The following is a 55,553-nucleotide window of genomic DNA, read 5'->3' as shown; positions in this document are numbered from 1 at the left end:
TTGCTACCAAACAGAATCTCTCTCCCAGTCCTGGCTGGGATAGAGACATCCTTTGGAGACCTTGGGTGATGTGGAGTAAAGGGTCTGGTGAGAGGGGAGGGTTGGGGGTTGCTACCAAACAGAATGATCTCAGTTTTGTCTTCATTTAATTGTAGAAAATTCTCTCTCATCCAGGTGTTTACTTCCTCCAGACACTGACACAGTACGTCTGCCAGGCTGCAGTCGTCCGGTGACAGAGACACATAAAGTTGTGTATCGTCTGCATAACTGTGATAATTGATGTTAAAGTTCTGCAATATCTGACCCAAAGGGAGCATATAGAAGTTAAACAGAAGAGGTCCAAGAATTGACCCCTGGGGGACTCCACAAGTCATGGCCACTCGTTCAGATTCATAGTTGCCAATTGTAACAAAATAACTCCGGCCTTCTAAGTAGGACCTGAACCAGTTAAGGACCGCTCCAGAAAGTCCAACCAAGTTTTCCAGCCTGTGCAACAGGATCCTGTGATCTACAGTATCAAACGCAGCGCTGAGGTCCAACAGAACCAGGACTGAAACATTACCAGAATCAGTATTCAACCTGATGTCGTTTAACACTTTGACCAGAGCTGTTTCAGTGCTATGATGAAGTTGCAGAAAACATAAAAAATTTAAAATACTCAATGCAGAATGTACTGTATGAAAAATTATAATGAAAATATGAATAAAAACAACAGTCATAGTAGGTTATGGTGGAGCTAATTTTGAATAATTGGAACCTATGATGTACATTTTAAAACATTGTTCTTATTATTCATTTTAGGAAGAAAGAAAAAGTGTGTCCAAAGTGATATCTTTGCAGGAGTGTTTTGTTTTGTTAAAACTATTCAGCTTTTTAATTATTACAAATAAATTAGGAAGAGTGAAAGAGATAAAAGGAAAAGCAACAGAAGCTTAGATCCTATATCATCATATATCTTCAATTTGTCATTTTTCCAGCCATTATTTGAAATCTGCTTGTAGTAAATCTGTAACAAATAGTTCACTATCTCTTCATAGATTTTGATTGTAATTAGTAAGTTACTAGGAACTAAATCTGTCGCGTAGTGAGCAAAAAGTGGAGTACTTTCCTGTGAACTGTTGTGGAGTTAAAGTATTAAGTACACGAGTCAGAAGAAAATGCACAGCTGTCAAAGTGTTCTTCAAAAGTACAGCATTTACGTAAGTGTACTTCATTACGTGCCATCCCTAAAATATAAAAACAAGAGAGAAATTGAAAAAAATACGACTTTATTATCTACAGCAATTCAAATGTTTTTCTTAGATACATTCTTTATGATTTTACTTTCAAAAAATTTGTTGAACAACAATTGTCCGCACTGCTGTCCTACAGAATTACTCTCAATACAATGTAAAAGAATGAGATGGCAGATAAATAATGGAAAGCTTCAAAATTCCTGTCTGAACTCAGACATCAGCCTGTGCATGTTTTTCAAAATCATCTTTGTACTGCAAACATCAACTACAGTCTACAGCTGCATATGTATTGCAATAAAAAAAAAACCACAAGAACTTTGTTGGCATATATCAATGTGAAATCTGATAAATGCAAAGCAAAGATAAAAAAAAAAAAAAAAAACTGTATCTGGAGCCCATTCTCAGTACTCAGCTTTTGTAGGACTGGATTTTAATTTTTAACAAAAACATGATCTCAGTCAACCAAAAATCATTTAAGAATGTAAAATTCAGGGAAATTCAAACCACAGTGTCAGACTGGGGCCCAGCAGTTGAAGTTGAGCTATAAATGTATCAGTCTTAAATGATCGATCAGCTTTGAGTGGGCTGCTCATAGACCAATGCAGCATCGAGTGGTGCAGTGCTGGAGTCGTAGCAGCCTTTCTGCTGTTTAGTTGCCACGAGACACAAGTCCTGTTCGCACCACCTGATGAGGGAAAATGGAAATATATATGTTGAATGAACGTCAATTTTGTGTTTTATTTTTTTGGGGAGACATGTATTTTTCACTTTTTTGTTTTATTCTGTTTTGAACCTGAGAGCTGCATAGGTGTCGTGTGGAGAGGCTCCTGTCCAACAAGCATGATCAATGAGAAGGGCACCTGTTAACATACAGACACTCCAGTGAGGTGCAGGCAGGTCAATGTAATGAAATGTAATTTGGCCTATTTAAAAGAATAATATCGGCACAAGGTAATGCCTTTGGAGTGATCAGTAATCTGTTGCATCTATTCTTAAATTTGTGCTTTTGTTGCACCCACCTGCATAGGTGCGAGCCAGGCTGTATGCCAGGTCTCTGGCTGCTAGTTCCAGGTAGCTGGGCGGTCTGGTTGCTGCTGACTGAACAAACTTCTCCAGTTCAGACAAAGCACCGCCGACAGCTTTCACAGCTGGAGCGAGTGAGGATGTGGTTGAGGCTTCTGCAAGCAACGACTACAACGAGATTCAAAAAAGTGCACTTCACATTCCTGTTCAGCTAAATCTCAAATTACAGTCAGTGAACTTGTTTGACAAGGTCTGCTCTCCACTCCGTACCTTGACGTGGGTGAAGTAAGCATGAAGAACCATGCCTGAGCTACGAGCCACACAGCGCAGCACATCCAGGGACAGAACATTCGTGGTTCCCTCCCAAATACTCAAGACCTGGAAAAGAAATAAAATTCGAGCTTCAACAGCATCGCACGCTGACAAGTCTCAGGTAATAACCTCACCTGGGAGTCACGGAGCAGGCCAGGCAACCCAGTATCCTCGATGTAGCCCTGTCCGCCAAAGCTTTCTAAACCCTCTGACACGACAGCTACCGCCTGAGACAACCGCAGCACGAAAACACAAAAACAATCAAAACATCGCAATACAAATCTGCTCTCACATGTGCACAAGCCGCACACCTGCTTCCCAGTGTACAGTTTGACCACAGGGGTCAGCAGACGTAGGAGGTTTGCATCAAGCTGGCTGGCCAGGCCACTCTCTTCTCTGCCCAACAGACGGCACACGTCCATCACCAGAAGAAAGGCTCCGCGAGTCTCCACCTGTCCAGGTCAGGAACAAGCGTGAATTCGAAATTTGGGGAAATAAGAGTATGAGCGGTTTGTACACCCCCACTGCTAGCTTACGTCCATCCTTGCAAGAGTCTGCATGTGTAGTGGGTGGTCTTTAAGAGGCTTTCCGAAGGCAGTGCGGCGAGTGGCATAGTCACGAGCCAACTGGAGCACCCTGTGAAAGCACGCAAATACCCACATTATTTAACGTTATTTATCGCATGCTTTTAGAGAACCGTGCAGTGGGTAGATTGAGTGATGTCCTGCCTTCTCATTGCAGCTGCTGCAGAGACGCTGTTGTGGATCCTGGTTATGGTTAACATGTTCGCTATAGAGGCGACACCTCTCCCTTCCTCCGAGAGCTGTTGTTGGAAAGAAAGCAAATTTGGATGTCAGGAATTTTGAAACATTTGAAACTGATGATAATTAGATGGAAGATTGGTTCTTTGTTTGTCGTATACTAAAAAACTATTTTAAAAAAAGTCATTGGGTGAGTCTATCAATAAGCAGTGAAAACTCATTTGGAAAGTTTCCAAATAAGGACACAGTTTTACTTAATTTCTCCTTTTTCTAGTATCTGTGCATTGTAGAGTGTATCGTAATCTGGACTTGACAAACACAGCAACTGTTCATACAGACGAGATGAAAGAAAAGCTATAAATGCAAGGCGAAATAAAGTCATTTATGTTGCGAACCCTCGGGTGTACTAATCTATTACTGACACAGCTCCTAACTTCTTTCAGCTCAGTGTTTCACCCTACTGGTCTTTCTGGCTGAGTTAGTCCTGCTCTCAAAGAGTTTAAAAAGGCACAGAGTAGGATTTAGAGATATCTCGAGGCAAAGTTGCAGAGTGCAACCAAGTGAAAAAACCCTTCTTAACTTAACATTCCAAGCATACAGGAGTAGGTATTGTGGCCGCAAAAATTGTTTGGTGTAACATGACAGACTCCCTGAAGAGCTCCTCCAAGGTAAAGAAAACACAAGAGCTTCTCTTTTTAGATGATTCTGCACTAATGAATATAAAATGATGAAAATACGTCAAACCTTTGTCAACAAGTCCCCAGATCTCTGTGCTGTCCAGATTCAGAATCAAACATGATCAATTGGAGTTTATATTTCTATTCAAGGAGGAGGAATTATGCTACTTATTTAATAAGTATAATTATTGTTTGTTTTCCAAACTCAGTTCAAATTTGTTATGGCGCTCACAAGCCCTGACAGGCCTCCAGAAGCTGACCAATCAGAAGACAATGGGCTCCTACGAGTTAATTATAGTCTGTTTCGATCTCAGCTGCATGTCTTTGAACACATCTGAACTGAACTGTCAACAGAAGTTGCTTTCTGTGACTCTAAAATGACCAAAAAAACCAAAACAAAGTGGTACCAGTCTTAGGTTTTTGCCCCTGCTTTTCAGTCGCTTTTTGTTGCGGAGGCCTGTCAAACAAGCTTAATGTGAATTTTTAGCAGAATACCAGCAGAACTACACAGCATGTTGGTGTAAACAAAGTGAGCTGAACCTTTTTTATAACACAGCTGTTGACCTTCAAAACGCCACAAAAGGAAACTGCAGTTACTGCAATAAACAATGGCCGTATGCATGTAACGGACCCTATATGCAGGCAGGCCATCCAGCAGTAACTCAGCAGTCGGCATCTGTCGAGTTCCCAGCTTGTCTTTCAGTCGCTGAACCTCTATGCCCCTCAGTTGGCCATCCACATCTCGACTCACCTCCGCATAAAAAAGAGACAAACCCTTGCTACCCTGTGACAAGGAGACAAGCACACAGTCGGCAAAATCATTCTGCGAGCCACTCATTACGTGCAGTGACAGAGGACAGAAGAGTGAAACGTAAAGAAGTCAGCTGTACCGGTGTGGAGGCTCCTGTTCTGTCCTGCACTCTGGCCAGTGTGAGAGTCATGTCTGCGTCCGTGGCAGACGTGAACCACTTGAAGCCGTGGAGTTTGTACGAGCCATCAGTTTGGGGAACTGCCACCGTCTCAGTACCGCTAGCTTAGCACAATGAGAAAAAAACAGAAAGCAGTGGCTGTGCCAGTATTTAAACAAAGTATTTCTTGTTAAACATAACTCGTGCGACAAAAACAAAACGGAACATCAAAGACTGATAAATACAGTGACATTTTCCTCAGTTTTACTTTGTAAAATTTATTATTTTTTCAAATTCAAAAACTAAAGGCGTTGCGTAAAGTTTGGTTTTAAGTCCAGTTCTCTTCACAATTCCCAGTAGCATCGTAGCACTTTTAATGACAACCTTAGACTTAGACGAAACTAAGTATATGTTGTTCTTCAGAGACAGAGTTGATGAGCGCGCTCATTTCAATTTAACTGCAAGCCAAAAATGCAACACTGAGAGTGCTGAAGAACATAAATATCTTGGAATTTGGATAGCTGAAAAACTCACATCCAGATATCATGGAGATGAACTGATTGAGATATAAAACCTTCACGCTCTTGGATTTGGTTCATCATTCCACACACAGGTTTATTAGTGGGGGAGGCTTGTAATACTCATCACCGAATCCTTTATGAAAAAGGGGGCTGAAGTTCTCTGGGTATAAAGCCCTTATGGAAAACTACCTTCATATTTAATGACATTTCTAGACATTTTTTAGCTCAAATGACTGGCTTTTATCAAAAGAGCCTCAGGTCTCTACTCAGCTTGGAAAAAGTGATTTTAGCTTTTATGATCCAATCTGGTGGGACTCCTTAGAAAGCACAATGAAAATCAATTCCTTTGTGGCCCTTGGTCATTTTTAATTAATAGTGGCAAGTATTATTGTGACTGTAACTGTTCCATAAGAATATTTTCTATTTTCAATCACAAATTCCATTGCTTGCATCTTATGTATGTATTGATTGTTTTGCATAGTTTTTCAGGATTTTTACACAAATGCTTCAGCTATCTTCAAATGTTACCTTTACGTTGTGATTTGTGTTGTGATTTGCGTCACCTGGTGTCATTGTGAATGAGGGCCATCCCTTAACGATGCTCAAGTATGAACTGCAACTCTGTCAGTTACACACAGTGCCTGCTGTTGTAGTGCAGCCTTTTTCTGTAGGATTGCAGATGACACATGTTCAAATGGGCCAGTTGGAAGTGTCACTACTCACCCACGTCAGATCCTCCTTGTCTCTCCGTCATCCACTGTCCAGATGTCCAGAAACGTTCGGGCTGTCGGGTGGTCAAGCGACTGAAAGCCTCTTCTACCGCCCACGATAAACCCATGGACTTCACATACAGAGACAGACAATTGTCACTCAGCTTAACTGATAAGCAAACAATATGAATACATCCACTGCAATAATCCTACTAGTGTAAAGACACAGTGTGCTGATGTGGAAACCTAAGTTTGACTTTCTAACGTATGCATTAAATTCAAGTTTGGATAACAGGCGGGAATGTTTTCTACATTATGTTATTATGTTGCACAGCACTCTCTCCGTGATGCACAAGTGCTTTTGTAAAAACTTTTTGCTGACTTTAGATCTAAGTGATCAGGTTTCAGAAAGAAAGAAAAAAGCCCCAAAAAAATCTTTAAAAAAAAAACACCTTAAAAGACTTAAACAAACTTGAATTTCATTTAAGGTTTTAAAATGCAATAAATGTTTGGTTTGACATTACTGAACATGCCATGGCCAGGTTTCCATTTACTAACAAAGTAAATCCGAGGCAAACGTCCACGAGACACATTTCCATTGAGCTGTTTGAACTAGGCTGCATAGTGGTGCCAGAATGTTTGCGGTACTGGCAAGGATGCTGGTGGTTTTTAAGTCTTTGGTAATATCCTGGATGTGATATCAATCTAAGAAAGTCCCAAAATCTAAAATAAGCGGATAAACATTTGTGTATTTGCAGAAATGTCTTCAATTTTTTTCACCTTTTCCATTCACCTTTACTTTTCTTTGAAAGTGAATGACAAACAGCAGAGGAAAAGCTGGCTTATGCTCGGCATGTCAGCTTGACTTGTGTGAACCCACCTGGATGACTTTTGCAGCTCCATCAGTCATGGCCAGAGGGCAGGTGTACAGACCGGACGACGGGGAGAAAACATACAACTTGCTCATCTGGTACACACGGCTGGGACACACAAAAACAAAATGAGTCCAAACAGAAACGGACAAAAAAGGGGTTATAAAACTGCAGCATGCGTTACAGACTAACCTCCACTCTCCAAATGATCTCTCATAGCCGATGGCAACCAGTCCCTCCTGCGCAGACAGGTCTTTCATGCGTTTCCAGGCCGCAGAAGTCACAATATGGTCCACTCTCCGACCCCAGGGATCAAAATGCACCAGCCGTGGAGGGTTGGCCTCGCACTCTCTACCCCACCCGTCCACTTCTTTTGCCACACGCTCTCCGAATGCTCTTAAGTCTGAGAAAACTGCCTGAGAACAAAACAAAATTAAACATAAATAATAATCTAAATTATCAATAAAGTCTCACTGTACTTGCTCCAGACGAAGCATCCTGCTCAGCTGTCTCAAATTCAAGTGCTTTCGGTTTAAAACAATGTATTGAATTTTCTTTGTGACTGGCTAGTGTTTTAATTTGGGAAAATTGCTTGCTTAATGTTGTGGAAGAAAAAAAACTAAAATATGTAAATATGTACCACACATAAGAAAATTTGGTTACATTTAATAAATATGACAAAACTTGCGGGCAAAGCTTAGGTCCAGTAGATTCTTTACTGTATATATTCTCCTTCTGTTGATCAATACTGGACCTACTGCTTGTTGGCACAAGATTAGAAGACTACATTTCAGTTCAAGTAGCCCCTCTCATTTTCAGCTACAAATTAGCGTTGCATTGGGTCGTTTCTATTTAGTATACCTTCTGGGGCAGGTGTCTCCTCAGATAAGCTCTGAGCAAGGCATCCTCCAGAAATGGGTTCTTAAGCACTGGTCGTTCCTGAAAGAACGATCCGATCCTGGCTCTGGTGAATGGCGGATAACCCGCTGCTGCCTCCCAGAGTTGGTCTTCATCGGATCTTCTTGTGCCGGCCTCAGCTACACTGGCTGATCTGATGTGGACAAGTGGCCGGGCAGCACCACCCCACAGTCTGTGGTAGCCTCCAGCTATATGTCTGTTCAGAAGGGCTGAGCACACTGACATGGCTCCAGATCTGCTTTCTGAACAAAGAGAGTGATTACATTATAGTTACAACAAGCACCCATCAGTCACTTACAGGATGAGCTCATCTTCAGGACTGTTGGTTTCTATTTACTTAATAGTAAAGTTAAGGAGGTCACATTTTACTGACCCCCCCCCCCCCCCCGCCCAATGATAATAACTTTTAGTAAACATAACTTTGTTTCCATATGCTTTTTTCTAGGGGTTGTAAGATAAATATTTCTCTTTTTTTCTAAACATGATATATTTGACATGTTGCAGACATCATCTGTCTCACCTTATACATACATGCTTTTTCTGCAAAGATCTGCTTTAGATGTATTCTCATTCCTGATTCAGTATCAATTCCCATTGTCCATAACTTTAAAGGAAAAATGAACTGCGACGTTTTACTAGTTCAATGACAATGACAGTGTTCTGTTTTAATATGTAAACAGCTTAGGACCAGACCGACGATCGCAGAAGTGGGTGAAAGTTCACTCAGCTCCGTTGTTCATTTTGTGCACGTTCGCGTTTTATTTAGCGATATTTATTTTAAAAAGTGATAAAACAGTTCCGTGTCTAATGCAGACAAAGTGAAGTTAATCTGACTGTCAGCCTAGCTCTGCTTCCCGGTGTGCTATTTTCTCTAAAAAAAAAAAAAAAAACAGCAGTCAACAACCTCAGTTGAACACGAAGCAGTTTTAAACGAAGCTGCTACGAGTTGCCCTACAGGTGAAAACTTTTAGCAACTTTAAATGGATATCTTCTTCAACACTTAACTATATCCACGCCCAAACTAAAACTTTAACAATATAAAAGCTGAGGAAGCCGCCTTACCTAATGCCACTCCAGCAGTGTTTTTATGGCTACAAAATGTCGCCTTCAAAACTGAAGTCGAGTAGGTTCAAACGGTTCAAGTGTTTTAATGTTACAAGCGTCTTTGCAATTTATACACTCACAAGTCCTGTACGATGACATCCCTGATTTAAAAGGTTATTCAAGTCGAAGGACACTAAATATTATCAAAGAAACTACATATTCACCACAAATGAATCATTTACAGATGGAGGTAGGCGCTAATTTAATCATTTTGGGACCCATGCGGCTCTTCATTCAAGATTAAGGCTAAGTACACTTGAACGTTGGTATTTATTTATTTTTTTTACTTTTCTTGACAGGTTATTTCATTAGTTTCCTGCCCCTCGGTGTATGGGTGAGGCAGTGATGTCTTGAATGGCTCAGTAAAATCCACATTCTCATTTGTCCCACCAATTAAAGATCCGGCTGGGTCTGGTCCAAAACCAGCCACCATGACACCGGGTTCTGTGTCGTTGTTTTATGTGGAGATGTACTCCATATTGCTCTTTTTTTTTTTTTTTTTTTGGTCTCCATTACTTAATATAGTGGGTTTTTAACTTTGTATTTATGTGCAAACAAACAAACAAAAAAAAAGACAAGTAAATCGACAAGTAAACAAAGAAAAAATTGGCCCCTATTTACAGGGGCCAATATTTGCCCATAGCGGTGCAGTTTGACGCCACAAGCCAAAACCCAGTTTTCTAGTTCACTTATAATCCTTACAGTTGGAGCCAGTGAAAATCTTTACCACCAAAAACTGGATTTGCACGATGACAATAAGTCTGCCAGATAGTTCATAATTGAAATTAATCTTTTTAAAATTTCATTCCTGTCTAACAGAAAACTTGTAGCAAGTATCCCACAGAAAACTCGGTCTGGGTTGTCAGAAGACACATAAATGACAACTTCAGCTAAAAAATTTTAATGCTCTGACAAAAAACAAAACTGCATTTAACTTGATCCATTAAACACCAGTGGAAAATGGCTTCCTTCTTAACTTGTACTTGACATGAAATTTCCCAGAAATAGTATTTTTAAAAAAAAAAAAAAAATTTTTTACATTATGAGACACTGATGTGTCAAAGTAAAGTGTTGCTGAACCTGTTTTATTGTCTAAGATTTGTCAAAAATACAGTATCTTTTGTTCCAATCAGAACAAGACTGAATGCATGCACCGTTTAATAAAACATTTTCGTGACATGTTAAAATCTTTGCAAAAAGAAGGAGACAGGCACTGAATAATTATGAACATACAATTCTGCATTGAACTAAGATTTTTTTTCTTCTAAAAAATAAACACAGGACAGTCATACCTTAAACATAGAGTGGATTTGAGGGAATATACTGATAAAACCCAGTAAGTAGTACATGTATGTGGATGTAGAATCTCACACAGCTGCTTAAGATCAACTTGCTTCACTGACCAGGATGGAGTGAGATGAAGGGCAACACTGATGTTTTTTTTGTTTTTTTTAGTGTACAAAAATAAAAGTTAAAGTTTAAGTAAAGAGCACAAACCAGTTAAGCCAAAGTATAGTGTTGCCACTTTCAGCGGTGCAATACTCACCCGATGGAGGACCAAAATGGGCAACAAATGTTAACCTGTCACGTAAGTTAACCATATAAAACAAACAAACAAAAAAATTGTACACATTAAACCTACACAAATCGTTCCAAAGTTCAACTGGGATTTGTGTTTTAAACACAGATAAACACTCAGTCTATAAGCAGGTATATAAAATGGACTAAAAGGAAAACCACAGGCCAAGAAGCTAACCAACAACAAAATAAATCTAACTTATGATTTAACAAGTGAAGGGATCAAGAAAAGAAAACATCCCCAAATATTTCACAGCTAAATGCACAAAAGCAAGGGTCCTTGGGGAGTTCTAAGCATAAAATGGCTGGACAGCATCAAGTCATTTATGTCCATCTTCCATTCTGTTATATTTCTCTTCTGTGTCTTCTTTAATCACCCTTGGTAAGGAGGTCCTCTATGTAGGCGTCAAGTTCATCATCTGTGTTTATATCAATGTCCTAAAAGCATAAAAAGACAATAGTGACATTATTTTACACACAAACACATAATTATTCACTTTCTGGAAATGATTAATTTGTAAAATAATGTGCAGGACAGATCAACAAGTCTTACTTCCTGTACTTTTTGCAGAAGTGCGACAATGTTGGTCCGTAGCTTCTGTAGTTTCTCGTCTGCCTCCTTCAGTTTGACTTCACTGCTGTTGCTCTTCTCTTCCACAGCTTTGGCCCTGGCATCAGCTCTGCTCTGGTATGAATTACACAACGACTGGAGACCCGACTCATACTGCTGGAAATACTCTTTCTAAACAGAGGATGAAAAACATACATTTAAAACAAATAATAGAAAACAAAGAGTGGTGTTATACCAAATAAAGATGATCGTGTGATCATCATCTTGAATGTGTACAGCTGACAGACTTTTCTTTTTAGATTTAGTTCTCCTTACCAGACTTATCTGACTGATTGATTTAAATTCTGATCTAAATTTTGTTCCTCTCATTTACATTGATCTTCAGGTAAAGGAGCAGTCTGTGAAATCCTGAATTACTCATCTCACCAATGGAAATGCCACCAGCTCCTCAGCTGTCATACTGTTAACATCATCCTTAGGAATTCGAAAAGCGGGAGGGAAGAAGTAGCGTAGCATTGTCCTGGAAACACGAACGGCACAGTAAACACAGCAGCATTAGAAGACGCCAGTGAAGAATGACTGAAACTTTTGCTCTAACAATATGAATTCTTCAAAACGAGCTCACCTCAGCATGGTGACCAGGCTGTCGGTCACCTCGCGACTGGTTCCAGGTTGAGTGGTGTCTGGCTCCATGGGTGCTGGACCCTTCTCAGTCTCCTGTTGGGTGTCGGGCGTCTGAGAGATTGGAGATGGTGGCCGCATCAGCCGAACGTCATCACTACCCTTAAACACCCTTTACAGAGAAACGTTTAGGACATTATTCATCTGTCAAAAAAAAAACATGGTTAGAATATAGCAATCTTAACATCGTATCTCACCATCGGTCTTTAGGCGTAGATCTTGGTACGTAGTCAAATTTAACTTTCCAGCGAATATTCTGTTTATTCGCCTCCACGGCGATGACTTTGCCAGTGTACCACTCCTTATTGACACGGACCTCCACCAGCAGACCCTTATCTGTCGGAAGGAAAGGAGAAGAAGAAAAAGCATTAGTCGAAAATCCTCTTTGTCTGTCTGACATTTTCATTTAGAGCAATACATCATCTCACCTTTCTGAGCGTTTTTAGTGTCAGACTCTGGTTCCTTCTGTGGAGCTTTCTCAGGTGCCTGAAAATACAAGAACTTTTACCCCTAAAGCAGTGGAACAAGTGTTTCACGGAGAGGATGGAGTGATGAAATCATAATTAATTCTTGGAAAAGGCCCCAAAGTGATCCCAGTCATTAGGAAAGAATGGCATGCTCACTTAAAAAGAGGTGTTAAATGTTGAGGAAATGCTTATATATCAAAGAGAGAATTATTAACGTTAACATAAAAAAAAAAAAAAAAAACACCTGAAGGAGCTGAAGAATGAGTTGTACTGATTGTTAGAAGTTGAGAGAGCAGATGCATCCCACTTTTATCTGAGACTAGTAGATAGCAGGACCAATAAAGCTACCTTTTCTTTAGCCCCTTGCTGTTGCGTGGAAATGGATTTAAGAACAGAGGTCGGTGTGGATGGTTGCTGCCGTGCAGGAGTAGAAACTCCTTTCTTCTCAGGCTGAGATTGTGTTTTAACCTGAAAGCAGACGGGTTCCGATTGGTGGTTCAGCTGGAGGTTGGATTCTCCAATAACGAAGGCTAATTAAGCAGTGTTCACTCCAGTTTTTTACAAATGCAATTAAGATTTGTCCGAGAAACACAATAGCATACAATCAGAAAATGCAAAGTCCACAGGATGGATGTGTTATCATGTCATTACCATGAGTTCACCATCTTTATGCAATTGTGTCGCTGTATCAACGATTGGATAATCAAACTCCCCCCACATCACACAAGGCTGATCATATTTAACTGTTTAGCTACCGCTTAGCTTAATCTTTACATATAAACTTCTGGATTCACTGCCTGATGAGCCCACCTCACAGCAATTTGTGTAATAACAATATTACATCAGAAAAATCCCATTGTTACACTTATACTGTCAAACTACTGTCATACGGAATTTTGAATAAATAATTTTGTTAATCATCACCAGCATTTGGAAACCGATTATTATGAACAGTCGACAGTTGGGAATACAGCTCGCCTTTCATTTGTAGCGCTGGTTTATCTTGTCATCAGTGTTTCGGGGCCTTCAGTGAATACAGTTACATTGTAGGACTCGTGGCATGACTGTAATAAACTTGTAGTATATAACTTTACCAGCGGTGGTAAAACTGTGGCATTTATGGCCAGAACCAAAACAGCAGTGATACCTAACATGTATTAGGACGGATGGCTGACTGAGATGTGGGCGAGGTTGGATGGCTCAACTCCACCTTCTAGCAGGTGTCAGCGTTAGGCTGTTCTCTTTGTGTGTCGACCGGTTCAACAGATAAGACTCCTGAACAAAAAACATTACAAATCTGCACCGGTTCTTCCTACCAGACACCAAGAAGGAGCTACTCTCATGAGCATTGTTTGTTTACCTCGTCCAACTTGCCACGTTTAGGAGGGGGGGCCTTCTCTACCACTTTACCACGGTTGCTAGCAGCAGCGGCCATCTTGGATTTCTTTGTCTGGGGTTCTTCTTCACTCTCTTCCTCACTGTCTTCCTCCTGCTCTCCTTCTTCCTCCTCCTCCTCGTCCTCTTCCTCACTTTCCTCCTGCTCAATTATTCTCTTGCGCTGTCCAGCAGCTGCTGGTTTGACAGAGGATGCTTTGGTAGAGGCCTACGTAAAAGACAGTTATGAACATTTGATACAAATTTCAATAAAACATCTTCCCCAAGAAACGCTTTGGAGTTTGTCAAACCTTTAACTTACTCGTGAGCTGCGGCTGGGTGGAGGTGTTTTGGCTGTGGCTTTGGGAGAAGGCTTTGCTGCAGCTCTGGACCTGGATGGTTCAACTTTAGGTGGTGGGGGTGGGGGTGCAGGTGCTCGTGTGGGGCGCTGAGAAGCTGTACGCGCTGGAGGAGCACTTGGGGCATTTTTCAGGTGAGCTGGGAGCGGTGGGGAGCGCGGGCGAGTTATGGACCTTTCAGATGACCTAGTCGTCTGAATAAGCAACACGGAGAAGGAAAGAGCAAGACTTTGGGTGAAAAGCGAAAAAGATTATCACTAACAGCAGTGCAAGCGGTTATCGTGTTATCATGTTATCATGTGCTTGCTGAATAAGGCCTCGTCAGTACACGTCAGGGACACACACCAACTTTCTGTGTCATTAATGAAAGCATATTGTGACTTTAAATGACTTTTTAAACTTTTTTTTTCTTAATACAGTATAAGATTTTTACTTCCAAGAATAAAAACATTACTTTAGAATATTTCTAATAAGCGCAGTAACGTTTCTGTGGTTCCAATAAAATGATCCAAGATTAGACGCAGATTTAACAACAGTATGAGGAAAATATACCTGAAAGGAGCTCTCTGTTGGTTTCATGCTGACTTCTAGTGGGAGCTTTTTTACATCTGCTGCAGATTTGATTGTGCTGGTTTTCTGATTAAAAGAAATGAAATATTTATGTCCAGATTTACACAAAAGACAAAAAATACAGAAAATAAATGGCAACAAATGGAGGAAATACCTGCAAGGCATCTAGTTTCTCCTGTTGCTGTTTGATTTTCTCTGATAACTCCTTCTGTTTGTCCTCGGCTGTTTGTTTGTCTTTCTTTAAGACACCACATGGTAAATTCTGTTTCTGTTCGAGAGCATCACACCTAAAAACACAAGTTTGTAGAGACACTACATTACACAAAACTGGTGACAAAATGGGCATACAGAACATGTGCAACATGAACAATTCAACAAATATTATAGAACAAACAAAAAGTCTACACAATAAAAGCTCATTGTTTTTGTACCTGTCCTGTTTGCTGTCGGGGTTCATGAGACACACCCAACTGTCTGGGTAACGTTTATCCACTGCATCCATTTTGAAAGGCAGCGTTCTCCACTTCAAACATTTATCTAAAAATAAAATGCATGATCAGAGTTTGTCACAATATGTTACTTTGTTGAGATACGGTGGACTGCGTGTGCTAGCACCAATGCAACTTACCACACTGAATAGTGAGTGGTATCTCCATTGCGCGACGTCTCTTGTATCGCAACTCTGATGACGGAGGTGCAGACCAGCTGGCAGACAGATATCCAAACTCATCCCAGAACTTCACTATGCCTTTTTGGGCTGCATAACAACCACAGTAAACCAACATTTTATACAGCAACAAGGTTTGTTAAAAACAAACAGAAAGAAGTTACAGCATGGTTGAACTTTCTTGTTTTATTCAAATTATATTCTTACTCCTTCTGACAGCAGCTGACTTCTGATTCAACGCTTCCTCTATCCCTTTCTCTGCCTCTCTGGAGGCTTGACTTGTTGATGTCAACGCTTCCTCTATCCCTTTCTCTGCCTCTCTGGAGGCTTGACTTGTTGATGTCACTTGTATCAACAGGTAGGGACGTGTATTAATTAAGATTTTAAGAGCATTACTACTTTGACTGACACATTTTACTAACACAAAACCTTTCGTGCCAGAGCACTGGAAGGCTTTCGTATGTTTCCAGGAAGATGGTTTTAGCTCAAGCGACAGCAAAAGAAACTTGATTATACAAACCAATCTACCAATCATTAGACCTGCAGAAAATCCCCAGGAGTGTGGAGGTGTGAAAGCAATGAACAGGTCAAGCTTCACAGCTCATGTGACCACTTCCATCCTTGGTAATCTTACCAATGTTAGTGTCCTTCCAGTATTGAGCTAAATGTTCCCCCATGGATTTCAGTAAGTGTCGATACTCTTTAGCATCTGCAAAGTCTTGTTTGTTGTGTGTAGGCTCCAGAACCAAATATGGGACATCTACAACTCCAACCACACCACCACATGCCCTTGAACACACAAAAGCAAATTACTGTTGAATGTTTACACTGAAGAATTCTGCCACTTGGCGTCTTTTTGCCTTTTACTTACATGCCTCCTTCCAACTGAGGCCCTGTCTTCTCATACATCTTGATGAGACGTGAACAGTTGTACACAAACATCCCATCCAGGTCCCTCTGTTCAATATTCACCCCAAATATAAAATTTAAATCCTTTGGCTCCTTTAATGCCCTGTGGAACAAGAAAGAATTGGAGACAGAAAAGAAATGGACAGCTATTCAAAATGTTTTGTTTGGCTGATCTTTTTGCAGCTCAGAACAGCAAAGTTAACAGATCATTCTAGTAAAGGCAAGAAAATATACTATTTTGAAAAGGTACATTTATTTAAGTCAGCCGCCAGTAGGAGTAGACTTTTCTTTTGTAAAATAAGAGGTGCTGAGTAATAAACCCAAAGTTACTGATTGAGTTCTGTCACTAAACAACAAGCCTACATTCATTTTAAAGCAGCGCTTATTTCACTTGTAATACAAAGGAAACAACTATCGAACGCTACAAATGAACGAGGTTTAAACAACATCGGTACAAAAAGTATTACATAATCTTGAGTCTCATTTGAAAAAATGATCAAATAAAAAAAAACATACTTCTGTTTGGCTTCAAGATTCCTTTTTCTTAAATCAGCCTCTCTGCGCAGCATCATGGCCGAATCCTGAACTTTCCTCAGAACTGCCTGAAGGGACAAACGAAAGAGGGAGAAATCAGTCAGATATTCATCACAACACCTAAAGTGACTTATTCCTGTGTTATTACCCTTAAAGGGATAGTTTGCCTCTTTTGACATGAAGCTGTATGACATCCCATATTAGCAATATCATTTATGAACATTGACTTACCCCCCGCTGCGTCCTGTGAGCCAAGTTCCAGCCTCGTTTTGGCGCTAACGAAGGTAGTCCGGCTAGTTGGCTGGGGCTAAACAAATAAAGCGTCTTGCTTCTCAAAACAATAAGCATTCAAAAGAGTAATACATTTGCATCACAAAATCGTTTTGCAGGAATAAGTCAGACCTCGCATCGCCTGGCGCTATTTTTGCCTCCCTTGATATCAATGCGTCCAGCCACCTAGTGATAGCCGCACCTGTTACGGTGTTTACTGCTCGGTCTGCTCTTCGGTCTGCACAGTTTACATTGGACACATTGATATCAAGGGAGGCAAAAATAGCGCCAGGCGATGCGAGGTCTGACTTTTTCATGCAAAACGATTTTGTGATGCAAATGTATTACTCTTTTGAACGCATATTGTTTTGAGAAGCAAGACGCTTTATTTGTTTAGCCCCAGCCAACTAGCCGGACTACCTTCGTCAGCGCCAAAACGAGGCTGGAACTCGGCTCACAGGACGCAGCGGGGGGTAAGTCAATGTTCATAAATGATATTGCTAATATGGGATATCATACAGCTTCATGTCAAAAGAGGCAAACTATCCCTTTAAAAAACACCTCAGATCAAGAGAGCTAAGTGTAAAGCCTGTGACAGTAGAGCAAGTATAAGCTAATATTAGTTAAAGGGTCTAATTACTATCCTTAGATCCAAAAGTAAATACTAGGAAGTAGTTTTCCAGCTTTAAGTATCACAAATAACGAATGAAGATGAGATGAGCACCGGCTCTTTGCTGTAATAAATCAGGGCCAAATACTTTTGTTTCTTTTCTGGCACAGCAGTTTATACATTATTATGTAGATTCCCATGAATGAAAATGAAGTTTTTAACCTTTTTAACGTGTATATATGGTAGTTTTGTATAATAAGTGACATTTCACGATAGAAATACACAGTTAACACCATTATTGAGCATTTCTGGAACTGTGTACCAGTAGCAGTTTCAGAAACAGCCGGGTGGGACCCGTCAGAGCTGGTAATTGGGGAAGAGGTTTATAATCTATAATATAATATATAATATAAATTTATTTCATTATGTTCTCATATCACATCTACTATATATCTGAGCTATATGAAATGTTTGTAAATCCTTCAGCGATAGCCTAAATGAGACTCGGGTGAATCTGAAACATGTTACTGAATGCCAACGACCCATTCGTTGCTCGGCTTACTGGCTGTCTAATGAAGGCTTTGTGTTTAGCCTTCGATGCACATTCGATCACAGGTAATTACACATTAAGCATGTGGGAACACACTGTAAGACCAGGTACGAACACACATCCACTTGTGATCGACCATTCAGGACAGATAATAATTACGAATGAGAGCAGTCCCTACAACTAATGTAGATAAATCAGCGTTTGAAAATGGGAGAGAAAACAGCCTCTTTGTTTTACCCGTGAATCTTTTGACAAGTCCTGTCCTAATCTGGCCTCCATTGCTATACGCTTGCTCTCTGCCTCTCTGGCCTTCTCCTCCGCTGAAATACAGAGCAAAATAAAGTCAAGTCTCAAGACTTAAAGCAAAAGAAAAAAAAAAAAAAAAAAAAATCAAAAATCAAATTAACAGAATACGCCACTGACTTACCGATCTTTGCAAGGTGATCTGCTTTTTTCACTTCTTGTTCCGCACGGTTTTTGAAACGAGTAGATGTGTATTTATAAACCCTAAACGAGAATAAATATCAACAGGCTGGTCACTAGGACAAAAAACAGAAAAGTTCAATAATGTACACAAGGACATTATTTTACCTTGGTTTATAAAGACAGCAGGAGAGTCTCTTAGTCCTCACTTTATGTCCCTGGATGAAAATCCTCATACGTGGGTCGATGTACAAAACGGCAGTATATGCCCTGAATGACCTCCTCTCTGGCTTCCTGTGAAAGGTACGTCAGGTGTTCAGAACATTTTTGACAAATGCAAATGGTACAAAATACAATTCCTTTCACCAAAAGCTGTGGTCTCTTTACTAGACAGCTGTACAAAGTTATTTTGGAATTCAATGACCCAACTTACACTCCTTCAACAGGCATACCGGCCATCAGTATGTCCTGGTGATCCGTCTCTGCATCCAGCTCTGGTTCTCCATTGTCCATCAGCTTCAGATTATATATGATCACAAGTGTACCTTTTTATTAAAACACAAAGGTATACAACGATCAATTAAAGAAACACACCATTTGTTCAAGGTCAATATCATAGCTCTTCTTGAATGAATGAACACGACAAAGACGATCTCTCATGAGCTCACCGCTGCTGCTCTCTATTTTGTTGAACTGCTCCATCAGCTGCTGCTCGTTTTTAAAAGGTGAGTATTTGAAGATGAGCTCTGTCTCTATTGCATACTTCTCAGGATCAGAAGTCAGCGGCTCCTTGGTTTTCAGATCCCAGGAGGGGAGAGGTACGATCACCTGAAGTGGGAGCATCGACAAGCTTAAGCATAACGCCACATGTTGTTGTAACAGCTCAATGCCATCTCAAATATTGACGACGGTAGCTACAAAAAACTAAATAAAAAGATTGCTCTCGAGCTAGTATGCGATGTGTCCCTTCTGGGCTCCTGTAGCAGCATGGAGGAGGGGCGTGGAGGTTGACCTGTGGCATTTTGGGATACAAACTAATTGACAACGAAAAACTAAAGATAAAACACATCCCGCGGTCAAACGTTCAACAAAAGAATAAACTCTAACCTCATCAAGTCCCTCTTCTTCATGGAAAGTTCTCGATAAGAAGAGGCAAGTCAGTGCATTGTCCTTTTTTGTGAACAGGATAAAGTCCTTCCCAATTCGCATCGAGCCCCTGCAGAGAAAAGGTTTAACAAGCATGTGAGGGTGACGAAAAACCTAGTGTGCTAAATGCATGAATGATAAGGATAACGAGGCAAGGATTTGATGAAGGACTTACGATTTCAATCCATTTCCATACTGGCCAATCTGAGTGGACTCTGGAGACCGTTTGTTTGATTTTCCAAACTGAATCACATGCATTGCCTCGTCTAATAAAGGATGACACACACATCACCAGCAAACACTTAAACAAACACCAGCGACATACACAAAAGCACCTTTGAAAATAAGAAATAAAACTAGTTTAACATTTCTTTCTCTTGTTACTAAGTCATACTTACTAGGGTCCATCCCAATACCATCATCCAGAAAACACAACATAAACCCGCCACGCAGCCCAATTCTGTTTTCTGTCAGAACAACACAGAGGTAGAAGAAAGAGTAAGAGCACCGACCGTGCAGGCTTTAAGGGATTCAGCTGGCAAATTGATTATAAGCGTACCTGTGTAGATGTCTATTCGTGTGGCACTGGCATCTCTGTCGAAGAAATAAACCAATGTTGCAACATTACACTCACACGAAAGATGTAGTTGTTTGTGGATTAAGCTAAACACTTTGTCAATACTTTGTTGCAAATCATTGTGGTTACCTTGAGTTGTCCACAAGCTCAGCCAAGGCTCCAAATAAGAACTCGTGGGTAGTCCTGAAAAAACATCACAAATTATTTTAACACCTTTATATTTTCTTAAAAAAAGCACCAAAAATATAGCGATATTCAGAACAAATCTTAGCTGCCTGTTGAGCTGCACCTGCTAATCAGACTTAAATGTCTGTTTATCAGAAGGGCAGCCAAAGGATTCAAATTCAGCATTTTCCTGCTCCAAACCACTGTTGGATTGTAAACGCATCATTGGTAAACTTTCATTGATTCTTTTTATGCTCACTGAAATATCACTTGTCAGGTTTTTCATCTTCTATATCAAATGTAAAATTTAAAGGCATATCAGGGAGAATATTCCTTAAAAAGCCTGTCTCACAATATAAGTGTGTGGGGGTGTATTTCTCTGCAGAACTGTACCATCCCTCACCCATCGATTGCATTTCTTTTACGTATTTAGTTGCGTTTGGACTGAAACCTTTGGGCTGAGGGTGCGTACACATCAGCCACAGCATGTGGAAGTGACGACTATAAACTCAAAGACTTAAAACACTGTGGGGGAGGGAGAGTTGGTGTGTGTATGTACGTGTGAGGATGGGTGTTAAAGCATTTCTTTGAAGGCATGGACTAATGCAGTCCAAAATCTTGCACCTAGCTCACTGGACCAAAGAGAAACTTTGGTCCATCAGAGAGATTCACAGATATAAACCCAGCGTGCAACCGTTGTAAAATAACCCCGTCCTCTTATTTACACATGTTTTGGAACTGTTCCAAACTGTTGACCAATTGGACTTCGGTGTTTAAAACACTTTCTAAGGTTCTGGAGGTGTCTATAGCCCCCTGCCCAATCATAGCTCTTTTTGGAAAACCGTCCGTTGTTTACGGTTTGAACAATTCCCAGTGTGACTTTCTGGCTTTCTGCATCTTGCTCGCCCGTCGCCTAATCCTTCTAAAATGGAAGGATGCCATCCATCCCACACACTTTGGATCAGAAGTACTTTATATTATATGAAATTGGAAAAATTAAAACACACACTTAGAGGTTCAGCTGGAAAATTCAATGAGATTTGGAAACCTTTTCTGAGATATGTGGAAGAGAAATCAGAGCTGCATGAATAAAGTTAACTAGGACAACCACTGATTTCATTGTGTTTAGATGACAACACGCTTAAATACTATTCTGTATGTACTGTATCTCTAATGTTTTTTGCTTGCTTGTTTGGTTTTTTTTCTGTAACATTCTCTCCTTTATATATTCATATGTCTTCTTTTACAACATGCTTGACATACATCGTCTTAGATTTCCTCATTTATTTATCTTTTTTTTTTTATTGTGATGTATCTATGTTCTGAGTGTTCCTGTGTGTCTGTGTTGTGAAAAATGCTTAATAAACAAAGTTTAATAAAAAAAAAAAAAGCATTTCTTTTACAAGTTCCAACGGAATTTAAAAAAGTTGTCAGATGATGTATATGCTCAAATCACACTGTCCAACATTGAGACGAGCATTTACAAACAGCCGATGTACAAGTGTAGCGACTGCATTCGTAAATAAATAACGCCATGCAACTTTCCTACTCCATTCTAATGTAGCAAAAGTGAGGTTTTTAATCCATGGTAGTAGAGTCAAATGGATTGAAAAAGTAAACTATTAAGTGTTCTCTATCTATAGTTTCTCTTTTCATTTATAGTGGACAGCACTGAGGTAATGGAACACAAAGTCTCTCGTAGGGGAAGTGAAAGATAACAATTTTTATGAGCTTATAAAAAAACATAAATGTAAGTGCTATGACGCCCTAGGGAGGACGGTTCCAATCATGTCTTTACAGAGATATCTTCATATCTGCTTCCATATGGTGAGGAATGCTGCTCGTCTTTGAGGTTTTGTTACTGTTGCTTTAACTCTGCTCTCTGGACTTTTGTCCAGCAGGTTTTTACCTGCTGTGTGATGAATGAAACTAAATGTTAATAATGAAGCCTGTTGCAGCTGTTGTCGGAGCTTTACACCTATACTTCTTCACCTTTTAAGATCTTGTTGCTTTTGGCCTTTGTTATGAAACTGGCTGCTGTCAGCCTCTCGCGGTTCCAGCCAGCTCAAGCTAACTTTCAACCAATCAGTATCAAATCAGAATGTAGTGTCATCGCTGGAGTGTTTTGGAGGACTACACATCTAAATGTCTGCACTGAAAAAAAAATGGCCTCAGTGTGGGATGAGAACATCATCAAGGATTAACTTGGTAAACAACCAGAAGAAGCCAATCAGAACTCTTTAAAACACCAATAAGCTTAAACTTCTAGACAAGATGTAGTTTTTTTTTAGCTGATCCAATCCACCACTGCTATGTTTTACATGAACAAGAACCTTTATCATTATAGCACATCATTAGCCCATTAAAAACATTGTTCTTTGGTAGCTGTTCATACTCACATTGGGAAAATAAATGAATAAATCCCAACACATTCTTAAGATACAACATCTGCCTTACAAGTCAAAATACAGGAGTAATACAAGTCAGTATACAGGAGTGGTGCAAAGTAGCCTTTGCACCACTGACTCAAAAGAGCCATGTGATGAAAAATACCTGAATGGTTGGACAGCATTACTTAAGACTAAAATGGTATCTATATAATGTATCTTGTGCACCGCTACCAGTTAAAACAATCTGTTAATGTCTTTTAATTTTCATCCTGATAATGCACTTGTTTTGCTTACAGCCACTGTTGCTCAGAGAATAAATAAGTTGAAAGAGGCCACAAATTTACAATGTTATAGACTGTGCAGACTACAACCTATTTGCTGAAATAAAATAAAGTATTTTCCTATTCTAGTCCATTTTATTTTTAAGATTGTGAAGTTGCGTTAAACACAACTAATAAATATGAGGTTAAACAAGATGGCAAATGATAGTTACAGCATTCAAGTGCACTTATAAAAACATTAATGTGAGGTGTTACTTTCTCACCCCACAACAGTGTGAGTCTTCTAAAAGCGTTAACTCTGGTGAGTTGATATGTGTTGAATCCATGTGTAACTGGGCACCTGTAGCTCAACACTATTTTCTATGCTTTTTTTTAAATCATGATTTAATGTAGTGTGAAGCTCATAAGCAGATATTAATGACAGGAAAGGTGGTACTTACGAATTTGTGTGCAGGTACTCAAAGGTAAGCTGAGCTCTGCTCAGGTTGCTATAGCTGGAGTAGGCCATAGCCTTTTGCAGTTACTGGCCGTATCCTTCCTGGTCTCTTGTTTGTCTTGTTCCCGACTGACCAAGCCCAAGATCTAGTCAAGAGCTTTCATCCTAGGAGAGAGAGAGAAAAACACATCACCAATAATGTGTCTTAACCTGCAGTTTCGTACTTCATTAACTAGCGTCCTGGGAAAGAAGTGACACTGTCTATTTGGGTCATGCTCTAAAATCTCAAAAGACACACTCAGGCTTTATCATTGGACTCCCCGCAGGAAAAACTACCACCGATGTACCACGTGGGAGGCCTGCGGGAGAACAACAAAATGTTGTGACAAGACCAAAGAGCGTTTTTGGGAACAGTGTTGAGTGTGAAGGCATTATGGTGCTTGTTTTTGTCCAAAAGTCAGTTGCTGGTCAAGCTGGCTTCATGTGAATCAATGCTTAAACATGTTTAGACACAAGTATATTACAATAATATTTTATTATGCAGCAAATGTTACAAATGGGTAAGGTCAGGCTAGTAGCTAACGGACATTAACGTTTTCTACAGAATGTTTATGAGAAGCGATGGCTAGCTAGCCTCACACTGTGGAGACGTTGAGCTAACGTTAGCCAATCCAAGACATTTCTCACGATTTGGAGGTCCGTGTCATGTGACAACGAATTTACAATTGGCATGCACTTGTATAATAACCACTGAAAGGGGATTTAAATACTTTGTAGCCTTACGTTTTCGCTTCCTTGGTATGAAACAACCCTACAGGCCGCGCTGAATCCAATCTCTTCAACGTCGACTGATTCTGCTACTCTACCCAAAACCCACCTCTGGTTTCATACAATTAGCCAATAGGAAAGCACCATCTGAAGATTCTTTACGATGATTGGACAAGACATCTTCCTACGTAGACAAGTTTACATATCCGTGAACCGGATAGCTCACGGTGTACCAGTTTATGGTGGCGCCAAAATATAGACCAAAAGCCCAAATGAAAGCTCTCACCTGTCGATCATAATTGGTATCCCAACACCTACGTTTGTTGTTGATCAGTCCTCCGCACTTAATTTTACAGGCAGCTTAAATTGTATTTTGTAAAATGCAAAGTCCCGAGTGGAAGTTCTTTCAAACTACCATCCGTAGGCTACTGTGTAAGGAACTAAGAATAGTTTATACCCAGAAATTAGAATAGAGAAAAGATTGTATCCCGACATAAAAAGCTGAATTTATGCCTGTGTTTTAAGTTTTGAATTTGGTTTTAAATTTTGAACTTTAAATTTGTTACCGGAACAATAATCTCTGTACTAATCTCTGTAAAATAGCTTGCACTTTCGGTTTTTTAATGTTTGTGTATGTAATTGTTGTATATCGGTCTTGTCCACCATGACGTGTGCTGCTACCTTTCTTTGCCAGGTCATCCTTGTGGAAGAGGTGTTGATCTCAATGGGTATTTTATCTGGTTAAATAAAGGTTTGATAAGAATAAATCAATTAAACACTGAAACTATTCACTTAAATTTCCTCCCTGTCTGATTTATTGTCATGGGTTTCAATTCAATTCCTAAAAGATACAGTTCAAGCCAATTGTAATTCAAATCATTGTAATACAATCACAATCCACAATGTTCATTTTTCAAAAAATGTTAGAAACCAACAGATTGCATCGGAATATCTCTTTGATTCATCTACATAGACAGAGTGGGGGTTGAGAGGACAGGAAAGGGGGACAACAAGCACCATAACTGAAAACTACTGTCACCTGTAAACATACATGTATAAAGTACTAGCAATTAAGACTTGAGTAGAAGTACAAGTACTCTATCAAAAAAGTGACTTGAGTAGAAGTAGAAGTGCTCTTTAAGCACCGTACTTAAAGGATAAGACCGGTTTTTTGACATTGGGCCCTTGATTTCACATTATAACATGATGTTCTACTCACCCCTGCTTGTTGTTGAACATTTGGAGCTGTTCCGAAGATATTCGAGAGGCGTCTGGCTGCTCTCTTGAGATATTCGGCCATGAAACGGTTTCCTATGGGCAAGCGTATACAGGCACAAACTATGCTTTTTATAATTTATTAATTACTGTACACTAGCGCTGATAACGTGGAGGTGCGTCGCTTACTTAAAAAAATCCGGGTTGTTGTAATTTTGATTTTTTTTTTGTTGTAAAGTGGGTGTTACTGACGTCCTCGTCGTGCTACTACCACAGACAGCCCAAAGACCTGCTGCCTATTTATTCATTCGGCTAAAATTCAAAATTAGTAACCCAGATTTTTTTAAGTAAGCGACGCACCTCCACGTTATCAGTGCTAGTGTAGAGTAATTAATAAATTATAAACAGCATAGTTTGTGCCTGTATAAACTTGCCCATAGGAAACCGTTTTATGGCCAAATATCTCAAGAGAGCAGCCAGACGCCTCGCGAATATCTTCGGAACAGCTCCAAATGTTCAACAACAAGCAGGGGTGAGTAGAACATCATGTTATAATGTGAAATCAAGGGCCCAATGTCAAAAAACCGGTCTTATCCTTTAAGTGGAAGTACTAAAGACTTAAACATGTTTTGTACTTAAGTATTGCAAGTAGTTTATTTTTAAAATTACTACCCAAGTACTGAAAGTAAAAGTATTGTGTAGTGCAGTTATTAAAGAAATCAGTCGAAAGTTTGAAAATCAAATTGTTTATATTATTCAAAATGTTTGGTTGTAACAGCAGTACAGCGGAATGTACAAGAGCACCTTAAAACATTGAGCTTAACTCTTTTGAACAAAATAATATGTATTGGCAAGTATGTCCTTTCCCCCTTTAAAGCATCTCCCATCACTTCACACATTTTCTTTTCATCCATGTCATTTTCTATCAACTTGTTAAAAAAAATCTCAAGGCCAGTTGGCCACATACAAATACAAATGTCATGTAAAAACAAAAAGTGATTAGAACACCTGAAAACACTGGGCTTAACTCTTTGTGAACAAACAGATCAAGCATGTCCCCTCTCCATTTAAAGCATCCCTCCCCTCTCTTTCATGCTTGTGCTTTTTCTCTACAACTTTTCCCCTTCTTAAACTATGTGCATGCTTGAGTGTCTCTCTGTGTGTGTTTTTACATGTATGTTTGCGTGTTTGTATGCGTGTGGGTGTGTTTGTGCATGAATGAGTGTACGTTTCTATGTGTGTGTGCGTTTATAGAAACGAGTAACGATGCAGCACATACAAAATGTATCGGAGTAAAAGTACTTAACTCATTGAAAATATGTACTGAAGTAAAAGTGTAAGTAGGAGAAAAAAATAATACGCCAGTAAAGTACATATACAGCATTTTAGTACTTAAGTAGTGAAGTAGTTCTACTTCGTTACTATACATCTCTGCCTGTAAACACTAAATTCCTCTAATTTGTTCATGAAGGAATAATTGTTATTCAGTTCTCTGTGTTTGTTATTTTCAGTATTGTGCGCATAGTATATAAATACCATATATGCACCATGACACCAAGTAAAAAGGGTGATGAAAATATTTCTTTGAATGGGAAAATGACAAATTATGCAGGTGCTTCCTTGTTAAACGGAAAAAAAGAAAACCACAGACAAAAGTGGTCTCAGAGTTACCGAACCTCCAAGTTCACAATGACACAAAAGATTTGGCTTTTTCACTTTTATTGTTTTAATCCTGCACAAGCACAGAATCCATGTTTGAGAAAGAATGACTGCGCTCATCTCCTTCTTGCTAGAAAAACAGGTTCATAGTATTGGTCATTTTATTGCACACACATTAGTAAGTGGTAAACTTTGTTATTAAATCTAAAATTACAAACTGAATGTGTCAAAACAACCCCATTGAACATTACAAACCTTTTCTTCAATTCTGAGCAAGAGACATTTCAATGTATCAAAAACATTTCTCAACATTCACTTGGTGGAGAATATTTAATAATTTAGCTTTAGATTGTAGATGCTGTATCTGGTTTCACTGAGCTTTAAAGATATGCAAGTTAAACTAGTTAACATGACTCTCAAACCTGCTCAGCAGACTGAAACACATTTGGTCCCATAAAATAAAAAAAATAAAAAAAACACCTGTGGACAATAATCCATTTTAACTTAGATATAGAGTTTTCATTGGCTAAACAGCTGAACATAAGCTCTCATGCAGCTGAATGCAAAAAAAAAAGGACATTTGAATTTTATTACAATCATTGAGAGTTATTTGCAGAAGACAAGTACACAGAGCACCAAAAATAACAAATAATGGTGCAGGCAGTGCCTGAAGAGTTGTCGCTATTACACTGAGGACCCATTACACACCATACATGATACTCCTGCTTTACATACATATTGCACATTTATAAAGTTGGGAAACTTCTGCTACAACCGTGATTCAACAGAGTCTAAACATCCTCATTATGGCATCTTGTAGCAAGCTCGACAACTGCCAAAGCCTGTACAAATACTTAGTCTCTAAACCAAAACTGACATAATCCCTATTACATTACCAGGATTGATTTCTATGGTTTAAGATAAATTTTCTCCAAAGCAACAGAAAACATCACACCACTGTTTTCACAAAGCAGGCAGTACTCCCCACAACGAGTAAACCGATGGGTTTTGTAAAACCGGTGGAACGCAGGTTAAAAGGTAGCGCCGCATATTCCTTTCTTTCAAGCACCAGCTGAATTCCTCATGATGCAGGAGAAAATGCTCAGCTATCAATCAAGGGCTCCTGTAAAAGCAGTAGAGCAGCAAAGATAAGTTAAACAGTTTTTGCACATTTCTGAAAAATGCTCCATGTGGCAAAAATAAAGATACAAACATTCTAGGGGGGCGGGGAAACAACCAACTAGATGGTCAAAAAGGTTTGTGTTACAGTAAAATTAGAGGAGATTCTTACGTTTTGGAGGTCCAGTTCTTTCCGATGGTGGCGGCGTGTGAGGGAATGTTTCAGACTCGCAGCCAAACAGAGCATCAAACAAACTCCAAGCAGACACACGCTGACTTCCACAAGATGTCGCACTGCCACGCTCTGCTCCTCCTGTAGCATAACAGCACAGAATGAATGAATTAATAGGTAAAATTCTAAATTAAAAAACTGAGCATCACTATCATGGCTGAGTAATTCATATTATACAAGTGTAACACACTGCACCCGTGTTAACATGACTGTAAGTGTAGGGTCAATCTTGGAGAGAAGACTGTAGCAGGTTTGCGATGCTGTAGGCGGCCGGCTGCTCGGCTCCACATGGATGGTTGAAATATTTTTCTCTGACGCAGGGCACTCTGGAGGAAGCCTTTGTTTCAGTTTATGGTATGTCAACAAAAACACACGAACGGAAATAAAAAAAAAAAAAATCTGTCAAAATGTCCATAAATACACTTTTTAGGCTATTGAGTTGTTGATTGTTTAGATTCCTAAAACTTAGAAATGAAAACTTCAAGGTGTGAATGAACTTACAGACTCATAGGCAGGAGGTGTGTTGGAGCACTGATGGTGAGGCAGGTGTGGTTACTATTTTCAGATAGAATCTCCAGTTTTAAATTCAGCATTTCTTTGCCTAGAAAGTCATTTAAAAACAGCGAAGATGTCTTATCAAACGCAACGTGGCTTTATGTCATTCCTAATTGGTTGATTATCCGTTGCAAAACCCACCTCCAAGATTAAGCTGATTGGCTCTCAAAGTTGTCAGTAAACCAACGTCCTTCAGCGAGCCTCTTGGTGAGCTGGTTGTCACAACCAGAGGAACCCTGAGATGCAAAAGACTCACAGAAGAAGAACTCTTTGTTAAGTTACTTGGAGTCGTTCGATCCTCTTCCAGCTCCAACAGAGGCGGAGGAACTGAAGAAACTTCCACCAATGAACTGGCATTTTCTTTCACACAGAGGTGCAATTGTGATAACGAGGTGAGTAGATAGTTCCAGTCCTACAAAAAGAATGAAAAATGTGAATCTCAGAGAAAGGCAAGCAAATGTGTGGCCACAGCCTGCAGAACATTATGATTCCCATGTACACAAACATCCTAAACACGCAGAACACAAGCTCACAAATGATCTACCAAGCGCAAACTGCATCGCCTCCAATTTGATATTGTGGCTCAAATTATTTCCAAACTTCCCAAAGTTTGCTAAAATATCTTCCAAAATCCAACATGAATTCAGATACACATTACCTTTGCCATGTCAGGGTTTGGGAGGGTGTGAGTGTTGCTGTAAAAACCGAGGCAGATGAACGAAATCGCCAGACTCAACAGACACACGAAAAAAGTTGACCCTGGAGGATTATGGGATACATAATCTCTAAGGTTAGAGACTGGCTGCCAGACACCCATCATCAGACTCAACACACAGCTTGGATGTGGCAAGCTGTAAACAGAAGAGTATGTAGTTAGTGCCTTTAAGGGAGTTTTGACATCTTTTTTTATACCACTGTATCTTTAGTAGACCTGGCAAGTGTGTTGTTGGACCCTTTAAAGGTCTGTCGACTAACTGGTCATAACAAAATGGTCAGGGTCACTCCACTCCACATAATCATTAAAGTTCAGAGTCTGATACTGGATCACTAAAGTTTTTCTGCACTCACTTAAAACCTGGAATCACCTCTATGCATGATTTGTGTCATCTGATGTCACAATTGGAGGCAAATACTGATCAAAGCTAAAACAAATACCAACAATGAACATATAGCGGGACGGATTGTTTGGTCAACGCGTCTTTAACTTCATAAAAGATAGAAAACAAAAATGCACGTCTTTTTTTTTTTTTTTTTTTTACTCGGGACTGAATAAAAACCAAAGAACTTCACCTGGCAGGCGTATTTCAACAACATGCTAACATGATTGCTCAAAATGCAGACTTGACAAGCAAGCAAGTAACGATCAACTTTTAATCTTGTTTACCATCACAGAAAACGGTTTTCCTGCTGATGCTCTTTGTTTCAGGCGTAAAAACTTATCCAGACTCTTATCTCGAGAGGAGACGTGTACCTACACTAACAGCAAACCAGCTCCCCACATTACTGTCAAATAATGTTGCTACCGAAATTCCTGGGGTAAAGACATTTTCATACCATGAAAGAAACTTTTCAGATCACACCTCGCCAGTTTTGCTGAAATGTTGTCTTGTTACTGGACCGTAACAATTCTCTGGTTCAAAGTAGACTGGAGTTTAAGTTCCAGTAACAGTGGCACTGAAATGACAACACGACAATACAGTCAGTTTACGACAGCGCGTTATTACGACGCGAGTCACGTGACGGACGCTAGGCCGCGCTCACCACAGACATTATAAAGAGTCTTCTTTATATGTCTATATATGGCGCTCACTGCACAGTTGAGGTACAGTGAATGCAACGATATTTTTACCTAAAGAGCCAGTCAGCTACAAAGACTGAGAACCACACCGAGTATTGACAAACTCAAATATTGACTATGAAAATATAAAGTAACCAAGAAATTTTGAAGAAACCATTTAATTTTCAGAGCATTCAAAATATATACATTACCCATCAATTACTCTTTTTGTGCATCATAAAACCTATTCACTTAGAATGCAAACCAGCAAGATTTACAGTTTCACATAGTTTGAAACAAATCAGAAATAAATCAAATGTAGAAGTTCCTACATGAAAAGCATTCTTAGTTGTTGGTCATATTGCCTTAAATCTAAAGCATTTTATCATGCAAACAGAGCAGCATCACAATACTTCAAGAATGTCATCACCGCTTTCCTGACAACCAATGGCCACTCTGTTTATCGTTTCCCTTTGTCATAACCTTATAAAGTTCAAGTTCAATTTGTCACATGCACCACAGTATGAGAACAATCAAGGGGACCAGGTGACTTTTATAGGCTTGAAATTCCAAGTATCAGGGTGCCCCATGTGCACCAGGTCTTTGTAGGGGGAGGTGCTCCACTGGAAGGGTGGCACCTGGTCCCAGGTTGGCCCGCTGACTGCCAGCATGCCATACTCCTTGAACATTTCGTAGGAGGTCATCTACACAGGAACACACACACACACACACACACAATGCATTAAATACAGGGAACATCTCACACACATTTGAGCCGAACACAAAAGATTTTGGAAGCATGACGGGTGATGGCAGTAAAATGAAAAGAAACCTTCATGTCTGTCCCTCCATGTGGTCTCTGTCTCAAGGCACCAAACGGATATGTTCCGTTAGCTGGGTTCAGGTCCGAACGGGCTGAGATCGCATTCTCCCCGTTCTGAGGTGGATTACAGCCCTCACACTTTGATAGTGGATCTTCTTTAAAGTTATTATACCTGAGGAATACAAATACACATTATAAATATTGTGAATTGTTAATCAGCAGCCTATTAAAACACTAAATTAGTTCAAACTGCGTTTTGCAAACTTTACCTCATGAGCCAGACCATAGACTCCAAATCTGTGACACGAGTTTGATTTCTCCTAAATATCTGAGCCCGAGGATTCTGGTCAAGTGAGAACCAAGAGCCGAATTTCTCTACCAGCTCATTGCAGCCACTGGCGTTAAATATGTCCACATAGTACCTACATATGGGGACGTTAGAACCAAAGAAAACTCAATAAAAAGAAACAACAGCATACTTATAATCTAAGCTGCAGATTTACATGGTATGTTACATTTACAAAGTGGATTCTTACGGTATGTTGTAACTAGCCCAGTAACCTTTCTTCTGCAGCTCCTCAGTCTTATCATCATAAACAACAAGTCCCCTGCAGCATTGCAAGATATGAGGTGCTTATTGCAAGTGGATCAGTAGCACGGGGGTTACAAAGTTTCTGTAATAAGTCTGAATCAATTATTCATACAGGTTTAGGTTTGGGGGCAAAAACTTACGGAATCTGCTCCAAGACAACAAAGAGGCCCTCTTTAAGGTCAGTCTCTCCCGGAATGAAGCGCTTATAGTCCACAATCATCCACTGGTTGTTGTACCTGCAAAGCGCGCACACACCAACAGACAAAATGTGTGCGTGAAACCTTCGACCTTCCAGAACTGAGTGGTTTTATTGACCGCAGACCCATGAGACTGATGTTCAAGTAACTGATTCAGGATTTCACAGTTCACACTTACGATGATCCTGAAGACACAAATGACCTTTCATGTGACTCCTCATTACAACAGGTCTGTTTCTGCTTTTATTCTTCAGTCCACATGACAAGGTCTTTTCCATGTGGACATTTTAAGCTTTCTTTTAAAAAAAAAAAATAAACATTCAATTCTTTTGTCCTCATGCAAACGGAACTTTGTTGCAGTTTTGCCGTGTAAACAGGGAAAACGTTTAAAAGGTGATGGGTTGTATTTGAGCTGAAACTGCAACTCCCCATAAAACTCAGGAATACTTGTGTGAATAGATGTTTTTGGGAGAACCAGAGGGAATCCTTAAAAAAAAAAATAAATAAATAAATGTATGTATGGAGTTGACCTAAAGCTGCAGAAAATCTGACCAAATGCGGTCAGCATTGGGAATTTGGACTGCTAAGAAGACTAACGTGGGACAAATGGACAACGGTTCCGTTTAAAAATAATTCCAGGTGGCATCTATTCATTTGCAAAACTCACGTTCCGCTGTTGAACTTGCTGAATATCTCCGCCCACTCCTTGCTGGTAGTAGCAAGTCGATTCGCTACAATGTTCCGCAGCCATTCCATTACTGTTCCTGTGCGCTGAACAAACTTCCAGAGAGCAGGGTTGCTGTTGCCAATAGTGGTCTCTAATGTAACCTGCAGACACAAAATGCATGAAGCAAAATACCCAATGATCAAAACATTCACATCCATTTTTCACAACCATCCGTTCTATCATCTCCACTACAAAGAGTTCTCACCAAGCCACTACTTAGGATGTAGAAGTCATCCCCAGAAAAGATGGATCCAGGGTAAGATGAGAAGGCCTGCGTTCCTCCAGGAAGAGGCTCATTGTCTGAAAAAGGTCAGAGCACTTAATAAAGTTAGACTGACCTGTAGACAACATGCTTTTAAAGAATCATTTGGCATACTGTGCTAAGCTAAGCTAATCTGTTACAGGCTTCATATGCACTGTAAAGATACGACACAGGTTTTTATTTTCTTATGAAGAAAGTAAAGATGCATATTTCTTTAACATTTGTAGTCATGTGTGATTCTGAAGACTAAGAGATGATGACCACTGATGCATGCGAGTCTCCTGAACTACCTAAGGGAGAAGTCTTAAAAGCAAAGCTGTATTTCTTCATGATGCGCAGCATGGCCTGGTAGGTGTTCCACGTGTCATGTGACACCAGCAGTTCCTTGTTATTTGGCAGCAGCTTAATGAGAGCAGAGCAGGAACCAGACCCAAGGGGTTGAGTTTGGCTGGATCTATTCAGAGCAGATTCCAAGTCCTCAAGATCTCCACCCATTTGGAAAAGTCTGGTCGGAAAGATTCGCAACAGAACACGTAAGACAACATTAGGAAACAAAGTTTATATTCTTAGGAGCAGCGAAACAACATATTTGATTTATTTAAAAAAAATCATTTTAAAATGCAGGTAAGTGCTTACAGGAAGCCAAATGGACTGAAGGAGAAGGGTCCTGTTGGAAATGACAGCTGGTCATTGTAGCCGTCCTCCAGACCTTTCAGCTGCAGAAGCACCAGACGCACCTGAAAAAAAGAAAAAAAACATTCATATATCTGATCTCTGGGCTCTACATATATCTGTCATGACATAAATCCTACAAGTGCTGTCTAAATACCTGGTACCAGTATGCTGAGGTTGGCTGTTTTTCCATTTGCTCCTGAACCCACTGCATGTTGGCTGCCATGAAAGCCTTAAGACGCTCGCAGTAACCGGTTTCAGACGTGAAGGGCCCACAGTAATTCATCAGAGTGTTCATCCAGTGCTGATAGATGAGCTACAACAACAAAAGGCCTAGTCTTTAATTCATTAAATAAAGAATAAAGAAATATTATAAAGGGGAATGTGGTTTAAGCTGACCTGAGATGTGACTGCAGCCTCCACTGCACCTGCAGCATAAGCCTGGACGCTGTCATTGTACTTACTGCTGGTAGTGATCTCCAGGAAGGACCAGCTGAAAAGGAAGCACATGAAAACAAATGTAAAAAAGTTTGATTGCATTCATGAAGGTTTTAAGTTACTTCTAATAATTACAATTGAAGAAAAAAAAGAAACAACAATATAATAGATGAAAGAGTGCTTTATTTGTATGGCTCAATGCAACAACTAGGTGACTCAAAGTGATTTACATATAAGTTTACAGTATAAAAAAGTAAAACATAGAGAGAGAGAGAGAGGTATAGGTCAGTGAAAGTCATTAATCTAAGTCTTTCAATTCTGTTAAATCAGTTAATTAACTGCAGTAGTTAACAGAAAATCTTATAGGCTTGAGTTAAAAGAAGTTCCACATATGTAGTGCATAAAAACTGAAAGCAGTGTCTGCATGTTGAGGTGTTCTCTTTAGTATTCAAGATCATATTGGTAGTCTGGGTAAAATTGTGACATATTTAACTTTTGCTGAGAGTGGGTCGTTTTATTAGTAGCTGTAATTGAGGCACAGATTAGCCGTCTGATGATGAAGATTTTGTTTATGAAAAAAACAGCAATGTCATCTCAGGCTTTGGTAGATAGAAATTCAGAGGGTACTGGCAAAGGAGAATTTGTTAATTAGTCAGTAGTGCCAAACAACAAAGGTGCACCGTCATTGTTGTTTGTGATAAGGTCAGAAAGGAGGAGCAGTCTTGTGTTTCTCATCTCTAAATCATAGATGTGAAGTCTTACTTTGTAGATCTCACAGCGAAGCTTGAGATTAGTTTTTCGCCACCAACAAACAGTGGGTGCAATGGTAGACATAGCTTTTATTGGTTTAGAATTGAGAAATGAAGAAAGCCGTAATAAACAAATTCACTGTTTTTTTCAGTAATAGACCTTTTTAAAATAATGTCCATTCATGTGCAGAGACATGTCTTTTCAAATAAATATCAGCAGAGCCCTTATAACAAGAATTGACTTTTTGCCTCTTCCATGTTTGTGCCTCGACCAGCTTAAGTATAAAATGTGTTGTTATAACTTCAAATCCTCCTCATATGACTCATCTAAGACTTTTACAATACAAAATGTATGAATAGATTAGGGATGATGCAGCACTTTCACTCAAATGTTTACAGAAGCAGTGCTGAAACACTCGAAAGAAAAATTTATTAATTTTCACATCCAACTACAACATAATTTAAAGGCACCATCTTTGTAAGTGTTGCTCATCTTCCCTCCAATAATTTCGACAATTTCGAGAAGCAAAGTTACAAAAAAAGCTTTTAGAAACCAAAGGGTTGCACGACACCTAAACGTCAACTCACCCTGTTGTTTTGATGTCGTCTGTGAAGTTGGCCCAAGCCACAAAATCTTCTTGGTATCCTTCGACGACATACAGTTGTCCGCTTATTTTGTCAATTACGGCTGTTTGGATTTCCGCTCGACCACGCGCACACAGACAACACACTACGGTGAAATGCACCAAAACATTTACAACCGTTGGGCGCTTGGAGGAAAACGTCTCATTTTGCCTGGACGCCATGTTTGACTTGAATAGGTCATGTGATACCGCGTGTAATTTGTCACCTGACCAAACCGGAAAGACGCATTTTCAAATTACCAGGCGTAAACACAAGCATAGCATAAAATTTTATAGAAAAACTTTCATTAGTTACATTATTTATCTTTGAGGTTCAATTCATTAAGAGACATATGCAATAATGGAAGTTTAGAAGAAAATTCCCATCAGCTAAAAAGAAAAACTCACAAGTCAGCTGCTATTACAAATACTAGTCAGATACACAACATTTTTCACAGTCCCCCTCACAGAGAAGCACTGGCCAGGATTATGTTGAGGCTTCCTGAGAGCACAGCAGCATTTAGGAGACCTCAGTCTTCAACACCCCCACCAGTTTCCATCGTCTCCAGAATTCCCTCCAAAACCTCTGTTTTTCGTGGCTTTTTGGCAGAAACTGTTACAGACCAAAGGACAGAAGATGGAAGGATAATTAATAAATAACAAATAAGCTGTCATTTAATAATCACTTTGTTACAAATTAGGTGATTTTACCATGAAAATGTTCGGCTGTTTTCCGCCTCAGCGTCTCCACCGTGTCTTCTGCGTCAGCCCACTCCAGCACGAGACGTCTCCCATACAGATGAGTGCTGTGGCAGAGAGCGGTGAAGGCTTTCTATAGGGAAAACAAATGTAAACATTTTCAGATCTGAGTATGACAAAGCACAGCTTATTATACTGTAGTGATTTTATACTTTGGATTCTCTAAATACCAATCTAAGAGCTTACACTGCCTAAAAAAAACAAACCCAACTAATTCCAAACAAACCTTAGCATCCTGTTTGGTGAGGAAATCAATAAAGCCAAAGCCTCTATGGTTCCCTAAACCAGCTGCTTTCTTTGGTAGACGGACAGTCTTCAGCTCCCCAAATGTACTGAGAAAATGGGGAAGAAATCATAATGTTAAACTGTCTCCCTTCATACAGTGGGAGTACAATAAACAAAAAGAACTTGCTGTGAGTGTATATATGTGACTCATACCAGAAGAGCTCTCGGATCTCCCGGACAGTGGCTTGGAAGGGAACGTTGCGCACAAGGATCTTGGAGCCGGCCTGCTTCTTCTCAACTTGCTTCTTCTTGCGAGACATCTCGGGTGTTCTAAACAAAAAGGAAAAAGAGAGAGTGATGTTGAGAAAAGGAGAATATTCTTGCGCACATTTGAGCTTATATCAGCATTTTAATTTTCCTCAGTGGAGTTTACACAGATGCTAAATTCCACAATTCTTTGTAAATCTGAGTAACGGACCATCCATTTCACTTCATCACAATAAAGGACAAATGCATAACAAAAATAACCTTTCGGATGTGCATCTTACCTTGTGGCTCTTTCAGAAATCTTCAGCTCTAACTGGTGATCATCGACCATACAGTGCTGGTGGAGTGGTGGGAGACGGAGAGAATGCACATCAGTAAAAATTTAGTTTTTTTTTTTTTTTTAAAAAGGGGGTATCTGTGAGGGTGGTGGGTACCTGCAGCTGCTTCAGGGCCTTCTGTGCTGCCTCTGCTGTCTGATATTGGACAAAACCGTAACCCATGGATAACAGTTTACCTGGTAGTATAAAATTAGGGAGGTTGTTAAGTCAGATAGGTCAGGTATCACTAACATGACGGCACTGCAGATAGAAACAATTTGTACAAAATTAAAACACGTGTGCTCGTAATCTATGACAAGCAGATAAGCAATTGTACATTTTTTCAATAAACAATTAACTAACTTTTATTTTGTTTGTACATATGTCAGCAAATATAACCATTAAAGCAGCAATTTTTCACCATCATATCCTAAATCAAAGTATTTATATTATGGGTGAACACCGACAACCCAGTTTGTATCAAATTAAATGTTCTAAAAAACAAATTAGGAAGAAAAACATTCTTGCAAATGAGACGTATAAAACCCCCTTTTAGTCCCTTTCAAATGACATATCTTAGATATGATGTCAAGTACCTGTTTTATCTTTCTTCTTGGAGATGGTGCAAGATTTGACTTTGCCACATTTGGAGAATGTCTGGAGTAAATGAAGAAAAAAAAAAAAGCAAAAATGATTAATTCCATCTTCTCTTAGACTGGGGGGGGGGGGGGGGGTTGTATTGCTCGATTGACCCACCTCCTGCAGTTTCTCTTCTGTGGTGCTGAAATCAAGATTCTTTATGAAAAGCGTAGAACCTGGCACATCTTCCTCTTCCTCTTCATCTTCCTCCTCCTCCTCCTCTTCAACCTTTTTCTTCTCCTCTTTCACTGATTTCTCTTTATTTATTTGAGGGGGGGTAAAAGACAGGTTCAGTATTTATGTTTGTTATTTAGTTTGTTCCTTTCATGTCCAGAAAACATTAAAAAGATCGTCATGTCTGTTGGTGAATTTACCTGGTTCTGGTTTGGCTGCCACAAACACGCCAACAGGTGCCCACTCCAAATATAGCGGAACATGATGGAACTGAAGTTGGACAAAAAAAAACAACAACAACAAGACAGAATAATCCCAATTAGTTTTCAGTGTCATAAGTTGTGTGGATAAGGCTATGCAGGTGACAAGCAACACGCACCTTGCTGTAGGCTAACCGGGTGAAGGCTCGTTTGGCTTCAGTGGGCTCCAGAAACTCAATGATGGCGGTGAGTCCTGAGGGCGGCAGCAGCACCCGGCCCAAGGAGCCATGAGGTGAGAAGAGCTCTTCGAGCTCAGACACCGTCACTCCAGCCGGAAGATTTTTTACCAGGATCACAGTTGTACTTCTTGCTGCTGCTGCCTGTTCAAAGAGGATGGGATCTTAAACCCTTATCGTGATGAAGGGCACCGAGTTTAGCACACAAATTAGCACAGAACTTACCTGACTAAAGGAATCCAGACAGACACAGTTTTCCAGTAGGAACTGACGAGTTTCCTGAACAATTTGAGTCTCCCCCAGAGCCATCCTTACAGCAACACTTCCCTTTGACTCCTGCAGAGGAGGGCAAGGACCAGAAAAGCTGAAACCTTGGTGTGCATATGCATCATAACTTACATAAGGCTGCAGCAGCACACGCCGTAGATACAAATAATGTTGAGAGGAGCATAAATGTAAAAAAACAATGCACGTGAAGTCACTTACGTGGTCCAGGACTTGGCTTTTGGTGGTGTTGTATTTTTCAGCAATGGCATCTGCCACTGCACTTGTACCCAGAAACAAAGTGTTCCAGTTGTGTGAGCTAGAGAGAAGGACAAAATCAATGTGGAACATCAAACCAACCAACCAACAAACAAAAAACTACACATAAAATGAAATAGCAGTGTTAAAATAATCATATATACCTGGAACTTGAAGCTTTATTTTTTGCATCTTTTTGTCGTTTGTATGAGGAGGAGCCAGGACCGCCAGCATCTGAGGATTCAGACTTCTCCTTCTTCACTGTGGAGGGAAGGAGGTGAAGCATTCTACCCTAAAACCACGAGAGACAAAAACATTGCGTATCCTGTCAGGCTGAGCATCTCTCAAGTTGCACTACAGAATCCAGAGGTGTTGATGCATAAATGGAGACATCTGTGCGGTGATAAAGACGTGCAGAGACACGTCAAACAGTCCGAGATAAATACCTGAAACACATGTCCGTCTAGTTGAGCAAGAGCCGTCACAGCGTTCTCTGGTATCATGTAGGTAACGAAAGCAAATCCCTTCGGTTTCTTGGTAAGATTGTCAATTGGGAAAAGCACCTCAGACAAAGGACCTGCAAAGATGGTAGAATTAAAGATGAGAATAAATAACCCTTTGCAGAGCCTGTGTAATGAAGGTGTATACACGGAACGTGTTTTTCTCATTCACCGTGTTTAGCAAACAGCTCTTTCATCTCTTCCTCTGTGCAGGTATAAGGAAGGTTTCTGACGAACAGTCGACCAGACTCCGAAACATCCTCCTCCTCCTCGTCCTCCTTGAGCTTCCTGGTGAAGTTTCTGTCAATTTCTTGTTCTTTTCTGTCTCTCTTGCCCTTTCCCCCAAAAGCGTCCACACGGAAAACTTCAATGTATCGCCCCCCTTAAACAACACAAGCAGTCAACTTTTATTTCAAAAAGCTTTGACATCTACATAACAAAAAAAAAAAAAAACTCATATTCATGTTAGTTAAGATGCAATATGATTGTGTTTATCAGTCAAATGAAAAAGCATGCCATCGCCATTCAGGAGCTCCTTTATGAGGAGCTGTCAGACATTGGCCGCTTTCGGACTGGAGGAACCTTTGGCAGTTCTAATAACCTTTTAATCCGCGGGGCCGTTTTCTCCCGTGTTCGGACATACAGGAACTCGGGGCCATCTCCCTTAGTTCCTATAACTATTTAGCTCCTTCTCCGAGGTCGGGTCTTTTCATGGTTCTATAGAACGAATCTGACGGAGGTGTGTGGTGGTCGGTAGCTACGCCCCATGTCATGCTATCACGGCTGAAATGTTTCCTCATAGACACAGACACAACCAGCGGGTGTTTAATAAGTTAAACTTACACTGGTCTCATTTGTCTGCAGCGCTCTGCTCTCCTTTCTTCCTTCATGAAATGAAAAAGTATCGTCTCCTGACTCTCTCTGTGAGCTTTTCCAGCCTCGATATTAGACGCCTGATGTGATGTCCATGATTAATATCACCATCATGCAGACCATAAACACGATGGCCTCCCCGCTCTCCATATTAGCTTCTTGGTGGTGTTTTTTCTTCTCTAATTACTTTTACGGGTTTTGTTTTGTGTTTGAATGTAGCGCTAAACGGCTAACGGCTAACACGTCACTGACGCAGACGGCTGCGCGCGGCGCATCAGTCCCTATCAGGTCCCGACTCATGTGCGAATGCAGACTGAAACAGAAGGACAGTTATCAGAACGAAATTCGAGTAGGACAGTTCTGATAACTGCGTTCCTATAACTACTCTGTCCGAAAGCGGCTATAGTGCTGTGGTTTGGTTTAAGAGCCAGGCAATAGGGCAGAACTTTGAGATGAAAGATACCCTCAGACTGATCAATGTAATAAAGCATCAACATCATGAGTAAATGTTCACAGAATGGAAACAAGGGATACAGTTTCCTCTTGAACACCCTTACTCAAAAACTTTCAATAGCCAACTGAGAAACTTGGAGAAGGTTTCACACTTTTAGTGATGTTAAAGCTCATTCTCACATCAGCTTTAAGAATAAATTGCGATGAATATTAGTAAAACTGCTCCATATTATTAATTAAAGTCAGAATATTTCTCACCGATGTAGTCTTTATTCTTCTTCAAGGCCTTTTCCACTTCTTCTTCAGACTGCAAGTCCACATATACATAACCTACAGTAAAACATGAACGTAACTTGCGCTGACACATGGGTGTAAATGCACTTTAAATAGACACGTTCGTTGCAAACAGTTGATATTATGTGGCTTATCAAAATAACTTTCAGTGACGTACCGGTTCTATTTCCACTCTCATTCTTTCCAATCCTGATTGCTGCGGGTTTCAGCGGGGTCATGAACTCTCGGAGCTGTTGCTAATATCGTTGCAGACAAAAAAAAAACAAATTAAAATGCACAGAGTACTTTCAAATCAGAATATTCCCACTGGTTAAATGAGGAAACTCACCTCTTTAACGCTGAACGGGACTCCTCTGAGCTTCACGGTGAACTCTGTCGTTGGCTCCATCTGCCGCAAAAACATGGACAGAAACACAAAACCAACAACAAAAAAAAAAAAACACATTGCTGAATTATTATCATAATGTTTCATGTGCAGATGATTGTCAACAGCTGAGGTAGAACCAGGGACAAACCTCTTGTTTGGTCTTTTTCTTTATCTTGCTTTGCTTTTTATCCCCCGCAGCAGGTTTAGTTTTGGAGTTGTTTTCTCTTTCACCGCTCTCATAGGCACTGTCTGGTTGAACAGGTCCATCGTCCTCTTCCTCGTCGTCACCCCCAATCTTCTCATCCCTCTTCTCCACAGCGTCCTCCATTTGAGCCACTTTTGAGCGCAGGTAGTCCATGTCCGACAAGCCAGACTTCAGAGCTTCTTTGGTGGCAACTGCGAACAAAAACCCACACAAGCTCATTTCCTTTTCAAATTCAGACTGAAACTTGACGCATTTCTAAAGGAATATCTCACGAGAGTATGTTTGTGTGTGTGATTAATCCAACTCTGTTTGTACAGTGTAGCTTATAGTACGGGCAAATTTCAGCAGACGCGACCCTAAAAAATCTGGGGCACGCCTCCACCAAAAAGAGACCAACCTTCATCTTCATCAAATTCCTCCTCCTCATCCTCGGACTGCTCTGAATCAAAGTTGAGGTAATCGTCAGTGGCAGGCTTCTTCTTGCTCTTTGCTTGTCCGCTCTCAGGATCCACCGTTTCCTGAGACGTGTCATTGGCCCAGGTCGGCGCTTGGCTTCGGTTCTGATGCACTGCCAGAAACTCCTTGAACTTGTGATCCTCCTCAAGCTGACATCAGATAACAATATGAAATTTCACATGACTGACGTGCACGCAGACAATGAGCAGAGAATAGTGCTGATCAAATCAAATCATCACGTACTGTGAACATAGTAAATAAGAACATCAGCCGGCAAATTTGACATTGTATGACATTTCATACATTGCACCTTACGAAAAATGCATGAAGAGACATTTCCGTAGATTATCAACTTTTAAATCATATAAATTGTTTTGAACTGAATCAAAACGCAATTTTACTCACGTTTCCCAGTGCACTGCTGCTTTCCTTGTTCTGTTTCCTTTTCTAAAATTCAAAACCAAGACACATTTTAATCTTAAACAAATGCAAATGCCGTCAAATTCAACCACATCATGAAGAAGTTTACACAGCATATACTGGAAGAACTTGGTTGTTGTTAATCTCTCGGTTCCAGGCAGATATTTCCATGAAGTTGTCCGGTTTTCACATCTACTTTACTTACCTTTTTATTGTCGGCGGGAGCAGGAGCAGAGGTTTTATCCTGCCCTGAGCTCTGAGTGTGTTTACTCCAAGCTTTCCCTTTAGTGGGGTCTCCAAACGCTTTACACATCTCCACCTAAGGGGAATGAACAGCATGAGTTTACGAGAGGAAAGATGAAACACACGCATACTCGGTGAAGAGGTCACAACTGAGGAGTCCTACCGTCACTCTGGATGTGTCCATGAAGCTCTTATTGAAATGTTTCAGCGCTCTGTTCGCATCCTCCTCAGATTTGAACCCAACAAAGCCGAACTTGCGGAACTTGCCGTCTTTGGTGAACTTCAGAGAGCAGTCTGTGACCGTCCCAAAGGCAGCAAACATCGTCCTGAACCTCTCCTCCTTCATCTGAACACAAGATGCGTTAACATTTGCAGGTGCGCTGAAGTTAAAATCAGAGTCCGCCGACATGCGGGCGGGCTTTTACTTACCCCGTTAGGGAGGTTTTTAATGATGAGTCTCGACATAGTTGTGACAGCTGTAAATCCACTAATACAGCATAAGTATGGCTTTTAAATAAATGTCAACAAACCAGCGTGGACTATCCTCTAAATCGCCATATTGAGTGGGAGTGGCTTCCGCTTCTTCTTCTTTGGTGTTTCACAGCAGTCAGCATCTTCTGAAATTGTATTACTGCCATCCTCTGGCTTACCTCGTTAAGTCTTGATCTTGTGCAGTTGGTTCTACAGTTTTGAGATTGGTCCAGTTGTTTTCAGACATTTTTTATTTCTTATTTTTATCCATCCACAGTGTCCAAACCCTCGAACAGATTTTTAACTCTGACCCCCACCTCTCTTAAGCTCTGCAGATCACAATAGATGTTTCCCTGGGATGTGATTAGATTTTTCTTCTGTTTAAAACATATATGTATTTCTTTTTTTTTCTGACTGATCATCCTGGAATGAGCACATATTGTTTTTTTTGTTTTTTTGACTTTGCTGATATAAGTTAAGAGCTGATATAAGAGATAATAAGATCAGATTTATTGTCATGCATACACACAAAATCTGTCCTCCGCTTTTAACCCATCCAGGTTGGCACCTGTTGACACACTCATGCACAGGGTCACACTCTCATAGAGACAGAAGCCAACCTGGAGCGGTGGGCAGCCATTCACAGCGCCCGGGGAGCATGGGGGTATGGTGCCTTTCTCAAGGGCACCTCAGCCATGACAAGAAGGTGGAGTGACACCCCTGAAGCTGTCGGTTTCACCAATCTTTTTGAGTGGCAGGAGTGGGAATCAAACCGCCAACCTTCCAATTATTGGGCAACTGACTCTAACCACATAAGTAGTGTCATTTAATTTGCTTTGGTTAAAATAGAATTGTAGCTGAATGGCATTCATCTGATGCTTTCTTATACATCTCACATCACAACCCCTGCCCCTATTCAATGGATCCTTTTGCTCTTATTTAAAAGGTTGTACATAATAAGATTAGGGCCAGACCTTTATTACAGGCCACAGCACAGTAATTGTCAGATTGCATGGTAAGTATGTGCATTAGAGCCACCTGCTGGATTGGAGAGTAACCCAGCAGGTGATTGGGAGGGCTGAGATAGCAAAAACTACGTGTTACCTGTTTCACGTAATTACAAAGCTTCTTTAAAGGTCTCAGGTTTCTGCAGGTCATTAAAGCTGTAAAAAATCCTCATTGGGAATTGACAGTAAATACAAATGTGTTTTCATATATCAACAAGTATGTATAGTCTCCTTTTTCCAGGTCTTTTACGAATCATCAGTTTTCAAGGACTTTGGAATTTGAATGTGAGCATCATCTGTAATGATATTTAACTTGTCCTAAAGCAACATTTTTACAACCTTTATTGGAGTTGTGGTGTTTGTGATTGAAATGTATCCAGGGGCTGTATATTGCAACACAAACACTGTGTTTCTAGAACTGAGAGAAATATGATTATTGTAGCATGAGTCCGCAGCCTGCTCTGTCAAGTGCATTTTCAGGGTGACTGAAGACAGCAGGGTGCATGGAACACAGGGTGCAAAGAGAACTGAATGAAGAGCCCACAACTTGTTTTATCAGTTGTTTTCATCTCTCTTTTTAGTTTTTTGTCATATCCACACGTGGGTTAATCTGGATATGTACTGGATCTACTGTCCAGAGTCAAGTGTTTATTGCTTAACGTCAGTAGCATAGTTTAATATCTTATCTGCCAACATTTTACCCACCAAGTGAAACATATCATTGTTCAGTCAGGTCTTAGTTCTGTTAACTCAGGCGGTGAACTTTGGAGTCTCTGGTGTGCGGCTTCACATGGAGCTTTATCTCATCTTTTCAGTTATTTGGGCTCATCACGCACCACACATGTCCTAAGAAAAAAATATGTTGAATTGACTGTAAATAAAAGAAATTTCAATATACACTCTCCTTCAGACTGTTGTACTCTGTTTTGAAGTTAAGCCTATTAAACAAGCTGAGAAATGAGCCCAAATACTTAAGACCAGTAAGAATACTAAGCAGCCAGACCCATTTCCTTGTCTTTTCTTTTGAGAAAATTCTAAAGAAACTTTACTTTCAAGGAGGTGGATTTATGGGAAAAACACAACATCTAGTGCAGTTAAAGTCAGTTCTACTCGATGGTCGAGTTTATACTGAGTACATGAATTCAGACTGATTTTGAATCAGATCTTGCGCAAGAACCACACAGCTATTTGCTCGAGTGCATTCCAAAAAAAAAAGCCTCGGTTCTAATACTCACTCTAATTGCTATTGCCAATACTCTTTCTTCCTAAATGCAGGCATGACCCACAGTTCAGTCACCCCCTTTGTTCAACAAATCACATGCTGCCCTAAAGGATTAGAAAACTGAAATATCAAATAGCTCCAATGGTATTCAAAGTTCACATAGGTTACAGTAGGTTTTTTCATAAGATTATCTTTACTGAAAAGTCTTGTTTGAGCAGTATTTATGAAAGCTGTGCAAACCAGCATTTACCAAACCAATATACTGCTTCAATTTGTGTTTGTAGACAAACAAACAAAATGTTAACACATCTTCAAAAACACCTTAGTTTACAGCATAATTCAGTTTTATGCTACATTATTGATATGTGTATGACCAATACATGCATATACAAATAGCCCTTGAGACGTATTTTATAAACAAGTTGATATGAGCATCATCCCAGCTCCATCAGAACTGCTGGGCTTTCTCTTATTGGACTGGAAGTCATGCTGGATCTCCACAAAGCTTTTGTTCTTGGTTTCAGGAACAACGAGCAAAATGTACACTGACACCGAGGAGCAGACAACAAAGAACACCAGGAAACAGTAGTGCTGCAGCCCGATCTGCGAAAACAAAATAGAAATGAGTTTGAGTCCTTCAGACATGCAATCTTGTTAGTTTACTTTGTATTGATGTGAAAAAAATCAAATGGAAATTGTTCACTGTTTTGACATATTTGACCAAAAATAGCACAACCCTGTTTGAAACATAGTCTTTGGTGAAATAGTCAAATGGACATCTAGTGTTTAGCTGATTCATTAGATGGTTGTTTCACAGAATCATCTTGGAAGTCCTCTGGAAAAACCGTCTTTAAAAGAGTTGGGTTTTAAATATACTCAGAGGGTAACTGGATGAAGCATCTGCCTAGCAAAGTCACACGCAAACTTCAACCAGTCAGATGAACCACTTTTAACCACACCGAACCAGTCAGTGAACAGGAGCAACCATGTTGTTTGTCATCACCTCTTAGACCCGACAGTAGCTGCCTACCTTCACAAGATAACTGAGAAGCTACTGGGCCTTACCCACCCCATGAGCAGCAAAATGCACTCATATCCTCATGCACCCATTACAGGTTTTGAGCAGCCTGAGGTGACCTGCCATGGTATTTCAAACAGCTAAGCCAAATTCTTCCACTGTAAAACTTGACTAATTTGAGTCACTGTGGTCCAGTGTGCAGTTGCACACAGTTGGTGACTTCCTTCTGAACAACACCAAAAAAATTTAAATAACAAAGAAGAAGAAGAACCCTATAAACACGTCCTCCATATCCTCATTGCTTCTCGCAGGCTAACTTACATGAGTCAAAGAAAAGAACCTGCTTTTGCTCACAAAACCCTAATCTAATGGACTCTTCTTGGACACTTCAGGTTATGAGCTGCCGCTTGCTAGACTTTGACCCTGTCACTGTGCATACTCATTTACCAGGCATCTCACAGGGCTCCTTCACATTCTTTTCAACTAGCACAAAATCAGTTCCCCAGACAGACAATGATGCAACAACAGCTGCAATAACAGTTTAAAAAAATTTCTATGCAAATGGACTAAAATCCCTTTTTTAGGGTGGAGGCTTTCAAATCAGTGGAAGGTGTTACCGTAGGTCTAGGACTCCTTGCAGCCAACAAGGACTGACCGATCCTTTCAAAGTTAATCATGTGTGCATCACTGACAATGTTACCTGATCACAAGGAGAAACTTTTTGCTGCTTTCATGTGCTGACTCTTTGATTGCATTTCTGGTCAAAATGTTCAAAGCTTATAGAGTCTGATGTTTTCCCATAGATTATGCTAATTATCTGCGAGTGATGTAAGTTTGAAATGAAAGCCACTTTGTTCAGGTCTGGTCACCGCAGCAAGTTCAGCCCAAACGCAGAAAAAGAGCAAAAAAAAAAAAAAGAAGAAGTCTGCATGAATGTCAAAATGTTGTCACTGAATAAACAAGCAACTCTTGCAGCAGATCTGACACACGTGGGGATAAACATTAGAGCTAAATTATTCGTCAATAAAACTTTGCCAATAAACATTGACAAAGATTATTGTTTGTGCTCTGGACAGATGGAAAATAACTTCATATCAATTGTGAAGCTTGGCAGTGGAAATGTTATAGTTTTGGTGTGCTTGCCGCTGATATAGATGGCTTTTTCCAGAGAAAATGGGACATCTATTGACATTTTGGTTGGATAAATAACTGAAAAGGCTCATTTTGTGTTTGGTATCGTTGCAACAATATCATCTGTATTTATGGGCTATGTTTCAGGGATTGTTTGCTCGTGAGTATAATTGAAATAAGACAATCGTTTCTATGGCATGACTGTAAATGTACACAGTTGTAACGAAACATTTCAAAACAAATGTACATTCTCAGTCAGTTTGAACACGTACCACAATGAACGGGAAGACCAGGCCAATAAAGAAGAAGCTGAGCCAATTGACTGACCCCGCGATCATGAAAGCTGCTGGGCGCGCAGTTTGTGTGAACAACTCTGTGGTTAAGATGTTAGTTACACCACCTTCAGAGAAGAAGAAACAGCATAAGACACTAAAAATTTCAGGGGGCAGTGAGAGGAAACTTACTGCTTTAGACACTTACCTGGTCCTAAGCCAAAACTCAAGACAAAAGCAAAAACACAGGCCACAGTCAAATATGGAAAAACTGGGCTGACATGCTGAGAGAGAGGAAATCACACAGAGGAAATGTTAATGCAAGCTTGAAACACGATATTAATATCTGGATTTGAAGTTTATTACCTGAAAAGCGAGTGTCAGTGTGAACAAAATGCAGCAGATGCTCATCAATATGTATCCTCCTGTGATGAGTATTTTCCTTCCAAGACATTCAATGAGCATACCCTAAGAGACACACAGCATGTCACAAGACCAAAAACACTCCATCCATCCATCCATCCATCCATCCATCCATCCATCCATCCATCCATCCATCCATCCATCCATCCATCCATCCATCCATCCATCATCTTCCACTTGTCCGGGGATCGGGTTGCGGGGGCAGCAGCTTGAGCAGAGAAACCCAGACGTCCCTGTCCCTATTTTCACATGGTTTCTTACAGTCTTTTGTGTTGTTTTTTTAAATTTGTTTTCAAAGTTTTGAGCATTCAGGTGGGATTTCAAACCTTCTCCTCTCACAATATGCATCATGCATCTGCAGCCCATGAAAACAAGAAAGGGCAGGCCTACTGCAGCAGTGCAGCTAAAAACGTGATGAGAAACTCATACTTACACAAGTCAGAGCAGTAATGCATTCACAGGCACCAGTGCCGACAGTCGCATATGGTATTTTATCAGTGGGAATACCAGATTGTCTGAACACATAATCTGCGTAGAAGTACATCTGTAGTAAATGAAGACAAGGATGCTGAATTGAAAACAGAAAGCAGTCATAAAAGTGGTCACTGTAAGGAAAGTTGTACGTACAGCATTGACACCATTCAGCTGTTGTGCAGCGTTGAGCACAATGATGGTGAGGAGCTGCCAGCGCATGCTGCGGTCAGCAAAGAGCTCCCAGGGTTTCTTGGCCTTGAAACCTACTAAATTATTCTTCTCTCTCTGGATATCTTCCAGTGCATCATCACAGGCTACTGGACCATGCAGCTGTTTCAGGGCTGCAGACAAGAAGAAAGCTTCTGCATACAGTGTATATCTCATGTGATTACATTACAGAAGGCTGAGTGTTTTTTGTCTGCCACAAACCACCTTCTTTTCACATCAGCATGAAGAAGAGCTCACATGCTTGAACTGGCAACCTTTGGGATTCCAGAGAAGTCATCAACCTTTTCAGCTACACTAGCACGTGCACCAAAAGAAACCTTGAAGCCAAAAGGCTAGATCCCTACTGATTTTGAGTTGTAACTGAGCAACACTTGCAATGTCATTTTACCTTTTTTACATCCCTCATCATCTCCTTTATCAATAAACAGGTAGCGTGGACTTTCTGGGAACCAGGGCAGAATCAGGAGCTGCAGAAATGCGGGGATACAAGTGGTGGAGAGCAGTAACGGCCAGTATTCTTCTTCGCCCAGGACTTCTCTGTATGATCACACAAAGCCATCTGATCAGCATTCTTTTTCAGTATTAAAGCAATTTGTGAGAACAGCTTTGTATGTAAAGTAAATACTTGACAGCCTTAGTCTGATTTTGGAGCTCAGCATTTACCTGAGACCCATCACCTGTCCAGACAAGATCCCAACAGTGAGGAAAATTGACGTTCCCATTCCCATGACACCACGCAGTGCAGTTGGAGCTATTTCCCCCAAAAACATGGGTTCAACGCAGAGAGCAATGCCTGCAGTAATGAAAAACAAGAAAAGGCCTATTTAACAAAGTTTGACTGGCAATATATGAGCTGAAAATAACATCAGCTCTTATCAAGGACCTCAGTATGTATAAAATATGCTGGGATGAAGAAACAGTCTGCACCTTATGTGATTTGAGCCAATGTACTGGGTAGGTCAGTATAAAGTTAGAGCAGATAATCATGGCAGGAAGTAAAGAAGCACATCAAAATAGCACAACCTGGGTTATTACAAAGGCAACAATACAACAAAAACTCATTAAGAAACACACAACTTCAACTACTAAAGCAGATTCATTCATATGCAAAGTGTCAATTTAATACAGATAAAACATCTGGACAGCAGCATGTCAATTAGTGTTAGCTACAATAATATCCATAATGAATAGCCGAGGGAAAAAAGTTAACTGTTCACTTTGTTTTATAAATTGTTTTAATTTAATTTAGCTTTGATTATATCCACAAGGGGAAAGATGAGTCAGTTCTGAGAGTCATAACACTTTGTTACTCATTATTTCTATTTTAGACATTATGTGTTTGTTTCTTGTTCTAAATATGCATATAAATCATTTTCAGAGATTTCTTATTATATTTACTTTTATCTTCCTATGTCTTTTTGTTTTTCCTTTTAAACGTTGTAGGGACAAAAGTGGCTCTTTCAAAAGACATGTTCATGGTGTTCTAAATGACCCAAGGGTCCAATTCATATATCCAGCTCAAGATTCAAGACTGAATACTTAATGTGCGATCCTGAATATACTGTTTACCTGCATTTATTCCAATGAGAAGTCGTCCAATGATGAGTAATTCAAACAATCCTGCAGTGGAACTCAACCCCATCAGCAGAGCAGCAGTCATTGAAAAGATGTTATTGGTGAGCAGAGTCCCTCTCCTGAAACAGCCACGTGACTTGTCAAATGTCGCATCTTTTTTACAAACAACAACAGAGAAAAACAACTCTACTCAACATGTCTTTATTTGTTCGTACCTCCCCAACTTCACGGACAAAGTCCCACCAATTGATACTCCTACAAATCCTCCTAAGGTGAATATGGACACGATGGTGGACCAGAGAAGGGTAAGAACATCGTGTGATATACCAGTTTGGTAACGGTCCATCCAGGTGTGGTTGATAAAATTTTGCACATACTGAAAATCAAAGAGGAAAAATATTCAATAGAAATGTAAAAGTAATGAAAAACTGTGGTGGTGCAGTATGAGTGTGAGTATAGTGAACTCCAAACACACTAGTGTGCATATGAACACAGTGCTCATCCAATTAATTTATGCCAACATGCTATGGAACACCACTGATTCACATCATTATAACTGCTGTCAACTGTAAATTGATTACTATGCTTATTTGACAGGTTTTAACAGGTTTCAGTTTGATGCAGTTACTGAGCATGCGCTGGTGAGCTGGCCATCAATCATTAAAATGACAATGATATGGACTACATCTTCTATGGATTACCTATAACAAGGTTCTCCTCTATGCTTTTTCATAACACAGCAATGCAAATGATTTCCTTTGCCGGGTGTTAGTGAGTCTTCACAGAGTAAATCCATCCTGACAAGCCTGCTATCCTTTTCTCATATACATAGTGAAACCCATAATTAAGTAGACGCAGCGGAGTTATTACCCCAGTGGGCGCATTGATGACAGATATGTTATATCCACATTGAAAGGTTCCTCCTATGCATGTACCAAACATCGCCAGCAGAAGTGATTTGTTTGGAAACTGCAAATTAAACACACACGCACACAAACACGCACACACACACACACGCACATTGTTGGGATTAAGCAGCTTCAGAGAATCGTGAGCAGAAAACTGGGCTACACTGCGCAGACAGACCCAGTTTCAGTATAAAAGTAAAGGCTAATTCGTCCTAATCCACGTACCTTTGACTGCTTTGAATATTTGACTCCCTTCTTGAGCAGAGGCTCGTATTCATCCTCACACTCCCTTGGCATTTCGTCGCTTGTGTTTTTCTCAAAGTTTGCGCGCAGAGAATCCTTCATATAAGCGCATGCTCTCATCAGTAACTTTAAATAAGACGGAAGGAAACGATTACGCTGATGATGATACAATTGATCTATTGTCAAGAAGTGACCGTAGGGACTGGAGAATCAGCTGCTGCTCTCCATGCTCGTCGAGTTTTCAGTGGAGTTGCTGTGTCAGTTTGTCACCTTAAGGCGTAAAATGGATCTCGTGTAGATAAGTAACACAGCAAAACGGACTCTAGCCTAAGTATACTAAGATAAGTATAAAGCTGGGTACTTTAGCGTAAGAAAAATAATCCTTTTTTTTTTCAAATAAAAAGAAAGTCAAAGACACTGATTATCAGATGGTTGAACTAAAAAACACACATGGATCTTTGTAAAGACTTTGTAAAAACACATAATCTTTGTAAAAACACATAATCTGTATGGGTCTATCAAATCTCACCTGTTTTTACCTGAAATTATATTTCAGTGTGTGTACAGACTTTGAAAAAAAATAAATTCAATTCTTTATTAACCACAAGCCACACCTGTAATGAAAATCAAACATATGCCAATTTACAACACTGAATACAGATTTTAAAAGGTTAAGAAATACAGCGCCTTACATTTATGTGGTAACAAAATCATCCCATTACAATCAAGGGCAGTAAACATGCAATGCATTGACTCCCCCTATGTGTCAAACATACAAAGAGCAGTTAACAAGGTTTTGTGAGCATCTGCAGTTTGAGCAATCCATTAAAAGTGAATAATGGATTAGTTTGGCGATGGCATGGCTTGCTTTATACGTCTTTTAATTGTTTTCATCTGTAAGGGCGTAGATGACAATTTTTTTCTTGCCTTTTGTTTGTAAGTCTCTCAAAAGGAGTTGCAACACTACAACGTTGCCCTCACTTTTGACCACTTTATAAGCTCAAAGACTTCTTTCAAGAGGTGCATGAGACTGTAGTTTCTTTTCATTGTGGTATCCTTTTTTTGACAAAAAATGACGATACCAAAGTGTGATAATAAAGCATGAATGCATTGCTGTGAGCCTCATGTTCATGTTAAATTCTTTGTGAGGCTGCATGTTTGATGGTCTCATTGGAGTGCTTCTTTGTCTAAGACCAAAAGCCAGTGTTAGCAAATCAGCAAATTCTTTCAGATAGAGGTAACCTTTGAGTTAAACTGGCCCGTTTGTTCAGATCATTATTACAGTCTTAAGCTGCAAGAGTGCAAGAAATGGAGAGAAGAGTTGGGTCGCAAAAAAAAAAAGAAAGAAAGAAATAAAGGAATTCAGCCCACAAGAAGAAAATAAGAGAAAAGCAACAGCAGGACCAAACAGACTTTGGTAAGAATAATGTCCAAAATTTCCATAAATGAACAAAGAAGTTGCATTGGTCCAAAAAACTAATGGTTTGCTGAGGTTGTGGGGTGACTTCAGGGATCTTAATGTTATGTCTAAGTTCAACTCCAAGTTCAACTCCAACTCCAAGTTCAACTCAATGCTTTGCCCTGATGAACGCTGGCAGAGAATATGAAGGTGCAAGACTATCAACACTGGTGATCCGAGGAAGGGTTATTGGCAGTTGGCCTACTAGGGACTGGTGAGCTAACCGTCTTCACAACACCGTTTGGCACATTTTAGTTCAGGTGATGGCATTTGGTCCCCGGGGATGGATGTAAAGTTCACTTCATGCAAAAGTGGAGTATCTAGCACCAATTCACAGCCAAACTCCCTACAAAACTTTTAAAACTAATCATGATTGATCAAATAAAGTCCCATGTTGGAGCAGTTTGAAATATGAAAACAGAGAGCCCATGCGTGAGATATATTGGTTTCTACCTGTTTACCTATATATATTGACTTTGAAAGTACAGTGCACCAATGACAGGTTCAAAAATATGTACTTGAGGCTTTACTTTCTTTGTTTTGTCAAGTTTCCAGCCAGCTTGTGCAAACCATTCTCAAATATTACTTGCAGCTGGTGAAACTCCTGGAGGCTGCATTCATTGTGCATGCATACTGTTGAATTGACAAATACTAGTTCTCTATGGGCCTTTTCTCCGTTTTTGTGGCAAATTAGTGCATCATAGAAAAATATCTAAAATCATGAGCAGCTTGGTGAAGGTCATGCATTATTACTTCATACTGATGCCATGTCACTTTGAGATCTTCATTGATGTTTTGCTTATTGTGCATAGTGTATAACCTGGGGCCATGCGTGATGCAGCAGAAGTTCACCTTTTCGAGACCAAAGGAAAATATACAAACAAGTGAGAAATAGGACAAAAATCTAAATAAAGTATGGTAAGTAAGTTTTTGGGGCTCATGTAGCTTTGCTTTTTTAAGGTTGTGTAGAGCAGTGTTTCCCAACCTTTTTTGGCCTGAGTACCCCCTGAGCCTTCTTGTCACACCATGAGTACCCCCTCACACATACAACGCGTGCGATGATTCTCCAAAAGTAGAGCAACACAGTGGTTATTACATGAAAATCATTTTATTTAATATCCTTAACTTGAACATAAAATTCTCAGGCTTTCTCTCTTTTTTTTTAACCTCAGTTGAATTCAACATAAGAATAAAAAACATTTTCTTGAAATATAAATAATTAACCAAAATAGCATAAATACTAAATCAAAATAATCTTCCTTTGTTATCTAACTTAAACAAGTAACTTTTCTCTCTTTTTAAGAATACATTAACAGGCCTAACTCATGTAACATTCATCACAAAACTGGAGTCTCCTTCATAAACAGTCCTCCATAAATGTGTGACGCCTTAATAAAAAAAATAAAAAAAAACCTCCCCGTGTGCCGCGTACCCCCTGCAGTACCACCGCGTACCACTAGGGGCACGCGTACCCCCGGTTGGGAAACACTGGTGTAGGCAAGGCCCCGACATATGATTTACTTTTTTTTTAATTAAGCCATTCAGTAGTCCCTTGTGTCATCTGGAGGGGGATAATGTCATCTTGCAAGAAACTGCTCCCACCAGGATAGTACTGTTTCATCAGTGGATAGACGTGATTACGTCAGAATTGATTTGTAGTGCACACCGTGTCTCCATTTCTGGCCCCATTCCTACTGTGGGTAAAGGAATTGAACTTTTCAGCAGACTTCTTGGCCTAAACACATGGTTGTCAAATGCATGCATCGCCCATTAGATTAAGTTAATTGATAACTTTAATATCTTTTGGAACTGTAAGGAGCGTTTCAGAGCTGATGGCGTGCATCCCAATCGAACTGGATGCAGATTACTTGGTGCGCACTTACGTCATGCTGTTGGGACGGCAAATCCAAACATGACTGTACAGATTAGACTGAAGGACACAGCAGCGAGGCAAACAACCCCCAG

General features: G+C 40.0%; 6 protein-coding genes across 9 annotated transcripts; all 6 read right to left on the bottom strand.

Moving 5' to 3' along the window:
* Positions 1-1,251: 1,251 nt before the first annotated feature.
* LOC142382325 (acyl-CoA dehydrogenase family member 11) lies at positions 1,252-9,106 on the bottom strand. Of its 2 annotated transcripts, none has more exons than XM_075468048.1 (15): positions 9,000-9,106; positions 7,881-8,179; positions 7,212-7,435; positions 7,028-7,127; positions 6,161-6,278; positions 4,899-5,041; positions 4,640-4,792; positions 3,299-3,393; positions 3,107-3,206; positions 2,882-3,022; positions 2,705-2,797; positions 2,529-2,636; positions 2,255-2,426; positions 2,029-2,095; positions 1,252-1,920 (listed from the first exon to the last, which is right to left on the bottom strand). In XM_075468048.1, exons 2-15 carry the CDS (start codon positions 8,160-8,162, stop codon positions 1,806-1,808), a joined length of 1,911 nt encoding a protein of 636 aa, XP_075324163.1. In that variant the 5' UTR covers positions 8,163-8,179; positions 9,000-9,106; the 3' UTR covers positions 1,252-1,805. The 2 variants fall into 2 exon arrangements, with proteins under 2 accessions (XP_075324163.1, XP_075324164.1); XM_075468049.1 differs by lacking the exon at positions 9,000-9,106 and adding an exon at positions 8,458-8,760.
* An 820-nt stretch (positions 9,107-9,926) lies between these two features.
* Positions 9,927-24,468, bottom strand: morc2 (MORC family CW-type zinc finger 2). 3 transcript variants are annotated; one of them, XM_075468045.1, is made up of 28 exons: positions 24,383-24,468; positions 23,604-23,764; positions 20,457-20,510; positions 20,310-20,344; positions 20,149-20,217; positions 19,926-20,016; positions 19,712-19,820; positions 19,273-19,432; positions 19,038-19,149; positions 18,773-18,898; positions 18,609-18,688; positions 18,419-18,501; positions 16,734-16,819; positions 16,180-16,320; positions 15,943-16,097; positions 15,270-15,398; positions 15,073-15,178; positions 14,796-14,928; positions 14,624-14,707; positions 14,035-14,265; positions 13,699-13,941; positions 12,687-12,806; positions 12,300-12,357; positions 12,069-12,207; positions 11,816-11,983; positions 11,617-11,710; positions 11,173-11,361; positions 9,927-11,057 (listed from the first exon to the last, which is right to left on the bottom strand). In XM_075468045.1, the coding sequence occupies exons 2-28, from the start codon at positions 23,669-23,671 to the stop codon at positions 10,989-10,991; spliced, it is 3,132 nt and encodes a 1,043-aa protein (XP_075324160.1). In that variant the 5' UTR covers positions 23,672-23,764; positions 24,383-24,468; the 3' UTR covers positions 9,927-10,988. The 3 variants fall into 3 exon arrangements, with proteins under 3 accessions (XP_075324160.1, XP_075324161.1, XP_075324162.1); XM_075468046.1 differs by having other exon boundaries at positions 11,182-11,361; XM_075468047.1 differs by lacking the exon at positions 12,687-12,806.
* A 2,920-nt stretch (positions 24,469-27,388) lies between these two features.
* On the bottom strand, positions 27,389-30,988 carry LOC142382323 (transmembrane protein 248). The gene is made up of 7 exons (XM_075468044.1): positions 30,702-30,988; positions 29,806-29,998; positions 29,289-29,559; positions 29,094-29,193; positions 28,788-28,929; positions 28,533-28,673; positions 27,389-28,364 (listed from the first exon to the last, which is right to left on the bottom strand). The coding sequence occupies exons 2-7, from the start codon at positions 29,965-29,967 to the stop codon at positions 28,344-28,346; spliced, it is 837 nt and encodes a 278-aa protein (XP_075324159.1). The 5' UTR covers positions 29,968-29,998; positions 30,702-30,988; the 3' UTR covers positions 27,389-28,343.
* A 99-nt stretch (positions 30,989-31,087) lies between these two features.
* plbd2 (phospholipase B domain containing 2) lies at positions 31,088-36,209 on the bottom strand. The gene is made up of 12 exons (XM_075468043.1): positions 35,973-36,209; positions 34,597-34,690; positions 34,355-34,513; positions 34,162-34,262; positions 33,816-34,030; positions 33,469-33,563; positions 33,204-33,364; positions 32,480-32,575; positions 32,284-32,355; positions 32,017-32,169; positions 31,757-31,919; positions 31,088-31,628 (listed from the first exon to the last, which is right to left on the bottom strand). Exons 1-12 carry the CDS (start codon positions 36,188-36,190, stop codon positions 31,458-31,460), a joined length of 1,698 nt encoding a protein of 565 aa, XP_075324158.1. The 5' UTR covers positions 36,191-36,209; the 3' UTR covers positions 31,088-31,457.
* Positions 36,210-36,293: 84 nt separating this feature from the next.
* On the bottom strand, positions 36,294-43,732 carry rbm19 (RNA binding motif protein 19). The gene is made up of 24 exons (XM_075468042.1): positions 43,587-43,732; positions 43,321-43,503; positions 43,120-43,233; positions 42,900-42,941; positions 42,436-42,643; positions 41,982-42,229; positions 41,795-41,854; positions 41,624-41,702; positions 41,431-41,502; positions 40,019-40,228; positions 39,793-39,923; positions 39,511-39,638; positions 39,311-39,407; positions 39,050-39,160; positions 38,768-38,968; positions 38,589-38,658; positions 38,332-38,471; positions 38,172-38,232; positions 37,693-37,772; positions 37,540-37,595; positions 37,205-37,321; positions 36,993-37,098; positions 36,719-36,839; positions 36,294-36,620 (listed from the first exon to the last, which is right to left on the bottom strand). The coding sequence occupies exons 1-24, from the start codon at positions 43,620-43,622 to the stop codon at positions 36,538-36,540; spliced, it is 2,754 nt and encodes a 917-aa protein (XP_075324157.1). The 5' UTR covers positions 43,623-43,732; the 3' UTR covers positions 36,294-36,537.
* Positions 43,733-46,157: 2,425 nt separating this feature from the next.
* Positions 46,158-52,257, bottom strand: LOC142382920 (solute carrier family 2, facilitated glucose transporter member 11-like). Its single transcript, XM_075469056.1, has 12 exons — positions 52,112-52,257; positions 51,849-51,947; positions 51,194-51,354; positions 50,973-51,097; positions 50,067-50,196; positions 49,792-49,940; positions 49,329-49,516; positions 49,135-49,245; positions 48,645-48,746; positions 48,487-48,562; positions 48,279-48,406; positions 46,158-46,460 (listed from the first exon to the last, which is right to left on the bottom strand). The coding sequence occupies exons 1-12, from the start codon at positions 52,247-52,249 to the stop codon at positions 46,269-46,271; spliced, it is 1,599 nt and encodes a 532-aa protein (XP_075325171.1). The 5' UTR covers positions 52,250-52,257; the 3' UTR covers positions 46,158-46,268.
* Between the last annotated feature and the right edge of the window lie 3,296 nt (positions 52,258-55,553).

The sequence above is a fragment of the Odontesthes bonariensis genome, chromosome 6 (assembly GCF_027942865.1).
Source record: "Odontesthes bonariensis isolate fOdoBon6 chromosome 6, fOdoBon6.hap1, whole genome shotgun sequence".
NCBI classification, from domain to species: domain Eukaryota; kingdom Metazoa; phylum Chordata; class Actinopteri; order Atheriniformes; family Atherinopsidae; genus Odontesthes; species Odontesthes bonariensis.
Note: the sequence above shows the minus strand (reverse complement) of the source record. Positions and strands in the feature narration are given on the sequence as shown.

Excerpts from the sequence above, each read along its gene's own strand:
- plbd2 (XM_075468043.1), bottom strand. The coding sequence starts at position 36,190 with ATGGCGTCCAGGCAAAATGAGACGTTTTCCTCCAAGCGCCCAACGGTT. Across the intron at positions 34,263-34,354 it reads CCTCAGCATACTGGTACCAG|GTGCGTCTGGTGCTTCTGCA; the intron begins GTATTTAGACAG and ends TCTTTTTTTCAG. Across the intron at positions 31,629-31,756 it reads ATGGAGGGACAGACATGAAG|ATGACCTCCTACGAAATGTT; the intron begins GTTTCTTTTCAT and ends GTTCCTGTGTAG.
- LOC142382325 (XM_075468048.1), bottom strand. The coding sequence starts at position 8,162 with ATGTCAGTGTGCTCAGCCCTTCTGAACAGACATATAGCTGGAGGCTAC. Across the intron at positions 3,207-3,298 it reads GCAGCAGCTGCAATGAGAAG|GGTGCTCCAGTTGGCTCGTG; the intron begins GCAGGACATCAC and ends GTGCTTTCACAG. Across the intron at positions 1,921-2,028 it reads GACACCTATGCAGCTCTCAG|GTGGTGCGAACAGGACTTGT; the intron begins GTTCAAAACAGA and ends TTCCCTCATCAG.
- morc2 (XM_075468045.1), bottom strand. The coding sequence starts at position 23,671 with ATGGCCTACTCCAGCTATAGCAACCTGAGCAGAGCTCAGCTTACCTTT. Across the intron at positions 19,433-19,711 it reads AAGAAGAGGGACTTGATGAG|GTGATCGTACCTCTCCCCTC; the intron begins GTTAGAGTTTAT and ends CTCCCACTTCAG. Across the intron at positions 18,502-18,608 it reads AGATCACCTTGCAAAGATCG|CGGAGGAGAAGGCCAGAGAG; the intron begins GTAAGTCAGTGG and ends TCTGTATTTCAG.
- rbm19 (XM_075468042.1), bottom strand. The coding sequence starts at position 43,622 with ATGTCGAGACTCATCATTAAAAACCTCCCTAACGGG. Across the intron at positions 37,099-37,204 it reads GAGATCCGAGAGCTCTTCTG|TACATTTGGGGAGCTGAAGA; the intron begins GTATGAGTCACA and ends CCATTTTCTCAG. Across the intron at positions 36,840-36,992 it reads TCACCAAACAGGATGCTAAG|AAAGCCTTCACCGCTCTCTG; the intron begins GTTTGTTTGGAA and ends TTTTCCCTATAG.
- LOC142382920 (XM_075469056.1), bottom strand. The coding sequence starts at position 52,249 with ATGAGAGCATGCGCTTATATGAAGGATTCTCTGCGCGCAAACTTTGAG. Across the intron at positions 50,197-50,972 it reads TCTCATTGGAATAAATGCAG|GCATTGCTCTCTGCGTTGAA; the intron begins GTAAACAGTATA and ends TCATTACTGCAG. Across the intron at positions 46,461-48,278 it reads TGGTCTTCCCGTTCATTGTG|ATCGGGCTGCAGCACTACTG; the intron begins GTACGTGTTCAA and ends TTGTTTTCGCAG.
- LOC142382323 (XM_075468044.1), bottom strand. The coding sequence starts at position 29,967 with ATGATGGGTGTCTGGCAGCCAGTCTCTAACCTTAGAGATTATGTATCC. Across the intron at positions 29,194-29,288 it reads CAATCAGCTTAATCTTGGAG|GCAAAGAAATGCTGAATTTA; the intron begins GTGGGTTTTGCA and ends ATGACTTTCTAG. Across the intron at positions 28,674-28,787 it reads TTACAGTCATGTTAACACGG|GAGGAGCAGAGCGTGGCAGT; the intron begins GTGCAGTGTGTT and ends GTTATGCTACAG.